This window comes from Tyto alba, unplaced genomic scaffold (genome assembly GCF_018691265.1).
Source record: "Tyto alba isolate M040663 unplaced genomic scaffold, T.alba_DEE_v4.0 Super-Scaffold_42, whole genome shotgun sequence".
In the NCBI taxonomy this organism is placed as follows: Eukaryota; Metazoa; Chordata; class Aves; order Strigiformes; family Tytonidae; genus Tyto; species Tyto alba.
This window is the reverse complement of record NW_024881318.1, coordinates 6,644,777-6,716,865: the sequence shown is the minus strand read 5'-3', so window position 1 is coordinate 6,716,865 and position 72,089 is coordinate 6,644,777. Positions and strand designations below refer to the sequence as shown.

The 72,089-nt window shown below is 40.1% G+C and overlaps 1 protein-coding gene across 6 annotated transcripts; it reads right to left on the bottom strand.

Annotated features, from left to right (window-relative positions):
* Window positions 1-15,612: 15,612 nt before the first annotated feature.
* SMAD2 (SMAD family member 2) lies at window positions 15,613-67,427 on the bottom strand. 6 transcript variants are annotated; one of them, XM_042804574.1, is made up of 12 exons: window positions 67,363-67,406; window positions 66,820-66,826; window positions 55,923-56,214; window positions 31,163-31,252; window positions 29,811-30,004; window positions 29,181-29,315; window positions 25,943-26,017; window positions 24,577-24,630; window positions 23,277-23,489; window positions 21,374-21,511; window positions 21,072-21,216; window positions 15,613-17,518 (listed from the first exon to the last, which is right to left on the bottom strand). In XM_042804574.1, exons 3-12 carry the CDS (start codon window positions 56,156-56,158, stop codon window positions 17,395-17,397), a joined length of 1,404 nt encoding a protein of 467 aa, XP_042660508.1. In that variant the 5' UTR covers window positions 56,159-56,214; window positions 66,820-66,826; window positions 67,363-67,406; the 3' UTR covers window positions 15,613-17,394. The 6 variants fall into 6 exon arrangements, with proteins under 6 accessions (XP_042660508.1, XP_042660506.1, XP_042660507.1 ...); XM_042804572.1 differs by lacking the exon at window positions 66,820-66,826 and having other exon boundaries at window positions 67,363-67,427; XM_042804573.1 differs by lacking the exon at window positions 66,820-66,826 and having other exon boundaries at window positions 67,272-67,372.
* Between the last annotated feature and the right edge of the window lie 4,662 nt (window positions 67,428-72,089).

Here is a 72,089-nt window from a genome sequence, read left to right as displayed (position 1 = left end):
TTGTGGGTCAAACATTATTTTCAACTGGAGCATTTAAAAGTATATTTTTCCCCAACAGAAATAAATTAAAATAAGAAATATTTTTAATAAAGTGTTATTACGCTTTTAGAGTGTTTCTCTGAGATATTCCCTAAAGCTTTTCTTAAATCCTTCTCCTGTGACCCAAACAGTTTGGCAAAACAGATTCTAAAAATCAAAGAATTGGGATTATTCATCGACAAGAATTTCAGTTAAGAATGTTTCCCCAGGTTTCCTTTAATGTGAAGTGTCATGGATGAGCACATCTCCATGGCACATGGGAAGGTGCATGTCCTTGCCTGTTCCAGCAGGCCCTGGGAAGATGCTGGTGGTGCGGAAAGAAATTACATTTGTGTTATGCAGAAAGGTACTTGCTCCAAATCGTGGTCATTGTTGGGTCTCACCCCTTTCCCTTGGGACATCCTCTGGTACCAAGGCTTCTCCTGCTATTGAGTGCTTCTGTCCCTTGCTTTTCTGTCCCTCAGCTTTCCTGCAGGAGCTCTCACACTTGAACACCCCGCGGTGTTCAAGCTCTCAAATGCCGCGTTACACCCACTCGCGCCCCATTCTCACTCTCCTCCTGACACCTCCAGCCACCACCAGAAGTAGTGCCCACAGCTGACGGGGCCATGACTGGATCCAGCACCACTCGCAGGGGCAACCACGGGCAGACACCCAGCCCGCAGCTCTACCATCACAGCCCTCACCGCCTGGTTTTTGGAGGTGCTGATGCTTGGCAGAAGTTGTCCTCCAAGTCTGCTGGGGAGTTCACGCTGCTCATCGCATCACGGCATCTCCAAAAGTGGTACCCGAACCCTGAATGGCCTTTTTCTCTCCAGGAAGGCACAGAGATGCTGTTGGTGAGCTCTCCCTGGGGACAGGGGACACTGGCTTTCATCTTGGGAAGGCCACATCACCCAACCGTGCTCTGGATGTCAGAAATCCCCGGAACCAGCCCAGAGTCTCCCCATTCCCCGTTCTCTGCTGCCATCAGGTGGATGTTTGATATTACTCAGAATAAAGCTGAAAAATCCTGATGTGTTTTCCCTAGGTTTAACCATCTTGGCCATAGGCAGTAGATTCCCTGGTCTTCAGTCATGCAGGCAAAGCCATGGGAACCTGGACACGTGGAAAGATCCCTGATATTGTCCCCCTTCCTGGGAACAAGCTGATTTTGGACATCACAGAGAGCTAGCAGCACCCAGCAGGCAGCATTGCTGGGTCTTGTCTTTTAAGTCTGTGGTCTGGATCCAACCCCACCTGGTTGATGGGCATTATTTATTTCTCCCCTTAGCCATGCCATCAACATCACCCTTGCAAATCCCACACCAGGAGAGGCAAGATTTTAAGCAGAGAGAGGATTTAGCACTAGCACCCACCTTGGCCTGACCCCAGGGCCAGGAGTTTTCCTGCACACACTTGTTCAGGAGTCAGCAGCCATCAGATGCCTGAAATGACACAGAGCAGGGTGTGGGCTGAGCAGGGCACCACAGCATTTTGGAGACCTTCTGGTGCTGAATGCACTGCAAGTGAAGTTGCTGGCAGAGAAAGAAAAGCAATGCACATCTTAATTTCCCAGACAGATTTGCTGAGATAATCATCCAACAGCAAAAAGCTGCCGCAGACAGGGACTGCTCCTATCTAACACCATCAATGCATCTTCTTCACAACATGCCCTCCCACACGACTTCTAAGAACTGCTTCAAACTATGGCATTTGTAAATTTTTTTATTTGTTTTGTACTTACCGTGGAAAGCAGTAGCTAATTTAAAAGGTGTAAATCACTGTTTTCCAGGCCTTGGCAGCAACGCTGAAAACACAGAGTACTATCTCAGTACTGAAATCTGGACAGATCACCTGCTTGTGCAGAAAACTTTGGTAGTTTGATGGAGGAATCAACCAACCCGATCCTGCTGAGACCCAGGATGTTGCCAAGATGTTTGGTGACGATGCAGTATGATGTGAAGTGTCACCCATAGCCCGGGCCAGTGTGTTATTTTTGTACAGCAGTTAGCAACAGCAATGTCATTCACTGACCTCACAGAGGAATACACAAAACAAGCACTGCACGTGCTGCTTCCCCATCACCTCTGAGCATCCAACTCTGATGCTTTTCTCCCAGATCTTTCATTGCGTCAACCCTTTCCATCCCCGAGGAAGTCACCAAGGAGACTTTTCCTACCAATCGCATCTCCCCTTCCCAGGCTGCACTCTTGCTCCCTGGCTGGCCAGGAGATACTGGTTCACCAGTGGCAGACCAAACAGAAAAGAAATATCAAGTTCTTTGCAGCAGGGTAGTGGTGTGGATCTTCCTTCTAGGTGGCCCTAGAAGATCCAACAAGACTGAGCATCCTCTGTTAAACATGACCTAAGCTGGTGAGTGGGTTCAAAAGCCCAGGGGAGGGGAGAGCCTGGACTGACAACAGCACGGGCACAGTTATGCAAACTGAAAACAACACGGGAGACATTTTCAAGATAGGCCGAAAAAAGCACAAAGCAGCAAATCAGGACATTGAAGAAGGTGTCTTAATTTTTCCCCAGTAGATTTTGATCATCTACGAACCGTCCAGCACTTCTCTTCCCATCTTGGTGGAAAGAGGAGCTGGGAAAGCAAATTGACCGCGGTGCAGGAGCCAGCACCACTTCTCGAAGCACCAGCAGCACCTCTGCTGAGCCACAAGCAGAGTGTGGCAAAGAGAGAGAGAAGCAGCTGCAGAAACTGGCTCCTACTTTCTGATTACACAAAGTGCTCGTGGCCTGAAAGTCCTCTGTCAGCTCCTGTTTTTGCACTGCCCCGAAAGTAAATAGGATGTTCAGGCGTTGACAAAAGACTATCAGCAGAAAGCAAGGTTAAAAAAACAATAATTCAGCTAGTTAACTGCCATCGCTGTTCCTTCCTCTCTCTGCATTCTTGATAAACAAATTCATAACAAGATTTTACTGTTCTGTTCCCTGGAGCAGTCTATTAGTCTGTCGTTCAGCATGCACTACCAGTCGAAGCCGAGCTCCCACAATACAATACCCCTTAAGATGATCTCCTCTGCATTTGCTATGATGTAATTATGCTAATTATCCAGCCGGCTTTAATATCCTCATATTTTCCAGGAGGTTTATGATCAAACCTGTTCCTTTAATTTACTTTCCCTGCCATCGGAGCCGGGGTGTTTTGATGCGCTCTGCCACACGTACGTCTCTCTGCGGGCTGTTACAGCTTGTCAAGGCCACGGGGAGCTTAGACATAACTTTGTCCCAGCTGACAAGAATTTAAAAATTACTTCTAACTAGCATTTATCCAATGTTTGATGGCTTCTCCCATCTATAACATAACACCAATAATGCCCATGCATTTGAACGTTTCTTTTTTTTTTTTTTTTTTTTTTCTTTTGCAGTATAGTAAATTTCCTGGGAAACCTTCCTATATTTACCCTTCCATTTGAAATGAAAGCCCTGCTTGTTAGATTAACATTTACCTGGGAAAAAAAAAAAAAAAACAAAACAAAAAAACCCAAACAAACAAAAAAAAACCCAAAACCAACCAAACAAACAAAAAAACCACAACAAACCAACCAACCAACCAACCAAAAACACCCTAAAAATTTTGGAGGCCAGATCCTTGTAGCAAGTATAAAACTGATCCGTATTATAAAACCAATACAGCTACTAAGAAGCTGGTGTTTCAAGGTCTGGAATTAATTACTTTAAGTAACACATGAAAAATATCATTTGACATAAAAACCTCATTATATTCTCGTCTACCTGAAACAGAGCATGGTTCAAACCCTACCAGAGTGGATGATAGAAAGTCATTCTTGTTCAATGAGTATTAGCTTACTTAAGAATATTTTCTTTCATATTTATAAAGTTTCAGTGCAAATGCTCTGCAGGATGTGGGTTTCATTAGTTTTTTTCATTTCAAGTTTTGCTGTGTGCTTTCTTTTTTTACAAATAAAATCTGAATTTTCATGGCTTGGGGCTACCACAAATTTTTCTCCCCATTAACTGTGCTTTAAATACCACAAACAGTTGGCTATAATCACAATAAAATAACCAAACATGACCCAGATCCCTTTTATAGAGGTTTTTTTGGTGTGCATCTTTTCCATAAATTCTTGGTGTCTGTGGTGGCCTTTAGTACTTTGTAATTTGAAAGCATTTTCACAAACTATTTCCTGGTTTTTTCTTTTCTCTCTCTGTTATTGTTTAGCTGAATTGCCTCATGTCATTACATGAGAAAAATTATGTTCTTTCTAGTATTTTACAGATTTATTCACAGGCTGTGCAGAGGGTTTGCATTGCACGCTCTCTGTCTCCCTGCAAGAGCCCCAGTGCAGCTCTGGAGACCTGGAAATGGTGCAGTGACTTCTTCAGGGCCTGGACCAGCACCAGAGATACCCACAGCTCAGTGCATGGATGGATGACGGTCCATCACACCTCTTTCTTTTTCCTCTCGGATACAGAAATACTGCTCCAGTGGACTCCATGAAATTAGGTGGGAACAGGCTCATCAACACGTTTCCTGCCTAGAGCTGCTTTTCACCCACGCTGGGTCTTATCTTCAAGCGACAATCCCACTGAATCCCAGCAATTTCCTACATCATTAATTCAAAGGGCAGAGGGTCAGTCCTCCGCGCCAAAACACAACCGCGGAGCTGCTCAGCCCGACACAGAAGCTGCCCTCAGGACTTCAGGGAGAGAATGCTGCTTGGAGAAGATATGGAAGACGACTCATGATGCACGTGAGGGAAGGAAGCACCTCAGCTCCTTCAGCTTGAATGAGAGAACCCGGTAGGTGGACTTGGTGGTGGAGGCACGTGGGCAATAAGGCAACAAGCCTCAATGCACCCTCCTCGCCTTTGCACGGAACTGCCAAATTCTCACCTTGTAGCAATAGTTGACAACGACTCACCAGAAAGACCCTCAAATGGGAGAACTTTCCTGAGTTTACTCGCATGAAGGGTGTGAAAGAGAGCACCTTAGAGGTCTGAGGCTTGAGGAAGGGGAACAATATTAATCTCTTGGCTGAATTAAACACAGTCTCAAGAGAAAAATGCAGGTAGACTCTGAAGGAACGCTCTTCCCTTAAGCTGTGTCAGCCATGAGGAGTCGGGTTTCCTCTGTCCTCCCACCACAGGCTAAGAAAGCAGATGAAGGAAACAGATGCTCAACCCACAACCAGGCGTGGGGACAAAATGGATCTTAAAAGAGTCAAAGGGGAAGCCCAGGCTGCTGGCTCCACTGGGTATCCCAAAAGAGTCAGAAGCTGTGACAGAGGGAGGGAAAGACTACTCCTAGGAGAATCAAACAAGGAAACCTGTCGGACATCCCAGCTGTGAGGAACAGCGTTTTAGATTCAGGATGAAGGAAGGGCAAATCTCTGGCTCAGGAGGTCCCAGGTGGATTTCAGGGACCTCAGCAGTCTTTACTAGACTGTGATATGAAGAGTCTGGTATAAAGACTGACTCCAAACTGCTTCACTGACCAGAATCATCAGAGCATCATCCTGTCTTCTTCAGAGCTTCACAGAGAAATAGCAAAGCTCAGGAGGATCAACTCCAGAAGAGTTCAGCCATATGATCTGAAAAATCTCAGAAAGACCCTGGGCACAAAATCTATTCAAAAGCAGAAGCATCATTTCATGATCCCATGGGAAATAAGCAGGCTAGGTTTATTTACATTGGGCTAACCCCACATCACGTGCCTTTGAAATAATTTCAAAATAGATGTACCTGGGGTGGGGGGAAGCAAAACTCCCCTTAATTCATCTCCTAGACTGTTCAAGGACAAGCAGGAGGGGAGCTGCTGAGACAAGCAAATCCTGTCGTCTTTACACCAAACCCACAGGGAAATTGGGACTGCCTGACAGGGGAAAAGGCAATCTTTTTGATATAGCAAACTGTGGTTGACAGACCAGAAATCTTTGCATGAATGCCTTTTAAAACAGCCCAGAGCTTTAGGGCATGAATGTGAAATTTCCATGTCTACCAGGACTGTACCAATCCTACTGAAGTTGCCTGTATCAGCTACTCCAACCAGAAAAGATGGTGTTTGCCAACACTAACCTGAGGAGAGACAGGGTTTTGTTCCCAACTACTGAACGAGTCTTGCCACAGCCCAAATGGTGACCAGGTTGTTGTGGGAAAGTCTGGCAGGAGAGTGAAGGGAGTGCAGCTCCATCTGGGAACACCTGAAGCAAAGCTTATATATATGAAACCTCATGTGAAGAACAAAGACCGTGTGCCCAAGAGCAACAGACACCATCTGACCATGGTGGCTGGCTGGGATGTCAACTGCAGAACTGAGTTTAGCAGAGTGAAAACCTTGCCCATAGGAAGTCAAGGTTGTCTTGCTAGGTCACAAGATGCTCTAAAAAACTCCATTTTCACAGTAATACATGATTCCAGTCAAGCTTGGCACCTACAAGGTCTTACCTGCAACCACTGTAGGATGTCTTTAAAACATGTTTTTGTTGCCTTTTCCCAAATTCTAGCTGTCCTAGGTTTTGTGAGACCCAGGGTTTTGCACAAACCATCTTCAGAGGGGAAAATCACACCTCTCGATGCAGATCAAGAGATTGCTTCCCAAGTTGTAAGATGATGAGGCTGGAAAGTTAAATAATAGCATTGCACAGACAATTTTTGGAAGACAAGACAGTCCTGCTTGGAGGTAGGGAAAGGAATGAAAACCATGGAGGGGTTCTGAAGTGACCCGAATTCATACAACAGCTTTGAGAAACACTCACATCCAAAGAGAAGTTATTGTGCTGTATATAACAACAGCTGGAGGATCTTTAGAACTGGATGCCCACCCTATGTGGAGAGAGTCAAAGCATTTCATCTTAGATGGGAAAGAAAAATTCAAAGTGAGAAATAATCAGAAGACGACTAGTCAGAAAAATTTAATTTTGAAATAAGTGGAGACACATGGAGTGACATAAGCTCAAGGAGGTTGGTTGCCTGGAAAGATGACCAAGGGACCAAACTGTCTGCTTTGCTTTTAATCAACAGTCCCATGTAATCAACACTTCTCCATGTAACATTTCAAGTCTGTCAAAAGTGCCTAGTGATTTTTTTTTTGTTCCTTTTTTAATCCAAAGCTAAGAAAATTTGGTTGCTTCACTTGTATAGATTGAAAACTTTGATCTAGCACTGTTCAACAAAGGCTTTCTTGATATTTTAAGTTCCCCAAAACATCGTAATCAACAAGGGTACCCCTCTTCATTTTTTAAAGAGTAGTAATTTTCAAAAGATTGATTTATTCTCAATGCAACAGTAAAGCCAAGGTGTTAATTTGCTTTTGTTCTTTCAAACTTCTTCACTCTTACAAGCACCACATTATATTTAAAACCCTGCTAGCAGTGAAACAGCATGTGTTACTGGTCATCCTCACCCACCTTCTCTGTGAGATGAGAAATGCACAGATTGTTTATCAGATTGCTTTGGAAACATGCACTGGGTTGATAAATAAGGTCAAATAAGCTTGCCTTATGTAAGGAATCAAGGTCAGTGATGGTTCTAAGGACTTGTGCAAAGTAGCTTTACCCTTACAATGAACAAGGGCAGCCTGTAGTAGTGACACATCTGCAAATTCCAAGACTACTAAGAACAAAAATAGTTGGTCAACTGATGTATAACTACTTTCATAAATATCAACACCTGTTTCTCATTATTTTGCCTCTTTGAAGAAGATACTTTCCTATTTCAGCTGGTTGGAAGGCCAACCCCATCTTGAGTTACAGTCTGGTCACAGTATCTCCACCACTGCCTCATTAACTAAGAGCAACAGAGCCACCCTGATGGGTGGCACTCGGCTGAAACCAGACCAATCCTGCAAGCCAAAGGAAGGAGGACAAAAAGCAAAACACAACCCTGTAGTCATATACAAGTCACTTCAAAGCATCCATGACTCAGAGCCATGGGCTGCCAATGGTCGTACTCTGTCAGAAAATTATTGTGACTTAGTGAAATCTGCCTGAGGCTGGAAGGCAGGAGGATGTGGGTTCTAATGCTGGCTCCGCAGATGCATCACTGGGTAGCAGCAACCAAGAAATTCCCCAGGAGTTTAAACCTGTTGGAAAGTACGTAGTGTTGACCCACTCAAGAAGTACCTGAGGACTCCAGCAAAACAAGGGCATAAAATACTACCCACTGACGGTATTTATCTGCTTTCCATCTGTACATAGATACTGTTCATCACACACTAACTCTGCCTCCCTTAGCACTCCTCCACACAAACATTTAACAGATCATTTTCCTTCTACTCCTCCATAGCTGTGGAGGTTTGACGCCCGCATTGAATCTGATGCCTCTGCTGTATCATGCAAACACCTTTTAAGGTAGTGAGGCTGAGAAAAGAGATCTCTTCTTTTTTTTTTTTTAAACTTCTGAAATTATGATCATGTTACCTCTATCATATTCAGCATCAGTATTTCATCTCTTTTTAATCTTCACACTTAGTTCTTTTCCGTGAAGAGGCTTTAAGGGACTTGGCTTCCTATAGAGTTGACATTGCCTTGACCACACGGATAGCAAGAACACAAAATACTCAGAAGATCCCTGATTGCTCAGTGAAAGGCCAAGTTTCACCAATGCCAGCTAGAACATAGGACATCTGAGAATATTGAAAGAGGAGGAATAGCTCCCATACACTTCTAAAGGCACAGCTTAAAAATAATTAGCTTTGGAATTAGGTCAATCATGGCTGGGGAAAAGTCTTATAGCCAGAGCTCCATAGCTGCAGACATGCCAATATTAGCATCTGATACATGACTTTTGGGTTGAACTGGAACTGTCACTTAAACATCCCATGACATGGAAAGAAGTCCACCAATCCCTCCCTGCTCCCCCATTGATTTAATCCAAGTACATGTTTTCTTACCTAGATATCTTTCAATAACTGAGCCTAGTATTAGAGGAATACAAATGCATTTCAATACCGAGCTAACTCATTAAGCTGGATTTTGAGAAGCTCCTAGCAAATTTAGCCTACCAGGACGCTCTGCAAGCAGACTGGAACTCCTTGAGCCAGCATCTGAACCACAGTCAAAAAAGTCAGTTAATCTATTGCCATCTGTCTGTATTTTGTTATCCACCCAGGTGGACATAAGAGTCCCAACATTAGCAATTAGTACGGCCAGTGCTACCTACTGTAGTGCTAATTAACAGCACATTAGTTCTTCTAACCATACCCAGATCTTTTGACAGCACCAGACATGCGGGATTGGAGCAAGGCAGGGGAGAAGCATATTTTCTTCTCCCAGGTCAGAGATTCAACTTCCCCAAATCCTGCTCATCCTCCCGATGTCGTGATAAATCATTTTCTGCTCACTTAAGCGTCTCAGCCCTCAGAGCACATCCGGGGCAAGCACTGGGTACAAACAGATCCCCGCAACTTCAGAGTCTTCTTCTGGTTCCCTAACAGAAGATGACGCTCAAGAGTTTTGACTCCAAAGAGTGTCTGCTGATGTGTAAATCAGCCATAGCTCTACTGACAGCAGGTAGTGCTCAGAGAGAACACAGAAATTATGGTTATTATCACATAATTACGGTATTGCTACAGCAGCAGCAAAGCCTCCTGTTAGTCCTGCTTGATTTCAACTAGATGATCAGAAATAAGGTCCGAGAGGGTACGTGTGAATGCACACATGGGAAATAGGACTAATGAGCTTTAGTTTGTGCCCTTAGGATGGTACCAAGACCAGAACTGCCTTCCCAGCTGCATCAAGTTCATTTCTTACATCACACAAAATTGGTAATTCAACTGATGGCTGACCTGTTTTAAAGAGTCTTCACTGGAGACAGGACACCTTTGCCATACTGTTTGTCAGCCAAACGAAACTACGCAACACAATGGTGTCTGCTGACACAACCACCTAAAAATATAATACACATTTGTGATTAACTGTTCTGCAGTTGAAATTCTGTCTCTTTGAGCTTAACTTCAACTAGGCTTCAGTCCATTGGCCAGGCAAGTTTCAACTCAGTCGTCTCCATCGAAACACAGTTAAAATATTACCTACTACTTGCACACTAATTGCTTTCCTACCTGACCCCCTTTTTTAAATAGGTAACTCTGAAGCTGGTCTTTTCCTCCTCTTCTAATATGACTTCCTGCTATTGGCAAGTAAAAATTAAAAAAAAAATAATCTTTAATATTCTTCCTCAGGGCCTCAGAAGAGGATGGTGTTTTCTCCACATTTAATAAGCATGGCTGTTGTTTGTCATGCAAAAATCCACTGACTTTGCATTTAAGTGATTTTAGAATGAAATCAGGACATGAAGTCTTGCAGAGTTTCAGTAAGTCAGACTCTCTGTTAAGTGCACTCAAAAAAGTCCCCCCTCCCAAAAACCTACAACAAAACACCTTCACTCCACAGGATGAGATGTACTATTTGCTGAGGAGCACCTGAACGCTCCTAAGGATTGTCCAAGCATTCTCATTAAAGCAAAATTTTCTTCTCCAGAATTGAAATCGATTTTGATACTGCAAGCAAACCTCTTCCCATAGAGGTTGTGGGCTTTTTATTATTACTATTTATTCATATGACTGTTTTTCCTTGAGGCCAGGTAACAGTCTCTTCCATCCAGTGCCAGGCTGCAGGACAAGTTGTGTCAGTTCTTAAGTCTGGAGCTCAAGTTGCTTCCAAAGGGACTGCACTGAGTCTTAGCTTTGACACCAACAGAGGTGCAAAACGAGATCTGTGCTCCCCTCAGCCCAATTTCCATTGAGCCTGCTCCTGTGTTCCAACAACTCTTTCAGCACTGTGACGAGAGGAAAACTAGTTTCAAGATCTTTAACCAGCAGATACATAATCAAGAGCATTCAGGTAACTGTTAAGGGTGCTTTTGTGACTGCGTGTCACTGTTGAAGCTGAGCATCAGCCACTCGTTTTTGTCAGCTCCACCACTCTTCCTGTTCAACTGAACCTCAGTATTTCTCAGCCCTGGCTCTATGCCCATTTTGATTCCATACGCTGCACAAACCTCAAAGTCTGAGTATGTTACGAAGATATTTTCCCTCACATCAGTTCTAACATCAGCATTCCTAATAACTGTGTTTTTTCCTCCCATTGGACTCTCAGGCTTCTGAAGCTGTAAAAGAAGAGATAGCATACTTGTCTAGAAGGGGATTATTGTTCCTTGTAATTTCCAAATCTTAAGTACAAAAAGAGAGAGAAGGTTTATGCTGGTGTATGAATGTACATCTCAGTGCTCTATGTGTGTCTTCTGCAAACCTGTTAGCTACATCCAGTCTGGAGGTGGATGCTCTCCAGAGCAACCACAGTCCTTCCTGCCCCACAGCCTGCCTCAGTGCTCAACAGTCCTCCCATACTTCTGAGACTGCTTAGCTCCTCAGATGTATGGCAATTCCTCATACAAATGACAATTTCATTTGTTCCCCACTACAAATCTAGTTTTTCTTCCAGATCCTGCTCTACCAAAGTCAATGCTCTTTGCTCTTCAGCAGATCACTTACAAAAAATACAGAGCAACTAATTCTGAAGTCCTTTATCCTCTCTTAGACAGCAGTCTGGGTAGTGAACATTCACTCGACCCTCAAGTGGACGTTGTTGAGCTTTCACCCATCTACACTGGCAGCAGACAAGCCCAAGCTTCATCTGCCTTTGCTGCCTTTGGAACCAAAGCACGTGAGGAAGCACAGCACAGGCGCACAGCACAACTCACACGATCTGTACACAACTTGTCTCATGTCCCTAAAAAATTCCTCCAGGACCCCGCATGTTCCTGAACTTACATCCCCTCTGATAGCACACAGCCCTCCTCCTTCTGGCGTCACTCGGATTTCCTACAGCTCACAAATCTCAGCATTGCCTGCCACTGTTTTGTGGCAGGATAAATTTTGCTCTTCTCAGAGCTTCACTAGGATCAAATCTTGCTCCTCTCCTGAGACGCCTACCTCTGCTGCCTGAGGCTTTTTTTTCTTTTAACCACAGGCTCCATCAGTGATTCCACAGGAAAAAAACCACACACCAACACCCAGCTGTGAAAGCCCTGGGGGGCCCATGCTGAATAACCCCCAGCCAAATCTCAACAGCTTAAGAACATCTTTTTCTAAGCTCCACTTTGTGAATTCCTAGAGATCAACTCTTCAAGGACTAGCAACACAAACAGAAGAGACAGGACTTCTGAAGTGTTTGAAATAAAACTAATGCATAATGAATTTAGAAAGTCATGCATCTAGACAACTTAAGTTTACCTGTATACTATTCCCTGTCCAAGTGTTTTGTATTTCTGAAGAGTTTGGAGGGTACAGCAGATAGCCCTGAAAAGTCTGCAATTCCCTGGTCCAGAGCATGGCTCTAGAGCTTGACTTGCCTCTACTCCACCTTCCCTGCGAACTGGCTGCATGCTTGAGGCTCCAGCCTCTCTGTCTTGTTATTCCTTGATCACAGGTGACCAACCACCTAGTCAACTCCTGTCAAAGATTAAATAAGAACTGATGAACAGCACCCACCCCTTCACCTGAAGATAAACTGCAATGGCTGGCAACCTAAGTTTAATGATTTTCTATTCTTGGTGCCACTACGGCTGCTCTTGGAACTTTACTTCAAAATGAAAAGACAAGTAAGACTTTAAAGCAAAGATAAGTTTTAAAATCAAACAGAATTTGCAGCCTCAGGTACACATTGCTCATAAGCTCAATTAATTCCTGAGGCATACATAAATTTTTTATGATACCTTACTACAGCTTTAGATGAGCAAATAGCTAGATGCTGTTAACAGACAAATCAAGAGTGACAGAAGCTTTGTTTCCGCTTCCCTTGTTGCAAATTAAAAGGAAAAAACAGTAGAGCTGGAGCACGTATGTCCACTGCCACTTTGGATCCTATTCCAAAAGGAACAGGACAAGCAAGTGGGCTTTACTGAATCCATTCTGATGAGATCTTCTGCATGGGGGAAAGGGATCAAGAGCATCGAAGTCTGACATCTTTACATATCCATTATTTGTCATTCATTTTTCTTCTGCCAACTAACTAGATTTAATCCTGATTACAGTTAATGAAATGACAGCTAATGTAACATCAAAGACTGCTCTCAGCTTTGAAGCCCTGATTCTAGTTTTGTAGCTGTGACAATCTAGTACTAGAAACTTATGCCACAGACTGTGCTTTCCCAAGAGAAGCAGCAGCAACCTAACGAGTAATTCTTACCCGAGAGATAGAAGAGGACCAACATGATTGAAGGTTATTTTTAAATGGCCGCCTCTAACACGGATTATGATGGTTTAGTAGCCAAGCTTAAGTGGTCAGGAAAACACACATTTCATTAGTATTTTCTTAATAGGAATAAACTTTCAGACCAGTTGCAATTTAAATCCCTGAGAAGGTCCTTCTAGAAGCACTTTCTAATACAGCTGGCGTGTTAACTTGCTATATGTGTAATTATTCCAATGAAGACAATACCTCACTGACTCTTCAGAGGTAGTATTCAGTGTTCCCAAAATTAGGTTACAGTCAAACTTGTTTTGGTAAAAGGAACAGTGCTTCATACTCAAGTAAAACACTGTGTGGGTGGAGTATAGTGAAATCCTGTATTTCACAATATTTTAACTCAAAACCCAGCTGCAGTAAAATTTCAGTTTGCAATGCTAAAAAAAGCTGTAACCACAACGAAGTATGACAAGTTTGAAGGTTAAAACAAAACACTTACAGTTCACTGTGCCAACAATTTAGAGCTGCAGATGATTATCAAACCTCCAAACTTCACACCCTCCTACTTCAACATGAAAAGTCAAATTGGACACATGGAAATAAAAAGCTTAGTGAAGGTTGTGATTTCTTGCTTTTACTGTGTAAATTAGTTTAAAGCTATTATTCCTCAACGCCTAAGCTGACTACTTTGATAGCACCCAAGAACCTTTTAAGGCAGATATTCATACTTTATGCATTTAAATCAGGCACCTCAGCCAACAGCCTCGGCCCTCCACCAGAGAGCAATTCAGACTTTACCTCTCCCTACTGACTATACAGGGAGTCCAAAGTTAAACTATTTATGCTGTTTGCCTGCAATCAGTCTCAAGGAGGTTAAGTTATGACTAAGTACAACATCCTGAATAAGAACAAGAAAACACTACAGCTGTCCCCACGTTCTAGATTTGTATAACAGCACCTAAAGTCAAAGGACTCCACGCAAGACACTGAAGTAACAGCAGAGAATTCCTGTGGCCGAGAGCTTACCACCTAGATAGGAAACATGCACAAAAGGAAGGGGGAAATACAGAGATGGTGCTCTACTATGAATTCTCACAGTTGAAGGAGTCCAGGCATTAGACGTTGTTCTCAAACCCTCAGCCTTGGAACAACTGCAAAATGAAACTGGGTTTTTCTTTGGAGGAGGAAGGGTTCTGAAGTGTCAGCTCAGTGTATCCAAGTTGCTAAAAGGCAACTCAGAAATAATTTTCAGGTTCAGGTGTTTACATCAACTACCTGGGTTTTGATTACTTGGCTTTGGCAGCACTATGAAAATCAAGATCAGACAGGGCTAGTGACAAGAGACATCAGAACACAGGCACATGGAATCACAGTCCAAACTTAAGGCAACAGTTACACACAGTGTTTTTCCAGCTTCATGATACAGATAAGCAGCTGGCTACTCATACTTTAAGTATCTCCTGTTGAGTATTCCCGGCTTGGTAAGTATTTTATTTAACAAAACAGCCTCATTGAAAACAGTAATTTACTTTTCATTTGTACTCTGGACATCAGTCCTTTGACTGGCAGAAGAGCACAGAGATGAAGTCACATTCCTTATGTATCACAGGCATTCTGCGTTAAGCTGCTTGAGCAGGCACTGGTCATATTTTGAGGAAGAGCAGAACACCAGTGGGATAAATCAGAAAGGCAATGGATTAAGAAACAGGAGTAGGTTAAAGTTACTCAAGAACTACCAAAGGCATTTATATGAAATACAGGCAAGCAAATACTTTGAATGCAGACAAGTTCCCTTGTTATACTAAGCTGTGACTGAAACAGTAATGGCAGGAAAGAATATTTTAGTGGTACTAACAGAAGTCAAAAAAAGTGACTTCTACAACAGCCTGAAATGGACTTGAACACTGGCAGCATGACAGGTCCACAGATAATGTCTGCAGTGTCCTTGTACACTACTTGGAAGCGTGAACCAAGAAAGGGCACAGTAAAGATTATTACAACGTTCAAGGCGAAGCAAATAATATTGCCTTAACTGAAAACACATACAGAAATCCACAGTAAGGAGACTACAGAATTAGGTCACCCAGCTGATTCAAGTTGCAACCTGCTCATAAATGCAATGGAGTTTTCCACCCAGACAAGTTGCTCTTATCTGTTTCACAGGTGAAAGTAAACATCTGAGCTAGTAGAATGCAATTTGATTGTGGCAGAAAAAAAAGCAACTGCTTTAATAAGATCTATCTGGAGTAGAAGTCTGTATCACTGAACACACACTAATCCCGAACCTCCAGAATAGCTCTATGAGAAGGGATTTTAACATCCAAACAACATGCAGGACACTTGTGCCATTTATGTGGGTGGGTTAGAATGATTCCTAATCTTCAACAGAAAATACATATAGCAATTAATAAAAAAACCAACCATCATGAGAATTAAAACCTTTATTAGTGTATTCACATATTAGGCAAATGCAACACGCATGAAGCTTATTTCTTAGGTTCACAAGTTCTACCAATACATTAGTCTACTGGTAAAACTAGCACAAACTGATAACTGCTTTGCCAAATTTTTAAAGGTGTCTGGCCCACTTTTTCAAGGCTTGATTTTTGGTATTGCTTCTATGCCCTAGTCATTATGGCATAAAAATATCCATCACTATCATCAATTCAGTCAACTGATTAAAAGCTGTAACACTGGCCACATTTTGTTCTCAAAGCTAAGTTATCACTAGCTGTACTTACAAAGTACAGTACTAGTGTAATGGATGAAACAACGGGAAAAAACAGACAAAGGCAATCCTGCTACTGCCACAATAACAAAAGAATGACAGACAGCTAGATCACAAGATTGTTAGTAAGATGTATATTTTTCAAGTCAGAATAACCCTTCTATACAGTTTCCCAACCCTTCCCCAACCCAGACTTATCTGTAGAATATATTTCAGAATATTTTTAATATGGTGCAGCTGTAGTGTCCAAGGGTTCACAATAACATGCACTGTCACGAAGAACCTAGAAGTCCTCCTTCGCTGGTCATACCTCAGCAACCACTATCCTAGAGGTTTTGCAGAAGCAACTACTTTTAATAACAAGGCCCATTATGACATAATGAATGCGTATGATCTGGTATGTAAGTAAGCTATACAAAGCCACTCAGATCAGAAATTTAAATTCTGTTACTGAAATATGTTAAGAAGCTGCATCTATTTAAAACCTATACGAAAGAGTCTAGTTTACCCTGGGAACAGATTTTTCAAGGTATTTGGCTCCAGAATCTAAACCCCATGATTTTTAGTGGTATCTGTTTAATAAAAAAAGCACAGATATAAGGGGTAAGCCAATAACCTTGTGTACTTAATCCAGTATCCAATGCTAGAGTAAATTCTCATTCTATGAGAAAAACCACTGATTTCAATGATTTAAGGTACTAAAAGTCCCAAATTATATCAGTGCCAGCAATTCTGCTGGCAACAGGTGCATCAACTCAGATGGGTAGGGAAAAGTAGACTCCTAGTGCGATGGATACTCGGAATTTATAATATGAATTCATTTTAGGCCCCATTAAGCATATAAAGTGTCTTAAGACTTCACAGATCAATCTCAAGACATTTCTTTCCCTTCCAAAGGAGGGATTTTCTTTTTCTTTAAAGAAGGCAGCAAAAAGTTAAGCTTTTCTACAAGGAAAGTCTGCTTTTTATGTTTAGGACAACTCGAAAACCTGCTTATATAAAAAAATATAAAAGAATAAAGGAGTAGAGTCTTGGAACTTTATGAGAGATTTGCCTCAATCAAAAAACAAACGACTACTTATGGGAACTAAAATGTAGAACAGCACAATACTGTGATATCTGAGATCATGATACATTACCTGTACATATACTTAGCTATTCATGTTATTGATAAACCATTAGGACACTCAATTATATATCCAATAAAAACACCATTAAGAGTCTTTAGAACTGTCCCTTCTTCTTTTTGAAGAAGGCATTTCTATACACTAAATTTTCATCTAGTATCAGAGTATAGGAAACAGAATCCACAAGGTGCTTTAATTGATGAGACCTCAAGTGCTGTTTTTCTTTTTAAAAACCTTTTTGGATAGTAAACAGTTCATGGGGACCACACACAAATACTACGACAGACGAGCTGTTATGTTAAGTCTGTTGATTGGACTCGATATTTAGCCCACTGGTAACAGAGGAAGGAGTTTTACGACATGCTGGAGCAGCGTACTGAAGGGGAGCCCATCTGAGTCAATACTTTGTCCAACCATTGTAGAGGTCCGTTCAGATGAAGTTCAATCCAGCAAGGAGTGCTCGTTACTGTTTGCCGCCTAGAATATAAAGAATAATAAGAAAGTCAGAAAGCAGTTTTGGCTGCCATAAAGTTCTCCATCATATGATCAGACACGTTTCTATCCATATCTACTACACAGAAAGATAAAAAACTGCAACCATTACCATACTAAGCTTTGAAAAAAAACACTTTGAAGAAAAAGAAGCTCAAACAAACAAAAAAAACCCCCAAAAAACAAAACACCCCACATCTGTAAGACACATCAATAATTACATGCGTATCCATAATACTTTGAGAATATTCCATCTGGAGAATAAGTGCAGCATCTGCTTCAAGAGCCACACCAAGAGCTTTACTTCTAAAAAGAAATTCAAAACTGAAGACTGTCCGATCCATGCAGTGTTCACATCACAGATAGCTGTGTGCAGCTGTATCTTAACTTTCAGAGGGTCTGCATGCGTAACTGGGTTTGAATTTTGCAGACAACTGAGAGATACAGAATAGAAATAATTGGCTCTGCACTGTCAGCATGGCCAAACAGCCCAATACCATTGCAATCGTAAATTCTGGCTTTTTGGAGCAATTGACAAGATAAATGTATGAGGAAACTGCTAGATGTTGTCAGAAACACTAGATAAAAACACAGTGTGTGGTTATACTGTGCTAGCTGATGCTATCTCAAAGGAACACCAAACTTGATCTCTGATTTCCTGTAAACTTACACTTCTACGTGTTTTGTACTGTAACATCCTCACACAAACAATTTAAGTAAAAATTGTGTTTCCTCTATCTTCTACACAAACTTGCCGTTAGTATTCCACAATAAAAGCCCTTAACTAAATACTATACAGATATCCTCAGTAAAGCTGAAGGACTGACAATCATAAAAGCTTCTTTCACTCTCCCATATATTTTTGTTTCAGAGACCAGTTATTCAAAAATCTTCCTTCTCATCTCCAAAGTAAAGAAATCAGTATTGGACACACTCTGCCTGAGAAATCCTGTTATTTCACTGTACCCACTCCAGGCATGGGAGTTTTCCCAAACTAGAATGGCAAGACTACTGTTGTTAGGCCAGTTTTTCCTACTAATTCTATCTATCCCAAAGTCAAAGCAAGGAGGCATTAAGATTCAAAGGCAGCAGATTACACTCAGACACAAACCCAGCCTTTTCACTTTTACTGTAAGCACGGCAACCCTTCACTTTAAGGAAATCTGTTTATATAAACAGAAGAACTGAAAAGGCAGAAAGATTAAGTCAGTGAGAGGATGGATTTCAAAACTTGTCTGTGGTTTCACATTTTCTAGGAGAACAAAGTGGCTGAGGTCTGTGCTCTCTCAGCACTCTAAAAAACATTGTTATCTTAGCCCTGAATGTCTATGCCAAAACAAAGTGACCCAATAGAAGGACAATCTAAACCACAGGAAATACACTTCCATTTAGTCTTGAATCCTCTCCCAAAGAAGGAAGTTCATTATCCCATTGCAGTCAATTCCCCTACAATGTGTTCCACAACACACTTCCTCAAAATTTTATAACTTGTTCTGTTCAACAACCCTGGCTTTGCACTACACTGGCAAAAGTCGATAAAATAGTAACAGGCTCTTAGCAGCCATCTCAAAGCTAAAACTCAGCTTCTTCTACCTATGGATTTCCAGTTCACGTGTCACTAGGTCTCGTTGCTGTAATCACCTCTACTTAACTTTCTTCAGAAGATGATCCCAGACCTGGGTAGTTCCTGTGTTAACATGAACACTTGTCTGCTGATCTGAACTTCTACCCCCATTCTCAATTCAACATGTATCCAGCAAAAAGCTATAAGCTATTTTGTCTACCACGCTTATAAAATCTACCACCTTGCCATATCTGCACATTTATGCACATATGCCATATGCCTAAAATGTAAATAATGCTTTGGCTTCGCCAAAGCCTGTTCTGTGAGAAGTGTTTTTGAATAATAACAAAGCATGGAAGTTTTAATAAGAATGGTGAATTTTACATCACTTTCTGGACTATTTTGACAATTCAGACTACACTTATTTAAATTCCAGGTTATGTTTGCAGGAGCAACTTCTTTCTTTAATCACAACTGCAGCATAACTTATAAGTCTTATGCATCAATAATTTATTAACTCCATCTTAAACAGAGATGCAAAGAAACTAGTTCAGCATTATGTCAGCAATCAAGTTTCTGTGTTGGTCTAGCACTGGAGCTCTTTCAGTCCTACGGTCTCTGAACAATTACTAACAACCAACATTCTCCCTCCTTAGAAATAACCTTACCAAAAGCCTCCCCACTGTTTTAACTCAATACTTACACTCCATTCACTTCAAGTTGTCTCCATATAACCTGACTGATTAAGCCTTTCTTCTATTCTGATTTGAATGTTGTATTTAATTATGCATAAGTGTATGCACACTCCTTTTGAGCCAAATCCAACAGTTCTTTAAACTTGAGCCAGATTCCTTCTTGTGTACCTCTTGCTAACAGAGGAACCAATTTATTCCACTACTCAGATTTCTCATTTCATCTAATTAGGCTTTTACAAAATTGGCTTCATTTAGCTGAGAAGCCTCCCCCACGTACTGACGCTGCTATTTACATGTATATATTTCAGAAGCAGATAAAAGAATCAAAACCCGAAGATTCACAGGAGAAGCTACATGCCATTATTCAACTTCAGAAATTATATGGATTTAAAAAAATAATTATGCATTACAATAGGGTATTGATATGTCAGACTTCATTCTTTCAGTGGACAATTTCTAGAGAGGTTTAAGGAATTTGTTTAAAACCACATCTCTAGCTCTCAAAAATAATGAAATCTTTAATACTGCTCAGTTAGAAGTCAATTCCTTTTCTTCGCAAATTCCCATACCACATTAAAAACAGGCACTGTCCTCAATTATAGCTCTTAGTTTGTACTAAGAGAGAATACAATTGGAATCTATTCAAAAGCAGATAAAAGACTATTTTTTCCACTCAAAAAACTGTTTTTAGGAGTTTTACTACATAAACAGTCATCTTACTCCTGCAAAGTTTTTTCCACTACAAGTTCCAAAATACTTGCCATCCCTTAAATGTGTGTTCTCCAGCTGTTTTATTTTGCAGAATGCACTCCAAGTGACTCCAATTCTTTCCATCGGGTACTATCAACTGCATCACGCACCATAACCTAACAAACTCATTATACTCCACATAGAGCAGGACAGAGACCAAAATGACTGTACATCTAACAAACAGCATATAATCTCATAGCAAAAACTGTGAAACTTCTAGGTGTTGTCAGTGATTTCACCACAATAAACAAGCAAGCAGGACTGACTGAGTTAGGAAACGGAACTTTAACAACATCCCTTGCTCAACAGCTGACTTCAGTACAACACTGAGATCAGTTTACTGGTCTTTTTGATTTAGGTGCTCCATAGCTAGGGGGAAGAAAAAGGAAAATATGGATTCAACTTGCAGATAGTTTATCTACAATGGCAGTAAGAAGCCTGTACGCGTGGCTTTCAAGCCAGACAGAAATAGTGTAGTAGTGAAGCAGGAAAAATGATTACATTTAAAAGCAAAGGGTTTTTTTCTTACCTGTATTCAGCTCCCCAACCTTTAACAAAACTCATTCTTATGGTACACATTCTAGTGAGTTGATAAACTGCTTCAAAACCCTGATTCACAGACTGAGCCAGAAGAGCAGCAAATTCTTGGTTATTAAAGATTTTTAGATTGCATCCTATAAAGAAAGGTCAAAAGGATATAATCAATGAATTACTTGTGTTTGCCACACAGAAGCCCAAGATTACAAAGAAACTATTAACAGGAAAGCGAATGTCATCCAGTGAATACATTCACTGAATATTTTTACATGAGACCTTTGGTAGGCTACTAACCTGGTGGAATTTTGCACACAGTTGCAGGATGCCAGCCGTATCTTTGATTACAGTTGGGGCTCTGAACAAAAATGGCACTATCGCTTAGGCACTCAGCAAAAACTTCCCCACCAATGTAATAGAGACGCACTCCCCTTCCTGTAGCAAAATTCAAAGGAACTCAAGTTATGATACAACCCAAGCAGATTAACAAACAAGGGAGTGTTTTGTTTCAGACAAGGCCAAAGCTTTTTTTACAACAGAAACAGAAATCAATTATCTACAGGACCACATCGCTGGGCTGACAGCTGTAGCAGGAGCAGAACACAATTAACTTCCATTTTTCTCCCACAAACACACAGCATTTAAAGGAGAAGCAGAATAATTTTTGGCCAAGAATGACAGAGAATTTTCTAGCCATGTAATGGCTTGCAACCAAGTCCAATTTAGGAAGAAGTGTTCATTAGCAAGACACTTTTTCACTTAAAGAAATACCAAAATTGAAATAAAAATATTAAACAGAGTCAAAACTTGTGCTAATACTGAAGTGTTGTATGTGAAGTTGCACTAAGGCAAAAAAGGAAAACATCAGTATACCACTTCAACACTCTCTGCTTACATGCACCCACACTATTTCACAACCAACTGCATACCCCTTCCCTGTACAACTATGACAAAAACAACAGGACTTCACTTAGCCCTATTACAAAAAAATACACATAAGAAATCCTATTGCTCACTTTTAAATTGTGATCTTACTCGCTCTCTCTGAGTGAAAAAAAAAAAAAGTACAGGTTATTTGTAGCAGAAGATAAGGAATGTACAATTGATCTCCCAAAGGAAACTACAATTAACAGGTCTTTTAAAAGCCATGGTTTCTCTTCCCCTTTTTCTTCAAAACTATTTTTCAAACAAAATGTGAACTGCTCTATAAAAAAAAGTGAGAGCTCCTTACATTTTTGCTCTTCCTCATCATTGACTACTTTGATCAGTCAGCACAGGCATAGCCTGGGTTTCTGCACATCTAAAATTTTATCAGAAAGGCATTTGGATTTGGCACAGGGGGAGTCAGAAGGTTCTACTACAGAGGTTGAACTTTTTTACAAGTAAAAATAAAAAAATTTTGTGCTGCTAAAATAAAGGAATCCAGGAAAAAATAAAAAGTAAAAAAAAAAAGTATTTTATCGAAGAACTTAAAGCCAAGATGCTGCATTGTGGAAAACAATATTCTACTAACTATTCCAATGAAAATCTTACTCATGTCAAAACAGCATGTTATCTCAAAGACACATTTTCCCATTTCAGAAAAGAACTCAAGAAGTACTCCCAATATCCATTCTGCATTTTATAAATTAGAATAAACTAAGCAACATGTTAATATTTTGTAATTAAAGCTTAAATTTCAATTACAAGCAACTCTGAATATAAATGCTACCCAGGGCAGAGTGGTCCAACAAGGAACCCGAAAGCCAAAAACATGTCCCTTGGGTTGCTTTGGCACATTGTCTTTTTCCAGAAGGCAGAGAACAGCAATGTGAGCAGCAGAAATCCCATACAGCTGAGTGGCTTCCTCCTGTGCCACACTCAGCCTGACAGCTGTGTGCCTGCTGCTGCGACTGACTTGGTGACTACCAGCTGAGGAAAGGCAGCTCCTTTCACCTCCAGCCATCGCCACATGTCTTCACAAATGCGACTGGCTGTGGTAGCAGAAGCTGCTACATTTCTACCTGACCTCTGTGTCCTTCCACTTCTGTACTCAGCAAGAGACCAAGCTCTCCTTGGCACGTCTCAAGAGAAGCTCAGTGGCTGGCTACACAAAGGTGAAAGGACCCCAACACACAGATCTGTCCATCCTACCTGGATCATTCCATATAATTTAATGGCTAAAATGAAATTAAATAGTCAAAAGATCAGAGATTTTTACCTATGTGTCGCCTTGTCATTTCCACTGTTGCATTTCTGTTTACATTGGAAAGCAGACCTAGACAAAATCGTTCTGAATTTGATGGATCTGTAAAGCCATCTACGGTCAGGGAAGGCTGTGATGCATGGAAGGTTTCTCCCACTCTTTGATTCAATTCATAATATGCTATTGAACACCAAAATGCAGGCTCCGAGTAAGTAACTGGTTGCAAGTCTAAAAAAAATTTTTAAAAAATAAGCTTAGAACAGAATTTGAGGCTGAAAAGAAATCTAACTGCCCTGCTATTCATCTCTTCCAGAAATGACAGCAGTAGTCTCCTCAAACTTCTCAAATTATACTTTGCTTGCTATCATTTTTACCTACCCTGGTAAACAGAATGGAATTCAATACTCCACACAAGAGAAGGAGGGGAACGAGAACGGGTGATCTAATCTGACCACAGCTCATGTAGTTTAGTACTTGTACTTGCATTTTGCTCAGCAAAATGATTAAGCTAATGTTACTGTGAGTGCCAGACACTGAGACGTTTCTGTTGCCTTTCTGTAACTTGCAAACATTTTGGCAATGTTAAAGAAAAGATTGAACTATCAAACACTGAACCACACAAAGGAAAAAAAAAATAATAGGAAAATGATGTTCCCTCATATTACACTGGATCTTATGCTGTCTCTTTATCTAAAGGCAGCTCTGAGCTCATTTTACTCTCCCCTACTAGAGCTCAGTATCTTCCCTGTGCATCTTCAGCTTTTCCTGTGCTGCTTCCCCTTTTTACCTACCCTAATTACTTAGCATTCTGAACAGCATTTTCCTGTCGCATCCTGTCACCATTCCTTAAACAAGCCCAAGGGAATCTGATCTTCCTGAGGCATTTATACAGACACACAGCAGTGGCACCTGATCAAAGCAGGTGGGCAACTAATGTGGGAGTAATTGTGTTGTGGTCACACGTGAAACAGTACATGAGAAGAGCAGCAGAACACTCATATAAGGGAGACAGCAAGTCTGGGCAGCACTATGGATAGGTAAACGTCCTTTAAACTATTTATTTCATAAATGCTATTCCTGCACAGACAACCATATTATTCTTTCTCTTTGCTAGAAGCTCAAGAGTTAGAGAAATACAGTAGTTATTAACAAGTTATTAACCCAGCCCTATTACATTTATCATCAGGAAGACAATCCAATAGTTTCCTAATACAGCTCTTGCTTTTTTAAAGTACATTTTTATTTTTAATGTAATTATATATATAAAGAAGAGTCATCACACATACAGAAATAATTAAAAGTATTTCCAGCTTACCCAAGCTATGATTAACTGGGGAGAGAGTACTAGGAGACAGCTCTGCTGGAGATCCTGTTGAAGCAATAAAGATTGTTTCAGAGCAAATGATTCTTGTAATTTCAGATGGGTAGGTATGACCACTGCCTAGATAATAGTTTCACATTAAAATTCTTTGGAATAAGATACCTCAGAAATCCTACAACCAGTTTACCAGCATGTCACATGCTAATTCTGAATTAAGATTACATTTAATTTTCCAGACTCCTGGGAACCTACCACCCCTCCTCGTAAAGACTCGATTAACATCTTTGTGTTGTATCTGGCAGAGCTCTCACTTCATGCACACTCTGTGAATATAACTATTTATGCACTTCTCCTGTGAGACGGTAGTGACTTCTTCCCAAATTCAGCGAAAAAAAAACCAAACAAAAAAAAAAAAAAAAAAAAAAAAACGGACAAGACAAGAAAGATATTACCTCTCTATTCTCAAAGGAGAGGGTTTATCTCTAGAAAAGAAAATGCTGGATTTCCTCATTTGAGGAAATTATTCTTTCCTGGAAGGAGGAAGGAAAAAACTCAGAGAAACATGAACTCTCCAACACAATTTGTGCAATTGTAGGCAAAATACAGAGAGGCTTTGCACAGAAACATTCCTACAATGACTGCTGATGTCAGGCTTTTTTAATTAAGGTAGCTATTGTCACATAGTGGGAAAAATATTGCAGTTCTTACAGAAACGAGCACAGTTGATTCCAATTAACTGAAAAAGGTTGCTAACATTAGCTAACCAAACACATACTCAGTTCTGCCAGCACATAGCAGGAGGTTCTTATCCAGCACATTAACTGTGCTCTGTCCAAGTCTAAAGCCAACCAGATTATCTAGAAACCCTTTCATACAAAGGCACAAATGCTTATGTTTCTACTATTATTTCAGCAGAGCCTTTCATAAAGAATTCATCTGAAACATGGCAGAAGTAATAAGGTTGTTGGAGCTCAGAGACAAGTTCTCAAAGTGCAGTATTTCTGTAACATTCTGCTTCAATGAACCTGTTTCCAGAAGGTAAAAAGTTAGGGGTGGGTTAAAACCAGTCAGCTATTAAAATCTATTTTAAGGCTTTCTGATGGAGACTTAATTAGACCTGTATGCTTTTGTTATGAAACAAATGAAATATACTTAATATGGTACACAATGTTTTAAAAGCAGTCCCCTAGCAAAAAATGATTTTGTTCACAGAAGACTGGAAGTGATATTCTAAACAGAAAACACCAGGTACTACAGAGGTCTAGTGCCATCATCGTTCAGGCTGAATTCATGCACTACGCAGAGGGATCACAGCTAGTAATCCCTTGTCTTCAAAGTAATGAAAACCCATAAATTTTACCTGTATCCATGCTCTGGTTCAACTGCTGGTCACTCGTTTCTCCATCTTCACTGATGTATCCTGGAGGTGGTGTTTCTGTCAAAAAAAATATCCACCTATTGGTTCAATGACTGGGGAAATTTGTAAGATTTAGCATCTGGAGGTTTTGTCCTCAAGTCTTCATGAGCTCCATATGATAACTGAACACTGAGTTAGGATTTGATTTTGCTGTCCCTTTTTCCTTCCAGTAGGACTTCAAACCCATTACCTGCCTTATTGTCTATATAAAATGTATCATCTCTTATATGCCAGTCAATTGCTCAAATATGTTATATAATTAACAGACAATTCTTGTTTGTTCCATTTAAGACAAGATACTTTCACTACAATGAGTAACAATTTTGCAATTGTGATCAACAGCTTTCACATTTAGTAGAATTACAAATGAAAAAAACCATCTGGTGACTTCTACAAAAAAAAAAAAAAAAAAGTGAGCTGTCTTTATGTAGTATAACCATCAGATCAGATACCCTCCCACGCCTTATAAAAGTTGCTAGATTTAAAGGTCATTTTTCAGTTCAGTCCCCAAAACCATTTCTTCTTCAATAGTTAATGGTTGATTTCACTCATTAATAACTATATTATCTAACTAGTTACACTGCACATGCTCTATTATCATTATTATTATATTCAAGCTCTATTAAAACGATCATCTATTCTTTTAACTAGCTTTCTTTAAAGATGGAGCTTCACAGACCAAAGTAAACTCAGTAGCAAGTTTGAAGCATTCTGACACTAGAAACTGTATCTAATTCCACAGAAATATCTTCAAAACCCAAGAGAGTATGGTTGTTGCTTTTCTCCAATCAAAATGTACTTTGTAATCTAGATAATGAGTTAACCAACTGCCTTTCAGGAAATAATTTTCTTTGAACTGGGCAAATGTCTTTTCCTCTATATTACAGGCAAAACCTGGGTTTCTTTAGTGAAAGTGTTTGAAGCTAACTATCTCTACAATCACCTTTGAATTGTATTTGAGACATCTGAGGGATTAAACACATTTAATTACATTATTACCAAACAGCAGAAATGTAAAGATAAAGCCTTTTGCTTAAGAATTAAAATAAAATTATATCAAATATCATGTCTGAGATTTACAGCAATAGAGTAAGATCAGAAGGAAGTCAGTGAGAGGAAACTAGGTTATGTCAGTTGATTAAATAAAAATGAACTAAAAGAATTATAGCTTTGGTTCGTTCTGTAAAACTAGGGTGCTAAATCAGATATGACAAAATATAAGTGAGAATTTAGAAGAAAGATTAAGGGAAATCTTTACTAGCAATAATTATGATGACAAAAATCATTCTTCTTTTGAACATTTTTATAGAATTCATTGTGATGCAGAGGACTCCACCCATCTCTAAATTATTTGTTATAGCTGAAGCCCACAGCCATGGCAAAAGGTCAATAACCATTTCCAATCCAACCCACGCCTCCTGTTTCCAGTTGCTAATCTAGGCTCTTTGGCACAGATTATTTTCCATATCTAGTCTCTGTCTGAACAGAGAAGATTTCCTCCACCTAGCACTATTAATACTGTTTTAGGGTCAGAGGTTGAACACCACCACAGCTGGAAATAAATGCTCAAGTGCAGCATTTGAGCTTTTGCTTGAATGCTGCCAGAAGTCTGGATCTGGACAGTGCAGCTCAGCACACCCATAACCTGAAAGGGAACACAAGAGCCCCAAAGGGCCTCCTGCACCTTCACAGTAGCCATTTTCCCAGCTGCAGGCAAAACCAACCTCTTTGTAGACCAGGTAAGTACTGAGGCAGTACTGTGATGCAAAACTAGCACAGTTGTTAGTCTGGCCCACCGCTAGAGAAAACGGTTCTCTGAAGCAGGCTGTCAAGACACACAAGACTTACCAGAACCTAGCTAAGTATTCAAGATTAACCTAGCAAGGTCAAATAAAGTAAGATGCCATAATACAAATACAACAGGAGGGTGTCAGTGACAAAGAGGAGGACAAGGTGTGGTTAGCTGCATAAACTTTTGAAGATCATGTGAATACCCGCAATCACCTTGAACAGACTTCCTGCAGATAACTACCTAGTTGCTCTAGCTCATTTCCATAGCACTGGATTTTCAAATGGTGGCTTTCCAGTAAATTGTTTGCAAAAGCTATCAAAGGCCCTCAGATTGAGTCAGAAAAGTACACATAAATTAAGAAAGCAACACCAACTTCTAGCACATTTAATTGCTCTTTAAAGATCTTGTGTCCCTAGGTGGCAACAAATGTGGCACAAATTAAACAGAGGAGATCAAATTAATTTAAAGTTTTTTTGTGTCATTTCAATTCCTGGATACATTTAATGAAAACACAAGCAACATCCTGCTTAAGACATGTAGATACAATTTGTATATTGCACATATTTGAGTTCCAAGGCAGTCATGTTATTCTTTAGGAGAGCCTATATCGGAATTTTTCAACTTGTTTGTAACATAGCTGCATTATATATTTATGAGAAAACTTCAGCTTCACTTGGTTTTACACTTCAAGCAACTCTGAAGAGATAGGAAACAGGAAGTTGGGGCAGGAAACAAAGGTCACTGATTTTAGGTTTCAATGAAGGTACAGGCTTTTGGTGCACTGTAGCAAATTAGTCTTGGTATTTGTTTTGGGGTGGGGAAGGGACAAAGAGGGGGAGGAGGAATTCTTTAAGAGTTCAATATTGTTACACTGTTCCTTCATACTAAAAAGACAAAACTGTATGCACACAACTAACAAATACACAAAGCACACCTTGATCGATTGTGAACTACAGATCAAAACACTTTTTAAGTCACTGTTCTGCAATTTAAAAGTTTTCTCCACACGCTACACATGGTGAGACTGAGCAGCAGTTAACTACTCAATCTCCAACACAGAGCATTTAGTAACTCCTGTCTGTTTGTAGAACAGGCTTAGAGAATAAGGTGAAGGTCTGCTTTGTACTCATTAGCATTCTGAATCTTAAATAAGCTAAGGAAGCCAAGTAAGCTATTGTGAAAACACAGCAGTGTGGTTTCACACAGAATCGTGTTCTGCAAACAACAGTGTTCAGGTACTTCCACTGGAATTAATATATGAAATTAACTGAAAGATGTACCAATAAATTAAGAGCAGTTGATCTGATCACTTAGGAGGATGAAATTACCATCTTCATTTCAGTGGCACAATGTTAAGAGTACTGTTTGTGGTGGGAGTTAAAAAAATACCTGGTATGTAATTGCTCTGTGGTTCAATTCCAGCTGGAAAGTTAGTGTTTTCAGGAATGGAATGGGTATAGTCATCAAGAGGTGGAAGCTCCGTTAGAATCTCAGTGTGCCGTGGCACTAGTACAGGAGGCAAGACTGGAAAAGCAAAATTCAAATCATTAGTAAGACCCTCAAAATACATACTTCTGTGAGCTAAAAGAGGAAAAAAAATATCTAAATAAACTAACAATTTCTTAGTATGCTTTGAAATTTTCTGACTCTCAGTACTGTTAATATTGCAATTGTACTAGAAGAATCAGGTTTCTGAGGTATCTCTTGAGCAAGACTATTCCACATGAGCAAAGATAAGTCATCTCTGCTCTCCTTTTCAGTGTGGACTGCACTTAGCCAGCTGGGAACTGCTACCAGTACTGAAGTGTTTATCAGGGATATTCAACACATTTGTAAAGATTTTTCAGTATCTTTACTAATAAAAACTACCAGGGGATGGTATTCTCAAAACCTGTATCTCTAAGAATCTTGTACATTTGGCAAGAGAAAGCACCATCTTTCTCTATTTTTCATTTAAAACATTATGCCGAACAACTATGTACAGATGCTGCTATAGAAAGTGAGAAGCAGTCTTCCTACCTGGTGTCTCCACTCTCTGGTAGTGGTATGGGTTTACACATACTTCATCCTTTTTAAGATTAAAAGCATATTCACAGTTTTCAATTGCTTTAAGTTCATGGTGACTGTGAAGATCTGGCCAGCGCCACAAACGACAGTAAATAACATGTGGTAATCCTTTACGATGAGATACCTGTAGACGGCCATCGAGAGATCTATAAGGGAAAGATGTTGAGAAGTATTTACAGACTGCATGCTGTCTCTTAATCGCTCAAACAACAGTGTACACACATAGGATGGGTAGTTTATTTATTTTCACAATTCAGTGGATCAACACTGCAAGTGACATTTATAGTCTTGTTAAAAGGCTTTAAATGTGATAAAAATGGTGGTATCAAGCAGTGTCTTAACTTATTTTTGAGCTGCTCACATTTTTGCCAGTGAATTTAGAGTTCATTAAAAGCCACTTTACCTCCAACCAAGTATTTAGGGCTTCATATACTTTTTTTATAAATGCAGAAGACAGTTGTTAAAAAAAAAAAAAAAAAAAAAAAAAAAATCACAGACTTAATAGTCCCTTCCGCTGCTAAACCTCAAGGCTTTGCTGTGGCATGGATGCTTTATGGCTTTAAGCATAAGAATTCCCACAGGACTGCAAATAAGCCTATAAGCAGTCAGCTGCCCAAGCGATCCACATGGCAGTATAACTGTAATGCAAAAAGCATGAATGCACATCTTGTAAGGGCTGTACAGTTTATCTTCTTCACTTCATCTGCCTTGCTACCAGCTGAAAATGTTTTGCTAGTTTTAAGACAGACTGCATATGCTTACACAAATGCAGATGTTTATGATTGTTATGGGATGGGAGACAAACCTCAATACACAAATCAAGTAATATGACATGAAAAAATAAAGACCCTGATTAGAATTTGCCCACCATTAACTACTGAAGAATTTGCAAACAATTCTTTAGTAGCTCGTATCTGAGCCAATTAGCAAGATTTAACCGAAAGCTTGTGGCATACAAAGCAGTTTAAACACTTTGTAAGATTAGGTCTAAAGAATGAAGTTTTCCAACTTTGTTAATATAAATACCAAATCACATTAGAGCTTGAATTTAACGAGTCTTCCCATTCTTTCAATAGCACTGGAGTGATAAAGGAGTATTCCAGAATTAGAGTTTCATTGGTCAAAACATCAGCTGAGAACACTCGGATTTCTACACTGGCAAGCAAATATTTTAAAATGCTGTACCATGAGAGGCCTAGGAAGCATTTTAGTCTATTTTACAGCTAAAGCATCCCATTACAGACCCTCCAAAGCCAATCCCTCCCACAAGATTTCTATGATGCGAGAGAGGGCAGAATATTCACCTGGTTTGTTCAGAGAAGCTGTAAAGGCCTGTTGTATCCCACTGATCTATCGTGTTTGGTGTACTCAGTCCCCAAATTTCAGAGCAAGTGCTGTGCATAAATTGAAAACAAAAACAAAAAATTGATATGAATATGGAACATGGTTATTCAAAACACCATGATGTCAAACATGAAAAAATGTACAGAATACTTCCTTTCACATAGAAGATAGAGCATTGTTAGACTTGCATTTAAACTGACATCTCATGCTATATTTTCTATATGAAGGAGGCTATCAAAATGGAACACGTGATTCAAGGTAAATGATAATGTTTTTAAAAGGTGAACAAGTTCTCTGGTTTTAAGTAGTCAATACAGTTGTAATGTTCCTTAAAACAGGCAAAACTTCCTCAGCCTAGCTCTTAACAAGATTCAATTTTAAAAGGGTAGTTTCTGGGTTGGGTTTTTTGTTTTTGTTTGTTTTTAAACATAACCTTCCCTAAGACTGCAAACAAAGGCCATATGTATCTGAAACCAAACATCACAATCTAGCTTTCAAGTACCACCACTTAAGCATTAATCTCATTCTCCATGCACATACTAATTTGCTGCTTTTCCCAAAACAGAAAAATCAGACTCTGAAGAAAAGCACATTGCTGCTGCTATTTCTCACTGCTCTCCTTGATTAAAGAATTAAATATTCTTTTCCACTGTACACAAAACACAATGTTTAACACAGTTTTACAGTATAGTATGTTAAGACTTAACTACAGAGTAACAAAACTTTAACTGCTAAATCAAGCAGGAAGAGAGACAACTAATTCTTTACCAAACTGGTTCAATTACAGGATCACAACAGTAGCAAAAAAGGAACCTTCCATCATAAACACATACTAAACGCAGCAGCAGATTTAAGCATAGTAATAAAACAGCATGGGCTTGTAAACGGGCAGCGGACTTTCAGAAGCACAAATCAAGCTCAGCTCTATCACATACTTGCTCTGTGACCACTGAAAACTGACAGTTTATTTTATCTAAGTCACAACTAGACTTTGCACCACAAAGATGAAGAGAATTTGGTTCACAAGCAACTTACATCTCCACTTCCTAATTACAAAACCTGAAGTTTGACTGGCTGCTACATTATCTTTGAAATTCATAGCCTCTGAAAAGTTGCAACAGAAATAAAAGAATCCAAGTTCACCAAACTCCTGGTTTTAAACATAGGTGGTGTGAATTACATTTAAACTACTAAGCTTAGCTGATACACTCACAAGTTTCGATAGTGTTTAAGGGAAGAGAATTGAGGTAGGTATTTTTATTTCTCCTTCCTAAGACTAAATTCATTAGTGTTACAAAAGAGCAGACACAGCGCTGTATTTAAAACCACTTTCAGAGCTGATAACCACCTCAATTCCTGGGTGACTTTAATAAAACTTGTGGGCTACTGATGAAGGGAACAAACAGTTCTTGTCCCCTTCTTGCCTGTCCCACACATCTCATTTCTAACGCATCCCAGGAAGGCCTAACTGTTCATGCAATTGAGCAGCAACCCAAATCAGTAAACTATCTACCTGACCACAGAACATATGTGACTGAGAATTTGTTTTGAGAGTTACTTTTCAGCCAGATCAGTTGTTCTGTTCACTGTGGAGCTACATAAGCACTACAGAGGAGCGAGAGTGTAACTTTGGGCAGCAGCCTGCACTTACCACAAATAAAAATGTTCAATAAAATATGGCCTTTGACATTTTATTGATTATGGACAGCAGTGAAATCCTGCACTAGACTTTTTGTCTAGTAGAGAGCAGCAGAGCGTCACACACAAAGACCTGTTCTCTGATATACATCCAGCTCTTCAAAAGAGCCAACTGTCCTGCACAAGTTACATCCATCTGAGACACAGGCAGCATCACAGCTCTCCAGAAAGAGTGGGTTGGTGAGGGACACTGATCATCACTGCATCAGTAGAGCCTGCAACCTCTCTTTTGCATATTCCTAAGATGCCTTCAGGTCAGTGGGTTGACAGAAGCTATGCAAGGATTGAAATAGTTGCCCTGAAGACACACGGGCAGCCTGTGGGACACCAGGGAGCATCTCTGCACTGTACTGTGTCCTTAAATATACACCACTACTGCTGGTAAGACAGATCATCAGGCACATTAAATTAGAAGAACAATCAGCAGACACAAAGCCTGCTGCATATTAATTGACACAGTCAGCTCTGACAGCTTACTACCTGTGAGCAATGGATCCTTTATACAAAGCAGTCCTCCAAAGCTGATGCTGTCACAGAGATAACACGTTCCCAAAACTGTGGGGTACATCACTGACGTAAGCATGCCATGCCATGCATTTGCTTCACAAGACTTTTCAGACAGCACATACAGAAGTAAAATTTCACAGCCCTTGACATAACACAATGAACAAGAACAGTATTTTATATTGTTAACCTCTTCTCTCTATAAATATTCAAACTACCAAAGCTGACAGCATATTCCATAACCTATGGAAATACAAACAGCACTGTGAAATGACTGTGTGATGGAGCCATAGCTTCCAATGAAACTCAGGACACCATGGAGGGAGGCCAGGCCAGGAGGTACAGAAAAAGAGGTTAGTTAGAGCAAAACTGCTCCTATACTCAGCAGCTTACATGATACACTGTCTTCCAGGATGTATGTCTGCTTAGAGCTGCAATGAATGTCAATGTTTTACTGGCTGATCTACACTAGGACTATACTCCAACAATCCACAATCAAACACTGAAGAGCCTGCAGGAAATCATCCTGTATGATCAATAAAATCAGCTCAAGACAGCTTTTACTGTTCGCTGAAAGAAACATCTGAGGAAACAAAGTGGTCTTCTCACTCTTCTGCTCACATAAAAGATCCACAGCCTAAAAGATGCAAAGCTGTCCCTCCCCAGCACCCACGTCACCCATACAGTAAACTAAGGCTCTTAATGTTCACACACATGCACACTGAATCAGAATGAAATTCCTCACAACCATGAAAAGCATACTTCATACACAGCACTTCCATGAAAGGCCACAGTATGTTCATTCATACGCAAGCAATAGCCTGAGAGAGGGCAGACATGCCTACTTATCCCAGAAAGGCGGTGGTTGAAAGAAGGTGACTGCATGTTTAAACCACTAAAACTGTCTAAAAGGGAGATGAGAGGTACAGACTTTTCAGTAGCACCAAATTAGTGCCTCAAAATAAACAGGAGGCATTCTCTCCTCAACCTACCTTTCTTGAAGTGTCCTGAACCCCTTGTGATGTGGAGAGTCCTTCTATGCTTTAGTCCATGAAGTATTTAGAAGAACCAAGGACTAACATCTGTACTCATAAATTAAGTCTCATCTGAAAACATTCCCAGCCCCGGAACATGATCGCTAGAAAGCAGCTAGAACATTTTCCAGCAGCGGGCCGTGCCAATTACTGTTCTCCCACACAACTCCCAGGTCTGCGAGTTGAACACCATCAGGACCACTTGCACTGGGCAGTTCAGAGGCAGCCACCCTGCCCTGGTAGCTAAGAGTTTAAGAGTATGGATGAGGCAGTAAGAAGCCAGTTGGTCACATTCAGTTTATTAGGAGGGAGGCAGTCAAGACATATCACTATTTCACCTTTAGTAAGCAAGCTGCCCTCAAACCAAAGTCTAGAAGCACACTTCGGGACTTCATGTTTTACCAAACAAGGGCTTTTGCTTTTGAACTTGCTGTATACTGTAGCACTGGTAAGCCATCATCGTTTCCAAAATATAAATTGGCTCCTGCATCCAAGATGTACTTCAATTTTTCCTGTGTAGGCAGTATTTAAATATACTCCAAAATACAAGCTTAAAGCTAATATACTACCTCCCATCAGAATGGATACTTTCATTCCAAGGAGTATTTTCATTGCTGTTCTCAAAACAATTCATCTGTTGGCAGAAACGAGGTCAACTATACAAAAGCTAGTATTTTTATCTTTTCAACACTAGCTTAGATTAACAACTCACCATGTTCTACGGCCTCTAGTACTCCCAGAGGAAGCTTGTTTGAATACTAGATTGCTGGTTTTGCAGACCCCACAAAATCACTGAATTTATTATAAGGGAGTTAAGGGATACAAAGCACCAAATTGGTTTGGTCTCCCAGGTGTTTTGAAGTTCTAACAAAAGAAAACTATTTCCTAGAGAAAGGAGAAATGATCAAAGGATATTTGCAATGAATAACAAGTACTCTTTGGGATCCAGGAATTTTTAGGGAAAAGTCAAAGTCTAGCAGCTTAACCAGATGTCTGCTACACACTAAACCTGGGACAACTCAGTCCCACAATTCCTATCTCAGGATTGGCCAGAGGTCTGACCCTTTCTTTACCACATCAGTCAGATTATTACTGGGTGGAATAGAAGGTACTTCCATCAGAGCCTTTCCCTAAGTGGAAAGGGTTGCAACAGTTGACATTTCAACCTGACTTTTCATCTGCTTATAAGGAGCAGCATCTCAGATGATACTGTACAATTCTTGCAAGAAGAATCTTTCATGTGGCTATCAGCATGCAACAGCACACAGTATGCCTTCACTTCTTCCATTTCATCATTTCCTTTAACAGGAAAATCTGAGTTCCAAAAAAACCCTACTCTGGGCAAGAAATTACCTAAACAGCAAAGAGCTACAGCAATGCTTCACAATTTTGAGATGAAGTGCCAAAACTGCTTTTCTTAAGTAAGACAGAAAATACTGACACACACAAGAAGAATGTGGACACAGGAAAAACCTAAATATCAAAGATAACCAGAAAATATTTGTGTTGCCTCGTCTATGCATCACAGATGATGTTTTCATCAGCACCAACAGTGTAAACTATCTTAGTGGAATAATAGTATCTGTAAGTCTACTACAAAACCGGACTATCAGGTCCCAGTTCAAGTACAGATGAATTATTGATCTGTCCATGAAGAATGAATACAGACAAGCTTGGTTTGTGCCACAGTCATGATTGCTTGTTTTAACATATTCTATCCCTATTGGAGTAATCAAAGTCCATAGCAAAACCTGTAACAACCAGATATATACTACATGGGATGAAACAGTTTAAAGTAACAAGCTATAGTCACATTCAAGAATCCAAAAACACAGATGGACATCATCTCATCTGGAACACACTGCCCAAAAATAGATTCTTGTATTTGCAATATGATTAGGTGGTAAAGGATGCTGACCCATTAAGTGAAAAAAGGAACAGGATAAGGCTGAATGGGTAAAATTACCATTGTCAACCAGCATATTAATGTTCGTCTGTGACAGTACTACCTCACCTTAGTGAATACAGGAAGCCATTTGCACACTGGCTTGCAGTGGCAATAATTCTGAATTAGAAACTTCAGTAGTTGAGAGATGCAGCTACACAGAAAAATCCACAATCCCCTTACTGATGTCCAGGTGCCAACTAATAAAGACACCTTAGGCTGGTACACAACTTAGGCTGCCTAGTTAGGTTCTGCTTCTCAGCACAATTAAAAGCCAGATGTATTGATTTGTAGATCCAAGCAAGTATGTGCAAGTACTCTCCAGTCACAACCACAGCATCAAACAAGCTGGTGCCTATGCATGGTGCTGTACTGCACACACTCCAAGACATCCCTGTACTTTCCCCAAGTACATTTGCAAAATGGAAGATACAACCAGGAATACAGGTGGTAGGTCTCTATCAGTAACACTCAGTTTTACAGAGATGCTGTTTTATTTGAGGCTATAGTTCAAAAGAACCCGAAGCCAGCAGAGTTTTAAAAAGTACCCTGTAAGTGCACCAAAACTGTCACACACATGCTTAGGCTGGTATCTGTATACTACAGGTTGTTGCTGCTATGAATTTATTACCAGTTTTTCCTGAGAGACAGAATGAACAAAGCAACTATCCTAGCACTAACACTATCTACAGTATTGGCAATGCTGTATCCTCTAGGTACTTTTTGTATTAAATGAAGTGCTTGCAACAAGTACGACATCAGATGAAAGTAGGCAGAACCACTTCAAAGATATTTACATATGAAGGAGCAGAAACTCTATACATAAGTTGCTATATATTGTCACAATTCATACATAACTGCAATTCCACTTTTTTTCTTCAAAGTCTTGCAAAGTGGAACAGCTCTAGAGGAGCTAAAAGGCAGAGTTCAGTTGACAGCCTCCTCTTTAACTGAAGAGGTAACACTAGAAAGATGACAAATAAAACCTGAAATGCAAATAGTATCACACTAGTCAAAGCCCATATTATACAGGAATCATTTTAGAATGGTTTAGGACATTTAACTTTGGACATTTGTGAAGGATTACACTGAACCCCTAACATTTTCCCTGAATCTTTCAGAATCTGCAAGTCCATGTTCAAGGCAATCCTCTCTATTTGTCTTTCTCCTTCATGAGCCTTTCCTCCACTGAATCTGTCTGCCCCTAGATTTTCTGAGGCATTTGTAGAGCTGGAGCTGTGACTGAAATGAAAAATAATTTCAGTAAACTGCGATAGTACCCCATTTTTCTCTTTTAAAGTGGAAAATGAGAGTGAAAGTGAAGTTTTCAAATTCTAGAATTTTCATGCAGAGTCCTCCCTACACATGTGAGTCCAACATTTGTTTTCACTCACAGACTAAACAAGAAAAATGCAATAACAAGAGAAAACATGATCAGGTTTTTACTTGAACCAGAGAAGTAACTTACCACAGGCACACAAACACCTTTATACCAGCCTAACATTTACAGGACTTACCACCTTGACTGGTATTTTGTCAAGAGGACAGAAAAGAGGTGCAGAACTTGCTTCAAGAGCTACACCAAGCTATCCAAAATGGAGTTAGAGCAGTAAGAAATGGTCTCTAGATTTATGGAATCCTTTTCTCATAACAAACGGGCAAATGACATTGCTTTAACATTGCTCATGGCTGCTTCTGTAAAATTTGCATGAGAAACCAGGTGAAAGTCTACAGATTGAAGATCTGTACCTTGAATACCAATTTTTTTTTTTTTTTTTTTTTTTTTTTTTTTCAAATCTTGCTATGTAAGATCTCAGACACAAGACTTCACACTGCAACATACTGAGCAGGAAACCAAGGCAGGAACATTCCTATAGCAACTTAGGCTCTGGTTCATCACTGGTGTAGCTAGATTGAAGTTGCACTCCTGTGAAGACACTGTCCATTACATTCCACTGATACTTTGAGAAAAGGATCAATTAATTGATGGATGAAAGAACAGCATCCTTCCTCTCAGAGCAGTTTTCTTCCTGATGCAAGTAGGGTTCAAGAACAGCTGGGAGGGAGGAAACACACCAAACATTTTAAACTAGCTCGGAGAGGGTCTCAAAGACAACAGTAGTAGGAAAGACTGATTTGAAGGACTGTGGTGAAATACAGATGAAACAAAGTCAGTAATTAAAAAAGTTCAGTGACTTACATACAGTATTGTATTCAGCACAGATGACAGTTCCTACCAAATCTGCCTAATCATGGTTTCCGTAATTCTGGGTTTCAAGTGAATATATGTGTAGCTGCTTTTACATTCTGACTTGACAGTCCATTTTATATACTGGCAATTAGCATTTCTCCCTATTACAACCTAAAATGTACCAGCCAGTAGCAATGCTAATTATAGTACCTGTCTTTGCAAAGAGCACCTCAGCCAGCTGTATAGCCAGTTGTTTTAACAAAAGCTTACTGTAAAATGTAGTCTGGTTGGCTTAAGTGTCTAAACTACTGAAATATATGCTGTTCATGGTTTCTATTCCCCACACTGGAGGTGGCAGGGAAAAGGTTACTTGCACTATGCTTACTTTGAAAACATTAAAGACACCTGCAATAACAATGCAAATGTTAAGTTACTTTCATGAGATATCTACCCTACTCTGAATCTTCCATTATTTTGCATCCCTGCAGAACTGACCAATCTTTTTACTTGCATCTCCATCATCTCATATTACAGTAACAAAATGTCATCTACTCACTTAAATGTATATAACCAGGCATACTCATTCATCAAATGGCATGACTCAAAGCTACAGCACTTCGTTCCTGCTTGTGAATGATGTGAAGTAACACAGAGGTCCTGATCTCATTTTCTTGCAACAGAAAATGTAAAGATTCAGTAATTCAGTATGAAAAAATGATTTTTTTTCCAAGCATCTGCTACAGGGATGAGCTAATATCTTAACCAATGCTGAATAAAAAGCGTTAAGTGTGAATTCTTCTTAAAAATTATTTATGCACATTTGTAGTGGCACTCAAGAGGAGAGGGGCAAGGTTTTAGCATGGAGATCATTCTGTGATAGACACTGGGGTAGAAAAGCAGACCCCTGGGAAAGTTTTGTTAAAGGGTAGTATGAGCAACCAGAGTAAATGGATATTTACATGTTGTAAGTACAGGTGGGCAGTTAGTTTGCTAACAGATTCTCCAGTTCTTCAAAGGAGAAACAGCCTGTCAAATCTAGGAAAATTATGTTACATAATGTCTAAAAGAGCCTTGACTGCAGAAGAGAAAAGTCTTACAGAACTGAAAGCACAGGTTTCTCCCTCAACACAAGTTCAACAGTAGTAAAAACTGGCAACTGGGGCACTCAGCTCCCACAATTGTAAGTGCTTCCCTAAGTGTCTCTAGCCCCTTTAGATTTACTTTTATTTAAGCAACTGGTCTTATATACATAACAAGAAGATTGGTACATTCATTTTTCTCTCTCCCTCTGAATCCAAAAGCATACCTTTTTTCTTCAAGAATATGCAACAGAGAAAGATTACTTGCTCAAAACTAACTGCACCTTTTCCCCCTGCCTTCCTCCTCCCCACATACCACATTCAAGACATACTACATCCAAGAAATAAATGTTTATGTATGTGCATATTTAGTGGAATATAAACCAGGAACCATTACACAACTTCTCATAATCAGAACCCTTTTACGAATAAAGTTTACATAGAATTTTATACAGTATATTCAAAATCATTACATCAAATACAAAACGCAGCATCTGAACTGAGGAAAATGACTTAAGTAACCTGTCTTATAAATGGATATATGCTAAAAAATTAACACATCAAAATAGCCAGAAAAGCAGGAGACACAGGATGCAATTAACCTCTCTAACACTGTGGGAAATGAAAAAAGTCATTGAACAACTCCCATTTACTTCAGCTTAAGCTTTAGGGATGTCCACAAGGGACGCAAAAGGGGAATGTAAAGTACAAAAGATACTCTGTTACAGACGAACACCTGAGCTGCTCACTGCTCATTTCAGTGTGACTAGCTAGTTTCTTCCAGTTTTGCAGAATGCCAGGCCAACAAGTCATCTTGATAACAGCATATGCTTCTGTTGCCTTTTCTAAAGGCACACTTCTTCCTGGTCACATGTGCAAAAAACTGCCTACAAAGGCAAAAATACAATATAAGATATTCTTTCCTTCTTCCAAATCCTCACATGGTAGCCCAGGGCTGTCAGACAAAATAAAGCAGCCAACAACGATCAGTGTTATCTTTATTTTTCTCTCCATGCTAGGAAATACTGGAAGGATAGCACCTCAGAGTTCAAGCGCAATTTTTCCAGGATGCCATGGAAACCATGCAGAAGTAAAATATTTATTTCTTTTCTTGTTGTCCATATGGTCTGTTCAGATGCAGATCCTGTCAAGGAGTCTTTACTCTCTGTTCAAAGTCAAGTGGAGAGCAGCCTGCAAACTTGTGAGCTTCTAAATGGCAAGGTCAAGCAGCACAGAGATGGTGTTCAGGACCAAGAAATAAAAGGGATGCAATACAGCTCAGCCTCACTCAAGAATGAGCAGGGAGCTGGCCACAAGGTTTATGCTCGGAGACTGAAGACAAGGAGCACGCAAAAAGCAACCTATGGAAATCATGAGCTAACAGCTTTGCTGGGAAACTTGCCCTACAGTTCCCTATTCTGAACATAACACGACAGCTTTCAGCAGCTGCAAATTGTATCTCAAACTCTGAAGCAGTCTTACTTGAGATAAGATCAACCACAATACAGATTTACTCCCCCCAATCACATGTACAAAAAAAAAAAAATCCATCAAAATCAGTAACTTCTAGATGTCCTGCATGCAGTGAGGATGACAAGTGTGCAACAACATTCACAATGGCAGCTCCCCAGAGTCTAATGAGGCAAGGATAAAAAACCCACAACCACCCAACAACAACAAAGAAAAAAGTATTATTACATAGACCCACAAGATCTGAAGATGTGGATGTCTGTACTTTAAGATGGCATTCTTGAAATGATTACTTGGAATTTCACCACTGCTTGTATCTGTTACGCTATTATATCTAATAATGGTTTTCTGATTGCTGTATTATTTTGCGGTTTCTCACAGTATCTTTAGAAATATAAATACAGCACTTCAACTGGGAAGGAAGTTTGAAACTCTCTTAGCTGAAAGTACTGTGTCCATTACATGTCTGAGCAAATTAATGTTGAAGATAAGGTAGTGGTATTTCACCTGTGAACACCACACCAGAAAAATTCTTCTGACTGACAGACAAAAGCTTTCCAAAGAAAACAAGACCACCACCCCTGAAAGAAATAAGGGATTATAACTCTATTATCAGAGTGAAAGAAGCATAACCAGGAACATACACTCCAAAAACATCCATCTAGGAACAGAATCAGAGCTCTGTGTAGCTAGTGAGATGTTGCACCACATCATGTAGCACACAGCTATGAAGCAAGTATGTTCAGCAACTCCGCCTAGCTGAGAAATCACCATCTGCCCTCCACTCTCATTATTCCATGCCTATAAAAAGTTGATCAAGCAATTCCTTTCTAATATTTAAAATACCACTAAAATGCTCCAACTAAAGAGACAGATGAGTAGCATGGTCTTCCAGACCAGGAGCAGTGTCAAGATGTTACATACCTTTCTTTTACTTAGAAGTTACATAAGGAACGAAGAACCTAACAGATTAATCTCATTTCACACCACATGTGGTTAGTATTTTTCTTCTGTTTTGTATTAGTAAACAGTATCATGCAGTGGGTTAAGATGACACCAGTGCAGTTTCACAGATTAATGCTCTGTATCCTCTTTAACAGACCTAAACAGGATCAGAAGTATAAAGGACGAAGTATCTTTACAGGAAGGCACATCCATCACCATACTGGCTGACCTACCCACAACAAATTGGTTTGTTAACAGCAGACAGCCATCTCGCAAAAGATCATACTTTCAGAACACATAAACAAAGCTTGGCATATACATTTCAGGACTAGCACCAGACAGACATTTAAAAATGACCTTTATCTCAAGTTCTCTAACCACTATTAGTCATAGTAGGTGCAGTGAAAGCCTTTCCCACAAGCTAACAGGTACAGCTATCAAGGGCTAAGCCAAATAATTTTTCTCAAGTAGTCCGTCATCCTCCAAGTGAGTGAGCGGCTGATGCTACCGCATGAGTGGGCTGTTTCTCAACTGATGGACAGCTGAAAAAAGATGTGACATTTTGATTAACCTTCTCAAACTAGTGGGTATTTGGGGTAGTGAGGGGGAGGGATTAGCTCTGCAAGACTTACCTTGTCCATGTTCCCTGAAAATATGATAACTTGGCAAAAAAATTACTCTTGGAACAACAGTTACAGGATCTTTTAATACCTTGTTTCAAACTGAAGCTGCCTTTGCACAGCTTACCCTGTGAACTACACATCCAGCCTGAGAAACCCTGGAAGACAAATGAGCACAGGATATATAATGTAGTGTTCAATGCAGGGAAGTCACTACACCCAGAATGACCCCCGTTGCAGCGCATGCCATGTATACCTAGCAGAAAACTGGTGAAACAAAGAATACATTGAACTTGATCCACGTCCAAACAAGAAACTATCTCTAAAGATGAGATATGAAAATTCAAAGAAACCTCAAGTATTATATAACCAAAGCATGCAGTGTTTCCTATAAGATATTTCACATGAAGTTAAGGTTTGAGCCAGAGGAAGCTTCCTCAAACAACGTATTGTGGAAGAGAAGTGAATATACTTGTGACGTGCCTGTTATTGCATTTTGATAAATACTTAAATACAGACAATGATACTGCCATCACTCACAGCAATGCCCATATTTCATGAGAAATATTAAAGAAAATTAACAACTAGCAAGGAAGCCATAAAAAGGCTTGAAGAGTTTCAGTGTCCAAATAAAAAAAAAAAAGGCAGTAATTAATTTTAAAAACAAACTTAGCATGCTTGCTATTATACTACCTTATTTGCGTAGCAGAGGCAAAAATTAAGAAAGCAACTTAACAGCCAAGGTGCCCAACTACAGGCCTCTGCTCTCATGCCCAGAACAGAATACAGGACCCCACATTAGGTACTATTGACAAAATTTGTGTATGCAGGGGAGACCCTTAGAACAAGAAATAAAATCTGTTTTCTGAGCTTCTCCACCTAGAGCTAGACAGAAAGGGGGTGTTAAGATAACACAAGTCCTGAAGTCTTCAGCATCTGGCTCATGATCCACACCCAGAACACGTATCTGAAGATGATGTCCACAGGCACTCTTACATCACATGCAATTGCTTAACAGTTAAAGCACTTTCCCAGGACATCCAACAGTTTCTTTTCCTCACTCCACCTAACAGGAGTCAACCCTGGTCTACCACCATCTGCCCTCTGCTGAGGTGGCAGTTGCCCTGCTCTCTCTGTCCTATTGCAGCCAAAAGATATGAGAGTTTCAAAGGTTTGAGGAACATCAACATTCAAGTAAATGGTTACATGTCTTCTTGCTGCAAGGAGAGGTGCTTAAATCTGTCTTGGAACGTCAGTGGTTATTGGCTAAAACGCTGAAGTGTTCCCACATGATGAACTAACATGCTGACACTGGGCTCCAGTAAAAATGTCTTCCAATCACTGAACAGACTATTCCAGCATTTTTAAAATGGCTGCCAACAATGCAGCTTGAAACAGGCAAGATTGCTTTAGTAGGCTGGTTGTTCTCCTACTAGATTAATCTAATTGAGACACATAGGGGACAGCAAAACATTGATTTTTGGTTACTAATTCTGCTTAGATAAGGCATCAGTCTGCAAGACAGGTACATGGGACACATGCAGAACATCAGGCACTCAAAATTTAGACACAAAGGAACTAAAAAGGTGTTTCCATACTAGCTTTGTGGAATTAATCAAAATGGACACACTTGAATTCTTTCCCCGATAGGGCTATTAAGTTTATATTCAGGTTCCCCTCACTGTAACAGAAGGGGAGATTTATTACAGAAAGACAGTAAGGAACTATCAGGTGACTGGAGGCTGTGCTGCTGTAGGCTTACACAAACACAGCAAGGTTCATAAACCACCTCTGGAAAATGTAGTTCAAGTCCATGAAATTAACATCTGAGTTATCTATTAGAGAGAAAAGACTTTTTCAACCAAACACCCAAGAGTCAAACACCATTTCAAACAACTTCTCATGTCACAAAGCTGCAAGAGTCCACATCAGTAGTTATCTACCTTTCTTCATGTTCAAAATTTCAAAACTACAGCATGAATTGAAAGCATTTCAAATATGAACAGAGGAACCTGACTTGCAGCCTCCCACAAAAAAGGAAGTGAAGACCAGTTCTGGGATGTAACTCACCAATTCAACTAAACTGTAATTTTGAAATTCTGCATTTAAGCAAAAACTCAGAGTTTGCTTCTTTTGCATAGGCTTCTATCTATCCAGGACCTAAGAAAAGTTAACCCAAGCATCCAAAGAAATGGTTAGTTTACCTACAATTACAGGCAAAGGCTCCAAATGAAAGCTTTCAATTCTTGACCTGTTGAAACTCGATTGTATGTTTCTGAATAAAAAGCCACAATTTGGGGGATCTTTTCTGAACAAACTCTGAAGTCAGAATACTGTGTAGCACTTGTCCAAGGGGATTTCCCCAATCTCATTGTTGTACTGCCAATTTTGAAGCCTATGCAGTGAGATGTGAACTTATTCCAGCTCCCAATTGTTCTCTTGTATCCTGCTGGTCTGCTTCAAACAATGCAGTGTGACAGAAGCCAACGAAAGCTGTTCATGATGAGACTACAGCCTTGTGTACAGTAAATTTTAGAAGTTTTCCAGCAATCAGCACTACAACCAAGTCAGAATAAGTGAACAGAAATGAGTAGTAAACAAGACATGGGAAATTACTTTTATTAAATTAGCAGGTGTAGATTACGAGCAGGATTAAATCAGTAGGAAGCCTGGTAACTAGCTATTTGTGTTTAAAGCTGCAGCAGTAAAAGAACTGCAGGATGTTGTTTATCCAATAAATTCTTTCTAGACTAAAGGCCTGTGTTACACATTTGGGAAGTCTTCTTGTAAAATTGCTCTGGTTGTCATAAAACATTCACACTAGTAAAAACAGCACTCAGGTACTTTGTTACAGTACCAAGAAAACTAAATTGGCTGACTTCTACAAAAGAAGAATATAATGAGAAGAGGAATCTTCACCACACTGAATAGCAAGCCTGATATAAAGACATTAATTACCACAGTAAGTCAGGGAATCGTTTAGCACTGACTTGGGCTAAAGCCCCTATTCCTCTATTGAAGGAAAAATAAGGACTATTTATGAGATAATTCAGGGCTTAATAGTGACAATAAAGCACAGTCAACATATTTTTCTTGAGTGACAAACATGTTGTCTTAATGGTAACATGAAGTGTCAAATACAGATATTATTCTTCCTAGTTAGAGCTTTGTACCGGGATCTACTGAACTGTTGAATCACTAAAATAATCAGAAGTAGATATTTTTCATTTGCTTAAAATTCAACAGCCCCAACATCAGTTGTTAACCTGACAAACAATTAATGACATACAAAAATCAAGCAAGCTTTAACACTTATTTTTGTTCTGACTCTTCCTGCTTCTTACCATTAAGGCAATCCTAATGAGGAGCAGTAGTAACTTGAAGATAAAGAACTTTCACAAATTTCAGCAACTCATCACCACAAATTTGCTTTCTACATCACTGATACTCCAATGGGAACAATGCCTTATTAAACTTAAACTCGTTAACCAAACAATACAGCTTATACCAGTGAGGTGAAAAGGTGGAATTATCACACACCTTATGAAAATTAATCTCAATTTACAGACTGAAAAATGACAGCAAAATAGTAACTTGTAAGGTTATCTGGGAAAAATAAGCAGAGCCAAGGCCAGAATCCACATCTCCAATCTTTTATCTAGTGCTCCAGCTTGTATACAATATAGTCCCCAAAATTCAGCGACTTTTTTTCTTGACTTGACAAGCTCCTTTGAGCTATGCATCATTTTGCTATTGGCTAAGTAACTTGCACGTTTATATTTTTATATGTTGACCCACCTCAAATGACATGGCAATACTTTGCGCTTGGCATCCCAACTCTGTAACAAATTATGTCTGTAAGTCACATGGCTTCATGAATTGCACAAGCTTAAAAACTGTCAGGCCTAAGTATCTTTGTTTAATACTCTATGACTCTTTTTTTTTTCAGGATGACATCAGTATTATAACATACTGCAACCGGAACTATGTCTACACTAAAGCTTAACCTCAGTTACGGCAATTCAGTCCTCAACATCAGTCACTGCTGTGCAACAAACTAAGTTAACAGTTATGTTTTAGCATTTTTAATAAAGCCTCACTCAATTACACTTGAACACAATCACTACTTCATTTCAATCAACACTGCATCAGAACGACAGAAAACTGAAGCCTTCAAATTCATCTTCTATGGAAGAACTTAGCTACACTTGAGCAAGGCCCCAACTGCTGTAATATACGGTGTCTGGGCTCTGCCCTACTGATTTACATATATCCTCTGTATGCTGCCATCAGGAATAAGGTCTTGCTGCTAAGTGGTCATTCAATTAGGAAGTGTTGGTAGAGGAAAAATATGCTATTAGAAAAATAAGCATTATCTTATGCTCATATTAATCCTGAATCTTACTCTACAATCAAACACACTGATGCTATGAATCAAATAGGAGAAAGCAAACAAAATTTAACTTCAAATTTCCAATTTAATGTGGAAGTTACGTAGAAGGGGTTAAGGAAAGAAGGAACGACAGTATTTAACTTCTTGGTTTACTCTGCTTCGACCATTCACTGCATTCTGTCATGCCCCCATCCACAATGGTTCCTCTCAACAAGCAGGAGTTCAAGACAGTGGTGACCAGTTTAGAAAACATTTTTAGTAAGAAATTCTCCAAGCACTGTTTTCACAACCAAGCTTCAATAACGCATTTACTTAAAGTCAGCTTCTCCAAACAAGTATCAGAGAAGTTGTATAGCTATCCGAGCTCATTCCGAGTAAGCATTTAAAAAAAAAAATGTCATTCGGGAATACTGATGCAAGACAAGCTGATATTTCCATGCAGTCAGTTTGTCTGAACAGACTTATTTTTCTTACACCAACTCAAAAGAAATAGAGATATTTGTGAGTGACCACCAGTTATCTTATTTTTAAGTTTAGTTAAACTGATTTTTTAAGATACTTTTGTAGTTAAAGGAAATGCATAAGAGTAGTTTTGAAACAGATCAGGTAGTGTCACCAGCACTGTGTTACTGATTGTTAACCTCAGGTTTAGAAATTAAGTTTCATAGACACCTGAAGTCAAACTTGACATGAATTTTTATTTCCCATTATACATCCATGCAGCATCTAAAGGTGTCCTGCAACCTAGACTTTGAACATGTCATCCTACACATATATAATTAAGGTCAGCATCCTTTTGTTTATAACCACACGATCCCGAACATTTAGAAACTAAAATGAGCTGGACCCATTTATCTTTTGGCAGGAGATGGGCTTGGAAAACCAGGTGCCAGCTTCTGCCACCCCAGCTCTGAGAAAAGCTCCAAGGAAATTAGTGCATCTCTCCGGAGCACTCTTGCTCTCTCTCTATACTCTAATCCAGACTGCCCAATACAGCAGTACAGAACATGAAGCAGCTGAAAGCTGTCATCGTAAAATTATTAAAATAAAGTCTCAATGCAGATTAGAAGACACTGCAAAACATCAGAAGAACATCCCTAAAGTTAACTGCTTTGCACTTGCCCCTTTTAGCAACAACAGACAGTTTCTCTTGCAGGACCATCTTTTTACATTTTATGTTCAGGCCATGCAGGTGGCAAGCAGCTGCCAGGCTGTTTTCTAGGCATGAAACTCAGGCTGCACAACACCACTTACTAAGAAGAAGACAGGAAGCTTCATAGCAAGCTGCTGGAGAATACATACTCAAGGGGCCAACTCTGAGATGAAGAGATGTCACAGACAACAGGAAGCCACAGCAAAGTACACCATCGTTCTCTCCTTACTGCCCTGCACAGGCCAGAGCCTGGTGCAGCACACTCAGAAAGCACCAAGGGCTTCCTCCAGTATTTTACAGAGAACGTAGGGACAACATTCAAGTCCCACCACAATTACAGGACTGAGAAGACCAAGGGCAATTTGAACCTCCTACTACACCTTTGCAATGAACACACCCAAAGTCTTCACAGTACCAGCTATTACAAGGAGGATCAGGGGATTTTGATGCTAATCTTGGCCAACACTCCCCAAAATCTCAGCCGTCTCTTGCCATACTTCCAGGAAAGATCTCATTGGCTTTGTTCTAAAGCAATTTTATTGAAATCCCAACAAGAGAAAGGCAGAGGGGGCTCCGCTACATCCTCAATAATCCTGTCATGAGAAAAAGGAGTCAGCTTATCAACAAACGATTTACAATCACACTCTTCCCGTAATCTCAGCAATAAAAATGGTGCTTTAGTGTATTCTGATGTACTGTCTTAAATATCTATACTTATTTTAGAAAGCTTAAGATGTTCAACTATAGTCTTCAAACATTTATAGAACCAATTTACATCTAAGTGAATGCATCCAGACTGAAATACGGCATATGGCTTGAGAACATTTTTTATACACAGCAGTTCTCAATTTGTGAGCTATGATTAAGAATCAATGTCCATCCCCAGCTTGAACAGTGAATTATCCCAACTCTGCTACAAACTAACAGACAGTACCAAGTTCTGTTTCTGCGAAAACAGACTTCACCTCTATCTGGACAGTAATATTATTTTAGGATCTACTGTGTCAGTTCAACTGCCTGCTGTTGTCCTCTTAGCTAACTCACTCATAGCTTAGCAGCAGATGTTGGGAACTCTCCTGAAACAGTTTCCAGAGGAACCTTCCTTGTCCACTCATCCAGTGTAATTGTTGAAATCACCCACGTCATAAGGCTTTAACCTGAGACAGAACAAACAAATTTCTGTATTGCTGCCTTCTGAAGTAACCTATTTTGGGGAAGGATCTTAAAGCTTGAAAAGTATATTCTAGAAGCCACATTAGCTTGACAACTCTGCTCTACTGATGATCAAAAGCATCCTTAAATATAAATTACTGCATGCAGCTGTGTGATCACTTTCCTGACAATATTCCCAAGGAATTAGAAAAATCCATGTGAACTGGTAGCATAGGTTATATTCAAGAAAAACTGTGCCCTTTACATCTAAATTCGAAATTACTTCTCACTCAGTTACATGAAGAAAAAGGCATCAGAATGTCACAATTTTAAAAGATTTGTTTGCTCTCAAACAGCAGGTCAGAGCTAGTTGTCCCATCTTTAAACAGATTTTTTCTTTGACCACTTCTGCTGTTGACTCCTTTGTAGACACTTTGATCAGCACTAATAAGTTCTATATACAGAGGGTCATATTAACTAATAAAAAGAGCCAGACTTCAGAAAACAATTTTAGCATGTCATATGCTATGCCTAGGATGATTATCCATAGCACTAACTCACTGCAGGGAATGAAGAAAGGGTTGCAAGACAAGCAAGAGAAGGAATAACAGTAACAGGAACATTCATAGTATCTTTAGAGACTTCTGACCGTGTCAAATGGTCTTCCCTTCACATGTTTGATGAACTTCCATCAGATTATGCAGTTTTAAGGATCTGAATCCTTGTAGAATACATCAGAAATACAACAGAATTAAGATATATTGGATTTATTTCCTGGACACTGTAAGCAAGTATAAGAAAATGAGTGTCAACAGCTTTAGTCATTTCAACATCAAGAGCAGCCTTTCAGGCTCAGAAGTCACATGGAAAAGAAACTTCTTGATATGTAGTTTTTTTGCTTCACAAAAAAAAAAAAAAAAAAAAAAAAAAAAAAAAATCAAAATCAAACCCCAACCACCCAGAAACTACAGCCTTCAGAAGCAGTCAATATATATTACATTTTTACTTTCTTAAGGAAAAAAATATTAAAAGGATATTCTAAAAGCAATGCTTAAATACAACCTCCACACTATTTACCCAGGAGAATCAGGGTGTGATCGGTTCCATTATAGTAGTTTAAAAAGTTACTAGCCTTCACTATAGGCTGACGTGAAATAGGCAACAGGCATAGCTTTAAAATATTACTACTTCATCCTAACAAGCTCAAAGAAACACCAGTGTTAGTGAAGTTGGTCAGTAAGCAGCTCCTAATTTCAATGCCAACCAATCACTTCACTTGTAGCTGCCTGCTTCGCATTCCCAAAACCATGGAACCCATTGTAGGGTTGTTTCTTTGCCTCTGAATGGTACAAAAATTCAGAATTTATCTTGTATTTGAAGCAGAAGCCAGGTGTTCCAGAAGTCTAATTCTTGAATATAAATTCCACAAATCAGCTACATTCTTCAAAAAAAACAGTCACATTTGAGTCCCTCTTGCTATCTCTCTTGCTTAAGTCAGAACTGGAAGGGTTCAGAAACCAAAGCAAAAATAAGCTTCTGAAAACCAGGAAACATAGCATAGGGATGCTATCTTCATGTTAAGGAAGAAGGACAGAAGGCACATGTAAGACTACATTTTCTACATACATATCGAACTGTGAAGCAAGAAAAAAACATTTTTCAGATAATATCTTCTAAAACTCTAATGGCACAGTAGGCTGGAAAGCAAGGCTTTGATAGGAGTATTAGCCTGCTATCTGCACTGGAAGCAACTGCTGTATTTCACACTTAAGACTCCAAATCACTTTCATGGTACTAGCACCCCAGCAAAGAATCCCTGAATTTGGATTTAAGGAAGTTAGTCTTAAAACCTTACTTCAGCCAGTAATCTGTCAGATCACTCTTCACTGCTTTGCATTCAACGCTGCTTTGCCTTGGTGCTGTAGTTTCCTCTAATATAAAGCAGTGACAAAATCTACCTCTTCATAAACCCAGGATCTCCCATTAAAGCCAAGATTCAAGTGTTAAGTACTGTTCCACGCATAGTATCAAAAGCAAGTTTACATAATAACTGTAATACAGCTACTACTATTAACATCAACAAAAAATTTATCTGTTAAAGAAGAAAGCTTGTTAAGTTATAAATCAGGAAGTTGTCTGATGCTATATCAAACTGTTCTACAGTACTGAGATGAGTACACAAACATCTGGAAAGAGAAAATAGAGGTGTACTGTTATAGATGTATCTTTTAGCTGCTCCCCCTTCCTCCCAACTACAAATAGGCTTTGTCAGGGCATGCATGAAAGCTGTATTCACTATGCAAAGCTAAAATGAAAGCTAGAGATGCTGAGACTGATGGGAGGCATCCATCTATTCTTTATCCTCCTGCATATACTGGGGAAAAAAAAAAAAAAAGGTGCACCTATACACAGTGGTCTTACATGCCTCAGTCCAGCATTGCATCATGTAGATCACACCAGCAGCAGAACAGGGAAACTGCCAGCAAGGAGATGAGATACAGCAGTGCTCTGCAGGTTCAACAATGAGTAAGTGAAAGCACAGTGCAGGATGGAATCTCCTAGGGAAGAGGGAATGGGTTATGACATGCCACAAAGGAGGACTACAGCAGTACCTAGGAAGTACTCCACATAGGCAGGTTACCGCCACTGCCACTCATCCTTCATGTAAGATAAAGCCCCAGTACAGTTGACACATTACCCAAATGCTGGCATGCAAGCAGAGTTTAGCGTGCAATACGGATGTACCCAGTTACAGCTCAGGAAAGACAAAATCAGTTCTGCATTAGTTTTCATGTATGTATGCTCTAGAGGAACGTAAGAAGTCACAAAGGAGTCTAAACTCAATGCTTCCCTTCCCCTACCTTTTTTTAATTTTTAAAAATACAAGAGCTACAACAGACCAGGTCAACATTATCTCACACCTGAGCCAATTAAACTGTTGTTATTAGTTCTGCATTATCCGGCATTTTACAAAAGCTACTGCGTTTTGGTAGGTCTTATTTAAAAGAAGGAAAAAGAAAGCACAAAGCATATCTATACTATCATATCTATACTTTTTTTAAGATGCAAAAAACACACAGCTGATCACAATAAAATACTGGAACACTGAAACTAGTGATTTGTGTTTCCCTACTTTGGATTCCAATACTCTACACTGTCACCACCGAAACAATTTTTAAAATAATTAATATAGACTATCAGTATGCCAGTTGACTATTCACTACATGGTGTGGTTTGTGAGTTAAAGGCTTGGATTTTAGCTATCACTAGTTACAAACTATTTATTTCAACAGAATAATCCATGCTAATAAGGAAGAAACTGCTCCATTCGAAGACTTATATAAGTGGAAGCTCATGATCTGTTTCTTCACTGATCGCTTCTTGTGTCCCATTTGTGTCAAAACTGCAAGGGAGACCATAAAGACAGAATCCTAAATTCTACCATGTTCATTATGTATTTTAGAAAAGTGAATACATGTGCCAACATTTAGTTTCAGGATACACAGGGATTATGCAATTAGAATCCCACTGGCTTGCTGGGAGGATTCAGCAAGATAACTACAAATTACTTAGAGGGCCAGTGTCAGAAGGACCTCTGTACTTATTTAGCCTCTGCTCCAGATTACTGACCCACTTATGAAGAGCTAAGCACCCCTGCTGTGCGATGCCAACACCCACTCCATCTGTTTGCTTCTGCTTTCTCAGAACCTCAGTGTAAGAAGTTGTGTTAATTACCACATGAGCAGCTTTTGCATAGTACACACAGTATCAGCCTCACTTAATATGTAGTCACCTTGACAAACAGCACAAACAGAGCAATCCTAATTGCAGCAGGATTATCATGACATACACTAAGTATATGCAGATTTCTGATGTGGCAATTTAATTCAGCTTTTGTCCAAGCTGCTCTCAGTTTTGAGAATAGCTTGTAGGTGTTTAGTTGCTTTAGATTTCAGTGATGAAAAACTATACTAGAGTTACATACTGTATTAAACTCTCTGGAAATCTCCAAGGGGACCATAAACTTGTTAAACCACAACTGAAACTTCTGTTGAGGGAATAATGCAAACATGACAAACAGAAGCAACCTACACTTGTCAATATCTACACTGAGTTAAACAGTACTAGTAAGTAAAACTAAAGCTAGTTTAAAAAAAACCCACACAAAACCGAGCACAAAAACCTTCCCCAAGCAGAACAATGATTGGAAAGTTTGCCCAGCTGTCACATCAGAACTGCATCTCAGCATCTTAGCACCTCCAACTTCCTGCTGACTCAGAAGAAAAAAAAGTTTCAAATTCAGCATTTTATTATTTATCCCTGCTGATCTGCAGATCTTTAAGACATTCATTAAAGTGGGTCTCAAGCAGCAGTTTCATTAACTTACTAAATCTAAGAACAAGAATCGCCAGAATTCATTACAGTACTGAGTTGACATTTGCTCTTTCTTGGGAACCCAGACTACTGCTGTCAAAGTGAAATAATATCAACAGTCCAAAAGCCAACTATGAAACTCAAGAATTCTGTATAGCACTGCTGGCAACACTCATATCATCTTATCCCTTAATACCAAAGCCATTTCTTAGTTTAATCTTAAATCTTAAATCTTGTAAAATAGCCAACATCACTTGAAGAGCTCTCTAACTTACTCCTAAGGTAGTCAAGAACAGTAAAGCCTAGGTCCAGTCCTTGTTACAGCTGACCGAAGGATAAACAAGAACAGTACATCACAGCCCAGCAAGAACTGCTGGTCACAACTTGGAAGCTCTGTAGAGTATAAGAGCGCTTTGTATTCTGTCTTAAAGAATTATTTACTGTGTCTACTTTACCACAAAAGGTCATGCAAGCAGGAGGACATACTCAAAGTAGACTAGGAAAACAATGATGTATTAGCATGCTGTTTGTACCTAACATCATCTTCAAAATTAAATTTAGACAACTATTCTTCTTATGTAGCAGTATTTACTGCCCCAGTACCTCTGCAGGAGAGCTCTAGTAGGTCTCTCTAAGAGATCTAAGATATACACATAAAAAGGTACACATTTTATACCTAGTAAATTTCTGTATGGCATATTTAGCTTCTGTCATATGAAATGTCTTCCAATTAATCATTTCATCTTTGTCATAGACAAGACTTGCTAAATACACAGAGTCATCTCATGTCAAGTCAATAAATATATACCCCTACAGGTTCCAATCTTACTCCACTGATATACACTCAGACAAGAAAGCTCTAATATTTTATTTCTGATTGTTTTCCATCGGCAAAAGGAAGAAAGCAGAAAGAACACCCAGATAATTTTGGGACTGCTCTATGGAAGAAAATACAAGCACAGGGCAGCATTAGAACCAAAAAGTGAATAGAAAAGAGAGAACAGAATTAAAGTAGTCATTCATTCAGAGCATACTCATGATTTTCCCAAAAAACTGTGTCAAATCTAAAAGAGAATGCTAAAACAATTTTCAGATAACAGCTATAACACATTTGTTATATGGAAATCATTACTGACACCAGTCAAATACCAGTCAAATCTAGTTTGCACTATGATTAATACAAAGTTTAAAAGTAGTTGGGATGAATGTGCAAATACAGAAATTAAGGTCATAGACCAGATGCAGTTTCTCTCCTTTGGAAATTATTTTAAGCATCAAGGGGCTAGGTGTCCAAATCATTCCTATGCCACCAGACCCTCTAACTCTTACTTAGCAAAACACACCCGCAAAGTGATTTGATACTTATATGGCATATAATGAACTTACACAGGCACCTTAGTGGGATTTCTGCACAACATGAATCAAGAGCAGACTGCATTATACTTACAAACACAACCCTTGCCTCTCGCACAGCAGTTGCTATGAATTAAGTTGAGAAAGTCAAAGGGGTAAAATGCAAGTCCTTCGTCTAAATGTATATACATATCAGGACCAGAATAGCAGTTCTAGAAGTACTCTAAGTTATTAAATAAAAAGCACTTTCATTAACCAATAATAAATACTAATTACAGTAAATAAACCAGTCTTCAAACAACCTGCCTCCAAAGATAAAATTTCCCTTCAAAAGGGAGAATGGATGCAGCTTGTACAATGTAAATAAAAGTACCACATATAACCGAAAATAATTAGATGACTGAAGTGTTGACCAAGGAAAAACTAGACTTTTTTTTTTTTTAAAGTGGAAGTGAAGTGTAGGTTCAAGTATGCCCCTCTGGTAATAGATGGAGTTATTAAACAAAAGCGCAAGGCAATGCTACAAACTAAGCACTGTGCTAGGCACCACCAGAATACCTACAAATTGGAATCCACAAAGTAATGAAAATTGAAATGTAGATATGATTAGAGAAATGTGACTTTACAAAGCATGTGATACAGCTGTAAGCAAGCACTATATAAAAACCAAAATAAGTATTAAAGAATTTTTAAAGAATCAAAAGCATGCAACTGATTTTTTTTTTTTTTACTCATTTGTTCACAGGATAGCCTAAACATTTAGTAATTTCTTAAGTGGTTGTAACAATTTCAAACATAACAGCACTTACCTTGGTATTGTCACACATTTTGTATTGCAATTCTGAGTGGTAATTGCCTTCTCAAGCTCATCCAGCTGTCCTGTTTTCTTTAGCTTCTTGACCAAGCTTTTCACCGCTTTTTCACACCACTTTTCCTCCTGACCATTCTGCTCACCACCACCAGCCCCTCCAGAGCCACCAGCAGATTTTTTCCACCCCAGAAGTCTCTTCACAACTGGTGGAGTGAATGGCAATATGGATGACATGACTTTCACCAGACAGAACACTCAGCAAGCAATAAATTAGAGATTCCGTCTGATCCCTAAAAACACAAACCAAAACAGACACATTAGCACTGAGGTTCCACATGAAACAAATACCTTGCTTTGGACCTTTCATTACAAAATGCCATATGACACTGCGTCCCAAAACAAGTCAGATAATAGTTCGGAAGTAGTCTGCATCATAGTTAGGTACATCCTCAATAAAGTTCAAATGCAAGTTCGCTGCAGACTCTTCCAACAGTTAGTGCAGACTAAGGTTATTGCTGGGTTAGACGTTTAATTTTTCAAATCTTTCTTAGCTAAAGCCAACTCCAGAAAGTACAGAAGTTAACTTGAGTCTAGCTTTGCACCTGGGCTGGCTGTTTTTAGTAATTTATTAAATTTCTCCACAAGTGATTAACAAATTTCATACACATATATGCATGTTCTGCCCATCTCCAAATTAATTTAGCAAGCAAAGTTGTGTTTGGAATGTCATTTAGTCATTAAGGCTTGACAGAAATCTTTCAACAGCCATTTCACAAGCCTTTTCTCATATTGTAATGTTTTCAATAACTACCAATTTTTGTTCCACTGGTGACACTGACTTGAAATTCACTCATAAATTTGGTTATAAACTTATTCCCATCTTTCAATCTACAGTTCAGTGGCCTACAGATAATGAATCTTCTCAACTGGCAGTACCTCATCGTGTCTTTCAAATTCATTAAAGGATATTTAAAACCTTAGTTTGCGGGCATCTGAGTAGTAGAATTGTCTGTTTTGAATTCTGATAGCCTTTCATTCAGTAGCAACTACCTGATTAGAAGGTTTATATAAAGTGAAATATTAGGAGAGGTGCTGAAATTTTGGCTGTTTATCATTCACTGCTATTTGCACTTCAAATCTTTTAAAATAGAAATGATAACCATTTCGAAAAAGCATCTTCTTTTTGCAGCTTCTATTAGGCTACTTTTAGGTATTAAAACATAAGCCCCAAATCAACCATATTATTTCAGGCAGACAGCTGTTAGAAATTGCTTGAGGACATAATGGTCCTATGGTTAGAAGTATGGCATTAAAGCTGAAAACAACCTTATTTCCAGGCAGCAAATGGGTATTTGAACTCCACAAAATTACCTTATTTTCAGGCTGTAAAAGTTCAGTCAACTGAAAACACCTTGTTTTAGCTAAGAGCTAACACTACCTTCAGGCTACCCTATTTGAGCTTTCAAGGCAGCTTACATGCCTCTCCATCCTGTCCAGGTGTACTCCTTGCCTCTATCCAAAATACACCAGTTTCATCTTACTGAAATTTCCCATCTGCAAAACAGCACGGTTGATTTGGGATACTTCTGGCTACAGTATTCATGACTAATTTATGCCTTGTCATATCTTTGTGGTTTCAGTAAACACCAACAAGTTGACAAACACTAAATTATATTCCTCAGGTAACTTTAAATCATAACTTTTCAACTTACACAAAATGGAACGTTCAGTAAGAATGACATTTCAGTCTCAACTAAATTATACCTCCATAAACAAGCTTCTAAGAGCACATAAAATATGACTGAAGCAAGAATTGTAGTTTTCTGGGGTCAAGGAAACAGAGGTTCCAATTAACAGTGACTCAAGATTAACATTGATTCAATATAATCTATCCTAAATTCGGGAATCACGGAGTGGTTTGGTTTGAAAGAGGCCTTTAAAAATCATCTAGTCCACCCCCCTGCCCCGGGCAGGGCCCCCTTCCCCCAGCCCAGGGTGCTCCCAGCCCCGTCCAACCTGGCCTTGAACCCTTCCAGGGAGGGGGCAGCCACAGCTGCTCTGGGCACCCTGGGCCAGTGCTTCACCATCCTTAACATAAAAAATTTCTTCCTTATATCTGATCTAAAACTACTTTCTTTCAGTTTAAAACTGTTGCTCCTTGCCTTGTCAGTAGAGGCCTTGGTAAAAAGTCGAAGCATTCACCTTCACACAAGACTTCGCACAAGACGAAAAGAACTTTGATTCTTACAGTAATGTTAAATTATTACCAAATACTCTGTTTTCCGCATGTTTGGAACTGCTCGAACACCTGGGAGTAAAACACATTAGACCTCTAATGCAGCACAACAAGTAGCTCCAGAAATGGAATAGGCTTGCATGGCCTCAGCTGTTTTAAGAAACACTCACAGTAGGTTTCTGAAACATGAAACAGTAGTCACTCAGAGCTTTATAAAAAGACCTCAACATTTGAGCAAGGTCAACATTAGATGCTTCAGAGGCATATGCAAGAACTTCAGAAAGATCAAACCAGAGAGGATAGCCTCTTTTGCTTCAAAGATCACATTTTAAACACTAGCAATTGATGGTGTAATATCTGAACATTAAATTCAATGCTGACAGAAAGAGGCAACCAAGTACCACTATCATTGCTCATTCACACACCAATTCTTCTCCCATTGATGGAGCTCACTGACACATAATATACGTATTTCCTGTTCTTTAGCTTCAAATTTGACACCTTTCAATGCCCCAGAATACTCCTTTGATTGTCAGCCTTATAGAACACACACTTCAGTAGGGTCTCATTTACCACCAAGGTAAATTGCCTATTCTTCCAGGCCCTCTAAACATTCTCAATGCTTTTATCTAATTTTTCAGCTTTGCAGTACTGCTTGTGATAAGGTGTCCAATTTTGCAGTCTTCTCTCCCTTAAGACATAACACTAATCTATATATCATTTTCTGTATTCGCTGTTTTTTTTAAGCTAAAATTTGCCTTTCTGTTTCAAATACACGTTGAATCATTTAAGTGTTACAGCAGGAAAGAATTTAGAAAAAACCCATACATTTTAGTTTTTCTTTACATTTGAACTCTCATACTGACATAACAGAGGAAAAAAAAAAACAAAAAAACAAAAAAAAAAAACAAAAAAACAAACACACCAAAACCAAGCCAAAACAAACCCAAAACAACAAAAAAACCTTTCTTTTCCCATTTCCAAAAGATTGTAAGCTCAGACCTAACTAATCAGAAATTTCCAGATCCTGTATTTAGTTTTAGCCAATTCCCTTACAGCCGTGTCCTCATCCAGCTTCTACAGAAGCAATCAGAAAGCACAGGTTGATCTGCTACCTGTGGAAATTAGCTTTTTTTAATAAAAATATCAAAAACAAAACAAAACAACAAAACAAACACAAAAAACTCCACAAAGGGACATGCTTAAAGAGCCCTTTATTACAATTATTATTGCAGTTTAGCAGCTATTTAAAAAAAAACCCACCACCACTCAACATATACCACAGCTGCAGACTAAGAGTCTGGGAGGTTTAAATTTCTTTCTTCTAGCTATTGTTTCACCATGTCAGGGATTTGCCAGAAGTATCAATAAGAATGTCACTAAATTATTCCAGTAGTGACCCTGTATCTTTCAAAGGCTGAGCAGAGAATGTGACACAAGTAGGACAGGACTTCACTCAGCTTAATACTTCAGCCGATTGTGATGAGTACGCACAGGAGAATATTTCAAGCATCTTAATTTATGCTAAAGTCACACAGCATCAGGCCTAGAGGAGGCACTGCAAAGTGCAAGGCATGGTTAGGTTGAATTATGAGCAATTTGGATAAATGAAAATTATGCAAGGAAAAAGCAGCAATAAAGGAATTAATCAGAAAGACCCTACTGGGTCAGGAGTGGCACATCCAGCCTACTGCTCTGTCTCCGAAGGTGGTAAAAGGACACTCTACTCAAGGAAGCACATGAACCTGGCAGTTTTACATAGCCTGTTCTCATAATTCTTCAGCATCTTGAACTGTTACAGCAGGAATTCAAAGACTACGTTCCTAACTATTTCCTTTATCTGCCATTTACAGACCTGTTGTCCACAAATTCATCTAACCACTTTTTAAACCTGCTTTCACAACCTCTTGGTGCAGACAGCACCAGAATTCAACTGTTTAAAATAACTACTTTTGGCTATTTTAATTTATTCTCTTCTCAGTTTCAGAAAGTGCCTCTTGTTCTACCACTGCAAGCTTTGCTGAAGAACTGCTTGTATTCATCTAGTCCGCAAGCTTCACGATTCTGTACGTTTGAATCATGTCCCTCCCTCAAATAGAGGGCTATCAGTCTTTTGTCACAAAGAAAGTATCTGAACACAGTTCATACAGTTTGGGAAGCTCCTCTGAACAGATGCCAAGCCTGAAAGCTTTACTGATTCAGTTAAATTACAAGTACTTGAAAACATTGCATAAGGACTATCTAAAGACCACAGAAAAATTCTATCAGTCTAAGGTTACCTTTTCACTTATCTTTTTTGTCATATCATCCTAAAGCTCTCAGTACTATAATCAAAATAAAAAGTACAAAGACAGAAATCTACACCTCATGAGGAGATTTGGAGACAGAAGGCGGACAGCACATGTCTGCTGCTGAACATCTGGCAGGAGCTCAAATAAAAATGAGTGCTACATTTGTGTTGGGTTCTAACTGTATCCATGCAGACAATCTCAAACACCATGTTTATACTAATAGGTTCAGCAGTCACTGTTGCAGATCATTTTTGACCAGCAAATCCCATTTCAATTCATCACCTGTAACTTTTGCCTTCAAACTGATACAGAATTTCAAGGAGTTTCAATCTTTGCTCCTCAAGAAGCATCCTCTCATACACTGTCACTGCTGACACTAACTCCTTACTAAAAACATTCCTCCAATCTTTTTCATTGTATGCTTTCTTCATCCAAAAAGAACTATAAAATGCTTTTTCCCAAAATGTACCCAGAAAACAATCTTTGCCAACACTGGAAGAAATATTTCCACATTTCTAAAATGGCTGCAGATTAAATACATGCTAAATATGTAATAACCCTTCTTCCTTGCAGTACAGTTTTTGTGATTTCCTTGTAGTCTACAGCCAATCATCTCCAAAACCAGAGTACTCATTTACAGCCTGTGCTTTTACGGACCTTAGAAGTGCTTTGCCATCGCTTATTCTTTGCGCCATCTCTCCTTTGTTCACTCTCTTCCACCGAGGCCCAACACCATAGCCCAAATCCAATCTTTTACCTTCCTTTGTACTATTTCCAATTTCCACTACAACACACCAACATACTGGAACTCTGTGAGTAACTGCAGGGAGATTTTCAAGACCCCTTTCTGAGCTCAACTACAGTTGAATGATTAGTATCAAGGCAGCAGGGCAATACATAGCAGAAAGCTTCCACTATTTTATCCCTTTCCACGTTCTCTGGACTGTGCCTTAAAACTGAAGCTCTGAATACTCAAAGAAAGCTCACTCTGTTGCCCAGAGAGGTACAAGTGTTTCTTCAGATTGCTGGAACATAGGGAGCACGTGCTGTTATTCCCAATGGATTAATACTGGAAAATTTACAAATTGCCTAACTTTGGTGGTATTTGTTTCATCTCTGCCCCCGTAGTGTATCTCTGCTTCCTGATGCACACGTTTCTATAGTTGGTCAAACAGTGTCATAGTTGGCAAGTTTTAAAGTCACAGTTTGAGTCATGTCTGCTATTATTCCATTCTACTGTTGTTTTCTGGAATAAGTATTAAATATTAAGCCCATGATCCCAGCAATAACTAAGCATAAAAGATGAAGAAAACCTTAAGGGCAGCATTCTAGCAGACTAAAATCTTCAAGGGAAATTCTCCTTTCCTGAGTGTCTGGAACATACTATAAACACACTGGTGCTACCAAAAATATCAAGTGACTTCTGGCTAATTTATTCTAAAGCCTTATGCAACATATTTCATATCAGTCTGCTTATTCATCTTAAACTTGAAATAAAGAAATCTGATCTCTCCTGGTTTTACTAGAAGTATTCTGGCTTACAGGAATTTCATTTGTGAGAGCTCTTCTGGAATAAAGAGGACAGAACTTAAGCTCCTGAGGAAAGAAGATCGAGGAAAATAATTTGTGGTATTTGAGAAAGAGTCTACAAGCGAACTTCCACCCTATTTTAGTGCCATTTTTGTGATTTTTTTTTTCAAAAGCAATGTTTTTTTCATTAATCCTGGAATTTGAACAAGATTCTTTACTAATTTCACCAAGTGCACAACGTTTCAGATCTTTTACATGAGGGAATATCCACCCTTTCCCTTCACAGGAGCCCCCGTGATATTACTGGCTTCACAATAAGGTAACATTAATTGAAGCACAGTCTATTTAAGCCAGCACCAAGACCTTATGTTAGGCTAAACAATACTGAGAGTTGAAGTTTTAAAGGGCATAGCTAATACGCTACTGCATGTGTCTCCTATATTTAGTCATTAAGGCTTAGAGAAACAACAAACCAAGTATTTTATCTTGCATTGAATAGAAGCAAAATAAAATTAATTTATTATCTGCTTCTGTATCCTCTAGGATGTGTTATTCCAAACAAGAAGACAGTTTATTCTCAGTGGAATCTGAGAAAGTTCTCCCCAGTGTTAATGATCTCAACTCACAGGAAACCTGGTATGAAGTTCAAACTAAAAATCAAAGCCAGTCTTTTCCCTTTCAGATATAATTCACTCTAGTTAAAGCACTCAGTACAACAGACAAGAGAAGACATTTCACATCTCCTATTGCAGCCACAGCCCCTCCAAAAACTGCCTTTTGAGATTTCAGAAGTGCTAATTCTCTCTTCCCCTAGAAATGCATATCAAAGACACCTGGTTTTGTCATACTCAAACCTGCTGCCACATACATACTTTTCTGAAGAAAAACAACACAAGAAAGTGAGATGGTGCCCAGTCTTCTTTCCTCAGAGAGTCCTCAGAGTAGGACAGCTTCAAGTATTCCCTTACTGGTTTTTGGGTGTTTGGGGTTTTTTGCTTTGGGGAAGGTGGGGATGAAGAGCTGGGGGAAGGGGAATCCATCCCTACTGAGCAGTGCCCTCAGATCCACCTCCCAGTTCAGCCTTTCAGCCAATTAGGCCAGCAGTGGGGAGTGGCTCTGAAGAGCTCCCTCCCAAGGGGCTCCATCTGGACCGCAGCTCCATCTGGCCAGCTCACGGGCCAAAGCTCCCAGAAGTAAAGCCAAGGTCCTGGTACAGCTCTGACACAAGACACGAAGTTCAAGGGCAAGCTGCCTGTGACCGGAAGGGGGTGGGGGAGCGTGGGGGACAGGAGCAAAGAAAATTTTTCCTCTGGGTCAGCTTTAGAATGAGGATTTTGCAATGTGCCTGTACACAGAATCAATTTACACATTAATTTTTAGGTTTATTTTGCTCTAGTATTGCAATGCATCTTGCAACTCTGTATAACTCTATTACCTTCATACAGCTCACTGAAAACAGAACTACCCATCCACTTTGAAAGTAGATTTTTTTTTTCTCATTCATTTCATGAAGTTTGATTATGAATCAATTGGGAAAACTTGTGTTTATCATACACAGAACTAAAATAAGTAAAATCATGATGTTATAAAAGCTTAAAAAGCTGGATTTCTTCAGTTACTAAGATCTACTGAAAATTACAGACAAATGTAATAACGAAAAGCTATATTGCTATTACAAAATTAGCACACTGTATGTAACACATGCATTCATAGTATACTAAAATTGCATGCAACTAGTGACATGAGAAGAGATGTTAATTTTACTGACCTTTGATTAAACTACTAATAGGACCGATGTATTTTAGCAACTCTCCTAAAATTACAAAAGAGGAAAATTACAACTGCAGTCAGCTAATCCACCTGATTCTGCAAAGCAGAAAACTTTTTCCAGGTACCTAGTATTATGAACAACCTCACAGTACTGCTCCTTGAAACTAAAAGGCCTTAATAGCCCCACAAAAGCACTGAATGAACTTTCCAAACCACAGCAGTTTAAGCCCGTCTCACCTCATTTGACTAAAATTTTCCAGGTGCAACTGGCAAGTGTCAGTTTCATTATTTTAGAAAATAAATACTCCCAGGCTAAATTTGACAGGAATATTCACAGAACTGATTATCAGGTGCCCAGGTACCTGTTTCAGGCTTTAACTGTATGGTTTAGCAGCTTCTCCGCTTCGTTAAACCACAAACAATTGCACCTAACAGTTAGTTAATGCAAGTTCACTTGCAATACAGGCCTAACATAAACGTTCTTCAAACAGGCCAGTCCCCCACCCCCTTGATAAGCAGAGTTCTCTTAGCACTGAAAAGTGTCTTATGTTAAGCTTGCATTGCTCCAGCAGAATTAAATCAAGCTTGAGCCCCAGACTAAACTGATAGGAGACCCAGGAACTGCTCTCTGAGTCTCTTGGTCTTACTTCACACTGTGGCTGTCAAACACACATAATCATAATAAACTGTCATCTGGAACAAATCCTTACTGTTTGTAACACAGTTTCTCCACTGGAAATGGAGAGAGCAATGTTTAGGAAGGTTTTCTGCGGTTGCCAATTTCTTCTAGCCCAGAGAGTATTGAACACAGGGCTGCCTGTACTCTCCATTCTATTTCAAAAAACTAATCCCATCGCATGACCTGCAGCAATTCAGTTTAACAAATCAACAATTACAAATATTTTGGCAAAGTAAGCTTAGGTATTGTTTGCCTCTCGGCACAGTTCACAACCAGTTTGTGGCTTTATGATAAAAGTCATTAAATCCAATCTGAAAAGCAGAATTTACAGCTCACTTAGCAAGTCAGGCCCATAAATGGATTCTTTCAATTACAGGGCATTTACATGCACAATCATTAAAGCAGCATTGAATACATTTGAAAACTCTAGAATACTTTTTATAACAATTAAAACTTTGTGTACTGTTCTTTATATAAGCAAAACTTAGGAATTCTCTTCAGTCTCAAGCAGAGCTCAGATTCATTGTTATCCAGAACCTACTATAAAGCCTGTTCTCCCAGTACTTCTGTGGGAAAGGGATTAGAGAGATGGAAAGAAGTTTTGTTTTTTAAAGTTGCTCTCAGTAGCAGAAATTTTTTGAGCTCCAATAAACTCAATTATATCAACTGGTGCTCAACATTTCTGAAAGATCAAGTGGAACGGGAAGATGGAGGAGGACCCAGGAGGGCCTTTCATTTGGAAATTCATTGTGTAGTTCAAGCTTATTTGATTTTGTTCATGAATCTATCTTCTGGGTGGAGGAAAAGAACAGTTAAGAGACCAATTTTTTTAATCTAATTTTTTCAGTTGTGTTCTCCTTTTTATCATCAAACAGAACCTCAGGAAAGCTGACAAATGCTTCTCCAAGATTATGCTACATACTCCCAGCTTCTTCCATAAAGAAAACTGGACCTTCAAACACTTTTTTTCATTTCAGTGACTATCAGTGTAGCCCAAGTCTGACCCACTCAACTGCAAAACAACAATCAACTAGCAGGTTACTGAACTAAACATCCCAGTATATTGCTAAACATGTGCTTAGACTCATCTTTGAGTTAATTTTAAACCACCTTGAATGAGATCCTCTTCTTCCTCTTTTTAAAGGCATTTGTAACTAATGCTATCTTTCATCATGATAGTGCTAAGCAAATGGGGGGAACAGACTTCAAAAACCTCCCCTTTACTTACATTCTCACTCCCGTCTAATTCATGAGAGTTTGTAGATGTTAAAGTTTCAAAGCTACATCTCAGAACACACACACATACACAAATAATCTACTCATGCACCATGCAAGCTCCAACGCTGCCATAAAGCATAAGAAAGTCTAAACAGCAACCCTGTTCTGCTAAGAGAAGCCTTTCACCTTAACAACAAGAGGGTTTTTTTCAGTCTGGAGAGCAGAGCAAAGAATAATCAGCCTCTCACTACACAGTCCAGCCCCCACAGAAATAATGTCATGAATCAGACTAAAAGTACAGCTCTCCAGGCTAAGAGAGGAACACTTAAGAACAGACAAACCTGCTGTTATGTGCGGTCTCCTAATAAGCTGTCATTATATACCTCTTGCTACAGATGGAATCTGACTTGCTTATAACCATGAACTGTGATAACATGAGCTCTACACGCAATATACACAGGCTGCAGCATCCACTAGCAGCGTTTTCAGAAATACTAGTTTGGTAAACTCAGTAAGTAAAACTTGTTCTTAATGCTATCTACTTGTTTGTAAAGTATTTGAAAAGAGCACAACATACATGTGCTGGTGTTTGTTTTTTTTTTTTTTTTTTTAAGTCAAAAACCGTGACGGACAACCAAAAAGGCATGAGACTAGGCTGCAGTCTGAATCCCAGCTGTTCGATTCAACAGCTCTCCAAGATTATCACAAGGGCTCTTCACTCACCCACTTTTTTTCCTTCTTTTATTTCCCCAGAGTAAAGACTAAAAGACTGTACTGTGTCACGCTTTTTCTCTTCCCCTCCATCCCCCACAAAAAATTACAAATAGGACTTCTACAACTCTGCAGTAACACCAACTACTTGCATCTATCACAACACAACTTCTCCCATGTGCTTATCTAGGTAGATGAAACACTGAGCACATTATGTTTGTTTACATTTTACAATGCATAGATAGCTACAGCATTAAAACCAGTGCCATGAAGAAAACCACTAGTCGCAATTCGCCTGTGCATGTTTTATGCAGGCAGCACGTATTTCCCATCCGTGGCTCTGGACAAGGAGCGGAACAGACAAAAGGGCACTGGCCGAAGAGAAGCCTTGCCATCCTAAACACTTCTTTGCAACTCGATCCTAACTTTCTCCACCACCCCGGCACGAAGTTTTGCACACCTGATCTCTGCAAGAAAAAACAGACCGGGCAGAGAGGGAGGGGAAGGAGAAGCAGAACTTTTTTTTTTTTTTTTTCCTCTTCTTTCTTTCTCCCGCCCCTCACCCTCCAACACACACACAGGCAGGCACAAGCCGCCCCTTCCCACCCTTCACCGCCCCGCGTGGGGGGCTCCTCCGGCGTGTGGGCGGCGGAGGGTGAGGGGGGGGGGTGTGTGTGACAGCCACCTCCCCCACACACCCCCGCCCCGCTTCCCCTCACGCCCACCCGACAGGGCCCGCCCCACGCCGCCGTTTCCCCCCCCTCCCCAAAACCCCCGGGGCCCACCGCGGCCGCGTCCCACCACAACAAAGCGGGAGGAGGGCGTGGGGAGGCGCCCCCCCACCCTCCGCCAACCGACCCCCCCCCCTCCTCCCGCCGCTGGGGCCAAGCCCGTTCCCTCCGCAGCCCTTACGCAGCCGGCGGGGCACCTCTTCCCGGAGGAGCGGCCGCCCGCCGTGCCCCCCTCCCGCAGCGCGGCCCGCCGAAACCGCCCCGGGACCAACCTCTTCCTCGGCGAGCTGCGCGGCCGCCCTCCTCCCTCAGCGGTGCCTTCCCGTGCGCGCCCGCCCCCCCGCCCCGCGTCCATTGGCTGCCGCCGCGCCCCGCCCCACGGGGCGCTGGGCGAGCGGGTGGGTCACTGGCTGCGCCGCCCGTCACTTCGGGAGCAGCTGGCGGGGATTGGGCAAGCGGGCGACCCCGGCCCCAAGACGAGACGCCGATTGGCGAATTGAGCCGCTAATCGAGTCCCGGCGGCGGGCGGGTCAAAAAAAAAAAAAAAAAAAAAAGAAAAAAACGCGAGGAGGGTGGGCGGTGCTGCGTGCCCCGCGCGGCGGGGGCGGGGCGGCGGCGCTCATTGGGCGCGCTGGCTTGTCACTCGTCTCCCCGCGCGCCTGCTGGGGGCGGTTGATCGGCAATGGAGAAGCGGAGCGGCGGTTTGGGTGGCCCGCAGGCGCGCAGCCGCACTGGCGGCGGGATCGGGCGGCGGTGGCGGTGCGGTGCCTGTCCCCTTCCGCTCCGCGGGCGGGTGGGAGCTGAGAAAAAGTAGTGCGTGCTTTCCCGCCAGAAATTACCTCAGGGACGGCGGGGGGTCCGGCCCGGGGACACCTCCTGCCTTCGAGCGGGCAATACAGCCGGCACTAAAGCGGAGTTTAAATGCTCCTTGCACGAGGGAGGGCAAAGCCTCTCGCCTCAGGGGGCCGGTGCAGGGCGGGCGCCATGGTGGCCCCTCAGGGGGCCAGGACGCAGCTCCGTCCCCACATAGTGGAGGTGGCGTGTCGCTGCTCCCCGGACCCTCACCAACCCCCCGTTTCCCTGATCTCATCCCAAAACAGGTTTAACCCGCCCACGGCTTCATTCTCCTGTGATGGTTTAACAGCCCCCACGGCGAGGGCGGGCCCTGCTGCCATCCTGAGGGTCCCCGCGGTGTGACGTTGAGGTAAAGGCTGCCCACCCTCCCCCTGCACCAGGCGCAGGGCTGCTTCCCCCACCTTCAGTGCCTCTCAAGAGAGCTATTTTCCCCTTGCATTGGTTTGTTGTTGTTTTGTTTTGTTTTGTTTTGTTTTTTTTTAGTGCCTGCCTTCGGTGGGCTCTTAAGAGCTTTAACCACCTGCAATGTGGTTATGATGCAATACAATCAAATTCCTGCACCTAAGTAAATGCCCAGGTTCACCACAAGTAAATCAGAGCCTGTTGACTGCAACTGTGCGGCTGGGGACCCATCAGCATGCAAAACCCATCGCTACTTGCTCTGCAGAGGTCCTTGGGGTGATGCCCAGTAGGTTCCCCAAAGCATGAGTGGGAAGCCACAAGATGGGAGTTTAATGAGGTTGCTTTGGGTGAAAAGATATGTTCCAGCTTTGCTGTAAGTCTGCTGGAGGTGCTCTGGTTTTCCACTTCCACAATTAGATACTTTTCTTTATTCCTCCGTCCATACATCTCAACTGCAAGCTACTTCCTTTATACCTGAAGTCACATCTCACCAGCGTTAACTGCTTTCCAGAGACATGATCCTCTTCCAGGCTGAAATGGTTTCTGCACTGGGTGACGTAGGTGTTATGATTCAGCATCTTGGGCATGTATCCCATCTCCACTGGCTTGGTGTTCTCAAGAGCCAGGTGAGGCAACTCTCCCATCATTTAGCCCTTCTGACAGAATGATAGATGTGTACTCACAGAAGTCTCCCTCTTGCCTCGTCTGTGCTTGGATTTTCCCAGCTTGAAACAGACAAGTAGTTTACAAGTTTTCTGTTGTATTTACTCCCCTTGTTCCATCAGTTTGAGATTCAAGCTGGTCATGAGATAAACACAAAAGTAAAATGGAGAAGATACCCTCTGCAGACAATGCAGAGCTGCTAACAGATTACCATCATGTTTCTGAAAGATAAGGAGGTGTTCCAGGCATGCTGTACCTGGAAACAGATACAGGCTATTCAGCCAGCACAGCACTTGCTTTGTGGAGGTTTCAATGGATTCAGTGAGAATTTTTTTCTATGAACAGCAGGTTAATTAAGCTCAGTTTTTCTATGGATTTGTGTCAGACATTCCATTCACCTCCTCGCTGCAATAAATCCACAGCCCTCTCTGCTCTTATTTCACTGAGGCTGACTTCTGATATATTCAAAGCTTCCTTCTATGTCCCCAATCTACTTTTATCAGCTTGCCGTCTGGGCACAGAGTGGCACATGTTATGGCTGGCCCAAGGCTACACATGCGCTGGCTGGCCAACTGCTCACTGTTTCTCTACTGCTGAGGAAGCCAAACAGTGCTGATAAGGGCTGAGCTTTCTCTGCCTTTTTCCCAGGCAGAGCACTAAGAAGGTTTTTTTTAATACAGCTACTGTTTGCCATTAAACTTGACAGATTTTGTATTTCCAAAAGCTCTGCACCTCTGTTAGGTTTGGTTGACGTATGTCAGAAGGTTGAGAAGCTTATACTGGGGGACTCTGACAAAAAAAACAAAACAAAACAAACAAAAACAACAAACAAACAAAAAAAAACACCCCCAAACATCTGCATAAACCTCCTTTCTTCAGGAAAGCAAATTACAAGCAGCAGGAGAAATAAAGCAAATGGAAGAAGGAGGCATCAGGGCTGCAAATCACAGATCCCAGAAGTTATCCGAGAAGCATGGTTGCCGTGGAGAAGCCAGGCAAGATGTGCATCTGCAACTTCAACACTGCTCTGGAAAGGGCTCCCAGCCCCACACCTGCAACTGCAGAAATAGTACTTGGTTTGGTAAAAGCGAACAGCAAAACTCAATCCCTGATGCTAAAGCTGGATATTGCTTGTTCCTATTAACTAAACTCTGTAGCTCAGCGCATTTTGGACATTAGCAGTTAGGCACAGATGGGTGGCAGTCCCACTTGGGTTTGAACCTGCTGTGGGAGAGCGTCAGCATCTCTTGCAAGGTATGCTAACGTGTCAGAGGGATCAGTATCCTCACAAACAGCGTTCTTGCATAGAGAGACAGCACGGTGGTATTTCACAGTCACCTGTCTGCTAGAAAGAACAAGGGAAATAATCTAAGATCTAAAGAAAACATGGTGAAACGATCGCTGGCTTCACTATGCTATAGTGAATACATGTTGACTTCCCAAAGGCTGTGACCAAATCCTCTAAGAGGTAAAAGAAACACAGCACCAATATCAGATAAGTTCAAAGACACCTAGGATTTCTAGATGAGCCGACACTATCAGATATTGCTGTGTGAAGGTGGAGAGAAGTGTGAAGTGCAATGCCAGGAAGGCAGGGCTTGGAGGCAGACCAGATAGTTTTAGTGTTGAGGTGATTATTGCCAATATGTCAAAATGATCTGTTAAGCTGAAAAAGAAAGGAAGAGCTTTGAGTTGTGATACAAAAAGATCAGCCAGCATGTTCAAGACAGGAAATAATGTATGACAAAAGTGACCATAAATCCATGGGGGACCACTGCTAAATGCTCCCAGATTTCTTAGCTCATTCTGTTGAAGCACTAGCATATACTTCAATAAAGGCTTTGTCTCTTACATCAGCAACTGCAGTGCTGCGTCCCTGCTTACTAGAAGTGCCATTCCAGCATGTTATTTTCGCTCTAAACTTACGTGAAGGTTGCTTTCATCTTCCACAAATCTGCAAAAGATTATGAAGGAGAGAATGGCACGCAGAGAAGCGGGGTCTGGAAACTCTGAAAGGGACAGATTCCCTTTTATGCCTCATTACTTCATGGCCAAATGGCGTGAAACCAGCCTTTCCACACTTGCAAAAGCCTGCCCCCGTGTAGGTAACATCATGAAAAATCTCCTCTAGGATCGAGACTGTGTCTCCCTCAGCTTCCAAGGGTTAAATACGGGCTTAAACCACTTCTCCTCATAGCACATGATGTTTGTAAGCAGCTTCATACTGTAGCACTTCTTGTGGCAGCACAGAGAAGGTTAAGAAGGAAACCACATTATGCTCTTCCCATCACATAATGAGGAGCATGTCGGTTGATTTTCAAGATGACTAATTGCTGGCATACTGTCCAAACAGGTATTACATTAAAGTGACTAGAGAAGAGCCCTAACATCATAAATGAAAAGAAAGCCATCACATGAGGTATAAAAATCTCCAAATGAATAGGAACTTCTACTCAGTCATACTGGCATATAGTAAAGGCCAAGTACTCCTCAGATTTTAAAAAGCGCTGTGACGAGGCTGGGAGTAACAGCAAAATACATAAAAAGGCATTTCACGTTTCTCTCTTCTATTTATCTTTACAGTAATGAAAGTTCTCTGAAATGTTGAAACTCAAATCTGTTCACTACCTCTTCTGAAATGCAGAAGTATGTTTCCAATATTACATAAATCACTGTTGTTTCAGACTGTTAGGAGATTTCAAAGCAAACCAAAGCAAAAAAAAAAAAGGAAACAGTCCCACAGTGCAAAAAAAATTTGACAGCCCTTGATGTAAGCCTGCTGTGTCTGTCCTGTACCCTTGTCAAAGTGGACTTAAGAAATAATCAGTATTCAAAATGATGAGCTAAAAGCAAAGATATGCCTTTCTGACCCATCACAGTACAGACTGGTTGGTGTTTGTGACAAAGTACGTTACATTTATCAGATGGAATGGAGTTAGACAGTAATCCTTAGAAGTGACACCTCCTGTAAGAAATTCACAGCACAATGAGAAGATCTATGTATCTGCTCACATTCCTCATTTACACTGTATAATTCTGATGAGTAAATGATTTAACTACCTTATCTTAATTCCTAGTG

Excerpts from the sequence above, each read along its gene's own strand:
- SMAD2 (XM_042804572.1), bottom strand. The coding sequence starts at position 56,158 with ATGTCATCCATATTGCCATTCACTCCACCAGTTGTGAAGAGACTTCTG. Across the intron at positions 29,316-29,810 it reads CCAGAGAGTGGAGACACCAG|TCTTGCCTCCTGTACTAGTG; the intron begins GTAGGAAGACTG and ends TTGCTTTTCCAG. Across the intron at positions 21,512-23,276 it reads AATGACAAGGCGACACATAG|GAAGGGGAGTGCGTCTCTAT; the intron begins GTAAAAATCTCT and ends ATTTTGCTACAG.